This window comes from Quercus lobata, chromosome 7 (genome assembly GCF_001633185.2).
Source record: "Quercus lobata isolate SW786 chromosome 7, ValleyOak3.0 Primary Assembly, whole genome shotgun sequence".
NCBI lineage: Eukaryota > Viridiplantae > Streptophyta > Magnoliopsida > Fagales > Fagaceae > Quercus > Quercus lobata.
Genome location: NC_044910.1, coordinates 40,997,177 through 41,051,744, shown reverse-complemented (window position 1 = coordinate 41,051,744; position 54,568 = coordinate 40,997,177). Strand labels below are relative to the sequence as shown.

At 36.3% G+C, this 54,568-nt stretch overlaps 2 protein-coding genes, 1 long non-coding RNA gene and 1 pseudogene across 3 annotated transcripts; 1 reads left to right on the top strand and 3 right to left on the bottom strand.

The window, feature by feature from the left end:
* Positions 1-8,138: 8,138 nt before the first annotated feature.
* LOC115953585 (homeobox-leucine zipper protein ATHB-22-like) lies at positions 8,139-13,545 on the bottom strand. Its single transcript, XM_031071321.1, has 3 exons — positions 13,022-13,545; positions 11,681-12,015; positions 8,139-8,722 (listed from the first exon to the last, which is right to left on the bottom strand). The coding sequence occupies exons 1-3, from the start codon at positions 13,110-13,112 to the stop codon at positions 8,468-8,470; spliced, it is 681 nt and encodes a 226-aa protein (XP_030927181.1). The 5' UTR covers positions 13,113-13,545; the 3' UTR covers positions 8,139-8,467.
* A 13,283-nt stretch (positions 13,546-26,828) lies between these two features.
* Positions 26,829-27,316, bottom strand: LOC115952378. The gene is made up of 3 exons (XR_004083396.1): positions 27,154-27,316; positions 27,013-27,060; positions 26,829-26,924 (listed from the first exon to the last, which is right to left on the bottom strand). It is a non-coding gene; the product is annotated as an uncharacterized LOC115952378 (long non-coding RNA).
* Positions 27,317-37,466: 10,150 nt separating this feature from the next.
* LOC115952054 (MAP7 domain-containing protein 1-like) lies at positions 37,467-38,916 on the bottom strand. Its single transcript, XM_031069147.1, has 2 exons — positions 38,419-38,916; positions 37,467-38,207 (listed from the first exon to the last, which is right to left on the bottom strand). The coding sequence occupies exons 1-2, from the start codon at positions 38,914-38,916 to the stop codon at positions 37,467-37,469; spliced, it is 1,239 nt and encodes a 412-aa protein (XP_030925007.1).
* Positions 38,917-48,609: 9,693 nt separating this feature from the next.
* Positions 48,610-50,184, top strand: LOC115952390 (annotated as a pseudogene).
* The last annotated feature ends 4,384 nt before the right edge of the window (positions 50,185-54,568 follow it).

Here is a 54,568-nt window from a genome sequence, read left to right as displayed (position 1 = left end):
TTGGGCTCAGCCCCCTCTGTTCTTTCTGATGTAATTAGCTCTGATTAAGCCTTTGTCCTAGGCTCTTCTGTGTAGCACTCTCGGGTTGTTTTGGAATAAAATTGCAAATTATCAACAACAAAAAAGGCTCAATATTCTGTCTCTGTTTTATTTAAATACTATTTATTTATACTATTTTCATTTAAATATACATTCCCACTTTCAGCATTATACCAACTAGAACCACCATAACTAACACCTAAACTGTTATCTAAACCCACCTAAACAGTTATCTAAACCCAGTCACCTCACCCTCAAGAATAGATAGATGGAAACCACCCTCCATAACCAATTGATACCAGGCATCCCAATTCAAATCATACACAGATCAAAATCCAAACCAAATTTAAACCCAAAGATCAAAACCAAAACCAATTCAGAACAAAAGGCAATCAAAATTCCCCCCCTGTTCTATTTTTGGTTGAACCATTTGAGAGAGAGTGACTGAGTGAGAGAGTGGTAGGGAGAAAAAAAGCAAAAGAATGGAAAAAGGGGGCTGGAGAGCTTTGCGGCCATCTTTGCAGTGGCTGTGTTGGACGTCCATCTTGTTGATAACATCTTTGGAGGCAGTGATCATCTTGTCAATGCTACGAGGCCCCAGGCTGGTACGCACCCTATAAATAGTGAGCTATCAAGCGGATTAACTTGGGGTTTGTCTGAGGAAAAAAGTATCATGTATCAAGCATATGTAACCTATAAATAGTGTCTATCAAGCTGGTGAACTTGGGTTTGTCTTAGGAAAGAGTATCATGTATCAAGCATATGTAACGCATATCTCTCAAACCTTCCCGTGTGTGAGAGGGAGGGGGGTGGGTTAGAGAAATGATACCTCAGAGAGTGTATGTCAAGAGAGGAAAAATGATCTCAAATGTAATGGTCTCAAATGGGCTTTCACAGCATGTAAGTCGTATACATTGGTGGGGGCTCTCATGTTGTGAAAGGTTCACTATTATAGTATTATGCGACGGAAATAGGGGATACCACCTCATAAGAAAGATCTCGTTATTTATTCAAATTAATGGTTAGCTCCAACTTATAATATACAGGCAATGATTCTACAAACACCATAGAGAAAGCTAGAATTTTACATTTCAGGTCAAAGCATAAACCAATAAATGTTTTTATCATTCAAAAATTAAAAATATACTAAAATTCGAAACTAAATTACTATATAATAATAATAATAATAATAATAATAATAATAGGACTGAGATTGGTGCCTAGGCCCACGTAGAACAATGGAAGCTAGCCCAAAAAGTTTAAAGCAATGAATTTGTTAGAGAATGGGTCTAGTAAACAAGCCAACATGCTAATTAAGAGCAGACCTTCTATAGATTAGGTCCAAGATAACAAGATTTGATACACAAATTGATGAAAGTATTGCTTCTCGGTCAAGCTTGAGGATGGAATGTTCTTGTATTTAATCAAGTTTATCTATGTACAATGTGTTCTTCTTTTTTCTTCCTTCTTAGATTACATGCCCCATTTTGTGGTGGACATTCCCCTATATAGTCCATCACTTCTATATCTTAGCCCTCCACCTATTGGTTTTTTAGGAAATCCCTTAGATGCTTGTCCCATCAAGACCTCTTGGAAGCTATGTGAGGAACTGTGAGCTAGGATGACACCGTTCAGGTGTCATTTCTTCATAAATGCAGCCAGTTCATTTGGTGCAGTGTATTTAATGTAGTGGTGATAACCTCCTTCCTAGATATTTCTTCTTTCATTTTTAGTCCAGCTCTGTTGCTTCCCCTGAAACTTATCTTTCCAAAATGGTTGACTCCCTAAAACTCTCCCAAGGTGACTTAGCTCCTTGAGAACCTCAGTTGCTTCGCCACTCTCCTCCTTTCTCCTCGACCTATTGACTTAGGTTTATACAAACCCTTTAACCATCCTCGGGTGTCTGCTTGTCCTCGGGCATGGCCCATAACCAAATAAATGTGCTCGGTTTGTTTGTCTACACAATAATAATAATAATAATTTGCATTTAACCATATGTCAAATTATATTTAGATTTTTTTTTAATTCCTCTAAAACCATTATAATTGGTTTTACAAATTTTTATAATAATATCCGTTTAATGAAAGTTTCTGTTAGAAAATCATTCCAATTTGTTGTTAAATCTAGTTTTGACAATATTCATAATTCAAAAAGTCAAATATTATTGTCTAATTTCCTCTACTTAGCTTGTTTGGTGTGAATGTCTCTAGATTACTTGCCAACCGAATCTAATGGGTGAGGTTGGTTATTTCATTATTTGTAGGTTTTATTAGTTAAAAGCGAATTAGAAGGGCTTTTCTTTATAAAAATTCCATATGTTATCAATATATATATATTATATATATTATAGTTGAATCATAGTTTATAAATCAAAAAAATATAAAAAACTCAAACACAAACAAAAGTTCGAACCACATTAACTGATCAGTTGCTCAATATTATATTATACTCTAACATGTCTAATATTCTTCTAGCGTGTTGTTTATTAAGAAGAAAAATCCAAACGTTTAGGTAAAGGTAGAAAAATTCAAATCTTAAAATTTCAAACTTTTAACTTTAAGTCTCGAGTAGCAAACAGCATAGTGTCACACATAATCATTCGAATTTGAACCCAAAAAAAAAGTCACCACAATCATTTGATTTTTTTAAGCCAAACAAATTGATGCTAGTAGTATTTAGGGATTTCTTATTAAAAGTAGAATTTTGTTTTGGAGAGGCACCACTAGCCACAAGAAATTGGTAGGGTGACCAATTTATTTTTTGGGTTATGTAGATTAATTTTTAAAATTTGGGGTGCGAAGTATAACTTTTTGACCTAAATTTTAAAATATATGTCTCTAATATCTATTATAAGGACACAATTTGTAGCGACCCCAAAATGATATTGGGTTCGTACGTTTAAGGGCCCAAACAATATCATTTTGTAGAGCGTGGGCTTGAAAGGCCAGGCTCGAGTTACCGAACAGCGGTTAGCCATGGTTTCTATGGAAATTTACATGAAGGTGAACCTGACGTGTCTAACAAGACCTCCTTTTGATGGGGCATGAGTGGTTCCGGTCTTTAGACCTTGTCCGAGGAGCTCAATATTCTTCTTATTCTCCTTTTTTAGGACTTCATAGTCTGGGAGACCCCCCTTTCCATTGGTTCTTTTTCCCCTTTTATACTAATATTTACCCTCCTTCTAGTGTCCACGTGTAAGCTTCACTTTTTGGGGTTGAGACTTGTCCCATTAGCCCATACCTAGAGTGGTTGGGGGTGGTTGTAAAAGTTGAATAGCATGGTGAAGAGCATGGACTTGTCAGACGCAGAGTTCTTTATTGCAATATTGACAACTTTTTCACTTGGCCTGTTCCTGCACTGAGCTCGTCCTTTCTTTTAGGGGCTCTATTGGGTGCCGAGCATAAGATCATCCTCGGCCATATCCTTAGGCATTTTTTGGACTTTCATTATGCGTCCTCGGCAATAGTTCTCCTCGGCTTAGGCCTTGGGCCCTAATGTAAAGTGGGCCGGGGCCACAAATTCTCTGGCCCCACATCTATATATAATATTTTCTTAAAAGAAAAAATAAATAAAGACTTAGAGGGGCATGGTCCCCTTAAGACTATATTAGTAGTTCCCTCCCTGAGAACCACGTACTGCAGCTTGGGGGGAAAAAGAAAAGCCTCTTTAATGGCTAATCTGTTGGAAACACAATTGTAGGGGTTACTCTCCAAATTTTAGAGAGTAAATTGGAGGATGTTGGGAGATGATTTATCTTTGTTGGACAAGGCTTATAATATGAGAAAGTATGTCATGCATCAGATATATGTATCATTTCTCTTACAGTATATGGATCCCACACAACTATAAAATCTACGTATCGTAAGAGATGATATGTACATATTTGATGCAAAAGATAACCATTGATGAGAAAAGGGGTAACATGATGATAATCCTTTGCCCTTGCCGATGTATAGGGTTTCCTGTATGTGGATAAGTAGGCCAGATGATGGCAGACTAATGTACAACACTGGCGTTTTCAGAAGTGGTTTGTTGGTCCACGAGACAAAAGCCAGTTTGTAGAACTTGGACTGTAAATGGATCAGAAGTGGTTGATACATCTTGAAGGAAGCATTTATATCAATAAGAAGCACTAATTTTCAGTGAATTTTACCCAATATAAAGAGAAGACCATCCATATGTACATAGGAGATGTGTAATGAAATCCATCTGTGTTGCACTTATGCATGTCCAGTGTTAATTAATTTGTGTAAGCCAGACATTTACATTTACATGCAAATGCTACAAAGAGAAACTTTGGATGGCTTATTATCCCCCATCACATGGTTCCTTCACACTATCACATTCATCTTGCTTGGTTCTTTGACTGAACTTTTTTTTTACTCAAGGGTTTGCATTCAAGTTTAATAAAAAATAGTGGACCCCTTAAATAGTTTGTTTTAGAAACTTATAGAGCACCCATAGGGGATATGATGAACCCTTGTTTCACCATTTGAATTGAGGACAATGCTTTTATATATGTTTTGTACACTGCCATTACCACCAGCTCTGGAAAAACTTCACAAGTCAGAGGCCTAGTGAATGCTCTAGTCAGGTGATCAGGACAACGCTTTTATGTGAATCTGAAGAATTGAATTGGATTACAGTGTATTGCAAGTTGAAGCCTCAGTAAACATTGGTTTTTTTTTTTTTTTTAACTTCAAACCTCAGTTAGGTGGTAAATAATGGAGTTTGTAGCAGAAATATCGGAGATTGTAGGAGTTCAACGCTGGAAACTACTGCGAGGGGAGTCAGAGAGACATATAAGCCCGCTCTCTCAGAGTGGTCATAATTCATGAAGAGCTTGGGTAACTTTTCGAAGGGTTAGCTTTTTGAAGGATTTTTACACAATAACTTAATTTGGTTCTGCATGTCCACCATTCTGTTCCTAAATGCGGGTATACCCCACAACGTATGCTAATAAGTCATATCACTGCGAGTCTGGGACAACCTAAACAAGGCTTCAAAGCCGATGGGTTTCCTGTATGTGGACAAGCAGGCCATATGGTGGCAGACTAATGTACAACACTGGCGTTTTCAGAAGTGCTTTGGTGGTCCACGAGACAAAAGCCAGTTTGTAGAACTTGGGCTGTAAATGGATCAGAAGTGGTTGATACATCTTGAAGGAAGCATTTATTATCAATAAGAAGCACTAATTTTCAGTGAATTTTACCCAATATAAAGAGAAGACCATCCATACATACATAGGAGATGTGTCATGTCATCCATCTGTGTTACACTTAATTATGCATCTCAGGTGTTAATTAATTTGTGTAAGCCAGACATGTACATTTACATGTAAATGCTACAAAGAGAAACTTTGGATGGCTTATTATCCCTCATCACATAGTTCTTTCACATTATCACATTCATCTTGCTTGGTTCTTTAATTGACTGAACTTTTTTTTTACTCAAGGATGTGCATTCAAGTTTAATAAAAAATAGTGGACCCCTTAAATAGTTTGTTTTAGAAACTTACAGAGCACCCATCTTAATTTCACTGTGTTAAATCAGGTCCTCGTAGGGGATATGATGAACCCTTGTTTCATCAATTGAATCGAGGACAATGCTTTTATATATGTTTTGTACGCTGCCATTACCACCAGCTCTGGAAAAACTTCACAAAGTCAGAGGTCTAGTCAGGTGAGGACAATGCTTTTATGTGAATCTGAAGAATTGAATTGAACTACAGTGTATTGCAAGTTGCAGCCTCAGTAAACTTTGGTTTTTTTTTTTTTTGGAAACTTCAAACCTCAATTAATTAGGTGGTAAATAATGGAGTTTGTAGCAGAAATACCCGAGATTGTAGGAGTTCAACACTGGAAACTGCAGCGAGGGGAGTCAGACAGAGAGACATATGTCCGCTCTCTCAGAGTGGTTAAGATTCATGTAGAGCTAGGATAACTTTTCGAAGGTTTAGCTTTGTGAAGGATTTTTACACACTATCTTTGGTTCTGCCTGTCCACCATTCTGTTCCTAAATGCCGGTATACCGTACCTAAACAAGGAGTCAAAGCCCCTATTTGTCGTGTTTTGGGCTATTTGAATTAAAGGATTTTTTTTTTTTTTTTTTTTTTTTTTTTTACACTATAGTTTTTGGCATTTTTGTTCTCTCTCTCTCTCTCTCTCCGAAGAGATGTTTCAAAAAAATGGTGGTGGTTAATGACTTGATCTGTTTTTCATTCTTTGATCAATTGGAAATCATGTTGTTATATATGCATTTTTATTGTGTTATAGTTCCATCCAACTAATGAAGTGGTGCAGTTTTGGTTGACATAATAAAAAAAAGGGAAATTTCTATTATAAACACTCATTTATAATAAGGTTAAGATTTAGGTACAATACTTAAGTGCTGCTCTTTAGATTCTCTTTTTAAGATTTTGCCTTGTAGATTTTTTCTCATAGGATGGAAATGTATTTTTTAATTAAGTAATTACATCATCTAAGGTACTATACCGTAGTTTTGTTCTTATAGTAATGTACACACATACAAGTGTAGTTTTGGTTGATACAATAAGAAAAAAAGGGAAATTTATGTTGCACACACTCGCCCACTCAAACAGTACATACATTTAGTTTTTTGAACAAAAATCGTGATTTGAAGTCATGATTTCCAAGTTGAAAATCGTATCTAAAGCCATGATTTTTGTGCCAAAGTGGGTGGGTGAGTGTGTAAAATAGACATTGCTCTAAAAAAAAAAATATAAGGTTTAAACTGATACATTTAAAAGTACAAGGTTAGGGGTTTAAAAAAAAAAACTTTTTCCTTGAATTAATGAATTCCTAGTAGTTTGATAATAAAAAAATGTAGGAAATTCTTTGAGACATTACAGTTTGGATTGGCTAGATCTTTTTAGATTTAGAGACGACTTTGTTTACGAGGCAGTGTGATTAGAATTCCATCTTTTTCTCCTTTTGCATTTGCATGTGGTGTCATAGGATTTTCTTTGGTTTTGTTAGAATTATTGAATAATTCAATTGTACTCCATGCAAATAAATTGTATATGAGGTGTCTTTATTTAGGAGGCATATATGTACCTCAAAAAAAAAAAAAAAAAGGAGGCATAGTGTCTGCTGTACATATATGTGTACAATAGAAGAAATCAAAAGTGGGCTTAGAGCTCAATGGACTTAGTAACACTGGGCATATATATTAAGGGCTGATTGTGATAAACTTAGAATTAGTGGTCTCCTACTCTCCTTAGCTCAAAGTGGGTGGACTATGGTATTAAAACAAGTAGAATAATTTGTTAGTGATGGTCAAGCTATGCATCACAAATAGCAAGTTAGCATGGCTAATTAGAGAGTATTAAGCCTAGTAGGACATCTAACCTGATCATATGTAAGCTCGACTAACTGCACGAAATTTATATAGTTGAGTAAGGTAATCAATTAATTAAGAGTCCAGTCAACTAGCTCGGTTATATTCAAGTTACTCTAAAGAAGGAAACTATTTGGTTAGCAAACAATAAGAACCTTGATCTACAAGAATTCTTGATGTGTTCCGCAAGTAAATTAAAAGGAAGATTTCTAGTAGAAAATCTAACTCGAGGTCTCATTCAAGTTCAACCATATGTAAAGAGGGCTCTACATCAGGTAGTAGGTATATATGCTCATATTTTGCAAATATAATTCTCTAAAACTCGAGTTTAAAAAAAGATAGAGATAACCCTCTCTAACTTCAGCATTGGAGAGCCCAAAACTAACATCACACTGATGCTCTATGAACATCTCTACCTTATTTTATAGTTGTCTGTGATCCATATTAGTTTTGCAATAATTGTGTTACCTTATTTCACTAGAGGCTTCACTGAACCAATGAATAAGTTGGGCTAAATATGTTCCCAAAGGTGTTAGGATATTTATTTTATGGATCAGATTAAATATTAAAATGAGTTATAACTTATAACCCAAGTTATCTAATTTTAAACATGATTTAGCACTCGTAATTTAGGTACCTTTAAAGTATAACTAATTTGGTATTTTATAGCAATAAAAGCATGCCATATAATTAAAAAAATAAAACAAAAAAGAAACTGAAAACCATCATAAGAACAAGAGTAACCATAACAATTAGAGCATATCATAAAAGTAAATAAGTTCATGATTGTTCTGGAGACGACATAGTGTCTCTTTAGTTTCTTCAACTCTGCAGTGCTCTCAGTAGGGAAACTTAAGTACTCATCACTCTGATTCTCTACTAAGCTAAACTCACACTAACACAGACAATATGGACAACTAAGAAAAACCTGTTACACGTGTGTGTGGATGCACATACTGTTAAAATGAATTGAACTCATCATGACGATTGACGAGCTCAGTTCATTTTGGCCAATGTGTGGATCTACACACTATGCGTAATAAACACCGCCCCAAATAAGAGAGCCTCGTTACGAGGGATAAGAAGGCAGACCAGCCCAGTAAGCTGGTGATGATGCTACTGGGTTATACTCTTCGACACTGAAGAGAAAGTTGCAGTCTGCAATTTGATGATGGCCGGTTCCTCTTGGTCTGTTATTACAGCCATTAATGGCCACAGAGGTGCTCTCAACTGTGTCTTCCCCAGAGATTTCTGTGTAGCCTGTTGTCGACACTTGTTTCCTCGTAGCTTGCTCTCTCTGTAGCATTGCTTTCAATTTCATAACCTACACCACCAACCCAACTTTAAATGGTATAAATTGAAACAAACGAGTACATTAATTTATGTCCAAATCTGATCGATGTTTTTACTTTTACAATCCTTATTTAATATGTCTTGTAATGGACAAAAAATAGGCGGCTCGTACTAGCGCCATCAAGCACTGGAAGGAAACTGACAATTTTTTAAAACGTTGGACACCGACAAGAAGAAGGACACGGATACGTACGATATGTATTTCAAAACGTTGGACGTATCCCCGCGTCCTTCTTCTTGTCAGTGTCCATACACCCGCCTGACCCGACCCGAACAGAAGAGCTTTGGGCGGGTCAGTTGGAAATTCGGGTCGGGCTCGGGTCTTGCCTCTGGATTTTCAGGTTTGGATTGGTATGAGGTTTAACCCGACCCGCCCGATCTTTTATTTATTTTTTATTTAAAAAAAAAAAAAAAAATCCTCTCTTGAGTTTTTACACCTTTTGGTGAGCTTAATGATATATTCTCAAACGGACCAAAAAATAATTGTTTTTTGAAAATTTCTATTTCCGATTATAAATTAAAATGTTTCTCAAAAAAAAAAAAGATTATAAATTAAACAAAATTCCTATTATAGATTTCCCTCTTATTTCATTTTCCAGTTTAAAATTTATCTCCACATTTAAAACCCAAACATCTTTTTATACTTTCCATGTTTTATTTCCAATTCAAATTTGAATTAAACTTTAAAAAGAAATCTCATGGTATTAATGATCTAACTTATTTGAGAAAAGACTCAAGCACTTATTAAAAACTTTCTCAATAGAAATGTCAACTTAAATTTGAATTTAAGAGCTTAATTCCAAAATGGAAACAAACAAAATTTACACGCAGTATTTTTGTGCGTGCTTCTATATATAGACATATATTTACACACATATTTTGCTATAATATACAGTTGTTTCCAACTATGCATACATATATTGTCATATACACGTACAATTAAGATGCAAGGATAATGTATTCAATACCTAGTTGACTAGTTCATCAACATACTGAAGGATGTGATCAATCTCGAAGCTTTTATTACACTTTGATTTAATTTATTTTTTTTAAAATAATTTGATAGTTAGAACAATGCAAGATTTGAATCCTAATTATTCTCGTAAGAACAACAAAATTTTTAGCTAAAATGTTATTAGTTGAAAAATGTTGATTATTCAAATAACATTTCTACTAGTTTTTTTAAGGGGTAAAAAAACCCATCTTTGTATAATAACTTGAAAGCATTACCAACATGTATTTGACATAATAAGAACATTGTAAAATTTCTAAAATTAAAAAGTAAAAAATAAAAATAAATAAAAATTTGTAACCCCAACCTCCCTCCCTTTTTTTTTTTTTTTTTTTTTTTTTTTTTTCCATTCTAAAAGATTTGTAGAATTAAGATTTTTTTGTGGATATTGTGAAATTGTGAGAGAAGACAAGAACATATATGTAGGGTCTGTTCGGATATCGTTTATTGTTGAAAATTGAAAACATTAGAGTAAAATAATTTTTAAATGTGTAAATAGTATCGTGGAACCAAGTTTTAAAATTTTTTTTACTAAAAAAAGTACTTACGGGTCTTATGAACAGTGCATGAGACCCATTATTTTTCAACCAAACGCAGGAACGCACAAAAAATGTGCGTTCCAAACGCACACATACTCAACATTAGGGCATGTTTGGTGAGTTAGTTTGAGTTTTGTTGTTTGAGTGTTTTTGATATACGTGTAGATAAAAAAGTGTATAAAAATATATGTTATGTTGTTTAAAATGTATAGTTTTGTGTTTGAGTAGGGCTGCCAAACATGCCCTAAACTTTTAATTTTAATTCAAAGCAATACGAACGCGATATACGATAAACGTCCTAGATGTGTCCCACAGGTTTTATCTCACACGCGAGCGCGTTTAGGAGAAAGGTACCTCCAATCCAAATGAGTTTCCAAGCAAGCATTGTATGGTGTATACACCATGATGAAAAGGATGGCTCAAATTGTTTTATTTGAATTGAATAGGGGGACATGCAAACTACTGAAATCACTAAAATCTTCAGATCCTGTCTCCACAAGCAATAGCAAAAAACAAAAATGCAAGTTCCTCTCATAATCAGGCACTTGGTCACAATCGTTATACGTGGTTGATTGTGAATGATAAAGATGAGTGATAAAGAAAAAATGAATGATAAGTTTGTATGATAGTGAAAAACAATTAATTACAGTCTAACTATCGCGTAGAAAGTTGTGACAAATTATGTGTTTATGTTGGGTACTACTACTAGCATTATTGAACAAAAAAGGAACACTGGTTTTTATTTTCAATAATAATAATAAACTATGAGGATCACTGTTGTTGTCGATACTTTGTGCCAAAGTGATGTCTCAATAAACTTGAAAAAATTCAAAGGTGGAATAGTGAAAAAGGATTCACACAGTAGATGATTTTAACTATGTATGGTATAATACTTTTTCAAGATGAAAATCTCCAACTAAAAATGTATGATATAATACTTTTTGAAGCTGATAAAATCTCCAACTAAAAATAGATAACAAAAAATAAGGTAAAAATTTAAAATTTATGATTAAAAAGAAAAATAAAAAGTTTTCCTTCAAAACTCTAATCTATTATGTGTTGATTAATTTATAAAATTAACATCTATTAAATCATACAAATCGTTAAACCTTTTTAAATAAGTTACATGATTTATGTAATTAAAAGTACACGTAAATAATATTTTAAATTATCACAGAGCGAATGCATATAACTTGTTTGAAAGAAAATTTCTCCAAACCGATATCGAGAGTATACTCTTTCAAAGGGGGGGAAAATAATAAAAGAGATAGAATACTAATATACTATCTCTATAGATTCAAGATTGCATGGGTAATAGTAAAAGTGAGCTTTTTCACCAGTGCAAAACAACAAAATAATATTAGAGGATAAGGCTAACCTCTTCTTGAAGTTTCAGCTTCTCCCTAGAGATGGCATCATACTCTTGCTTAAGCGCATCATATAGGTGCTCGAGCTGCTTATTCTTCCACCTAGCCCGCCTGTTTTGGAACCAAACTGCAATTTGGCGAGGCTGCAGCCCGAGCTCCTTGGACAGCTTGATCTTTCTATCAGGGTCTAGCTTTATCTCCTCCTGGAAGCTTCTCTCAAGTGAATCTAGCTGATCACTCGTCAATCGCTTCTTCTTCTCCTGGCAACTGCCAAAGTTGTTCTTCTCCATTGCTGACAACATCCCGTGCCCCGAGTCCACCATTCCCGGATGCTTCACCTCCATTCCTGAACGTAAAGGAAGCATATTTAGGGTGTGTTTGGATATCGCTTATTGCTGAAAACTGAAAATTGAAAACTGAAAACACTGTAGCAAAATAATTTTTAAATGTGTGAATAATATCTAGGGACTCACTTTTAATAAAAGTTTTGCTGAAAAAAAAGGTTTGTGGGTCCTATAAACAGTGTATGGGACCCATTGAAAAAGTATGAAACGCTCTTCTCAAAAAAAAAAAAAAAAAAAAAAGTGAAACGCAGACGCTGGTTGTGGCCACTGTATCCAAATGGATACTTAGTGTAATATTATGCTAAGAAATTAAGTTTCTTTGATACTGAATACACCTTTAAATTTATAATATTTTAAAACTTGAAATAAATCTATCTTAATAGTTCAGATATTTTTCCTCTAGCTTGATTCCCATTTTTAGTTTTATATTGTATACTCCCAAACATGTTTTTTTATTTATTTATTTATTTAATTATTAGAACAAGTTTATTTAAATTATATAAAAAAAAAGTGAATGAATGAGTGAGGGAATTTGTATTATGATTTTTCTTATAGAGTAAACTAAGTAATGTTATTGACCTATAAGGCCCTTGTAAATCTGTCAATGCACTTCCAAGTGTAGTAGTGTTAAAGCATGTTTGTGAGCTCCAATCACTACCACCCTTGATTCCTTGAGTCCTTGACTTCTCCAAGAAAGCACAGTGAGTTGGTCAAACATAGGTTATTATTATTATTATTATCATAAATAAAAAAAAGACATAAAATTAAAAGGAGGAGAGGACTCGATCAGACTGATTAAGCAACTTATAATGTGAAGTTACTGAAGTAGAATATAAGGGAATTAGAATTTAGTCCATGGTGGAATTATAAATAAGACCTAGTGTGGTAATAAAAACGAAAGGCACCACCTGAAGTACTCTTTCAAGTTCCCAGCATAGAAAAATAAAAGAAATACAAAACGATATTTGAGAATAAACTCAATATACATAGTGAGAAGACTGGGTGTACCTTGATATGGGTCGTAGTTATAGTTGTAGAGGAAGTTTAAAGAAGGTTCTGGTCGAGGAACAAAGCGTCTTAAGCTCCCAGTCCAGTCCATATTGGCCTCCACTTTCTCTGTCTCTTCCTTCAAAAATCAAAATCAACAAGAACTTGATCCAATGTGATATGGAGATGGGGTTGAGTGTGTTGGAGTGTTGGACCACAAAGAGAAAGATAAGTCGAGGATGAAATTGAGTTCGAGAGGCGTGACACGAGTGTTGTAAGTTTCTATTCTTCCTCTTTTAGGGTGCCAAAAAGAGAGTGAGGACTGAGCTGAGTACGTAGTGAGAGAGAGAGAGAGAGAATTCTGTGACTCTCTGTGAGGTTCTTTTGCAGCCACACTTTTGGGGTGCAACAAAGTTATATGTTCAATTTTATAGAGAGAAAAAGAAGGAAACAAAGAAAGAGAGAGAGGTTTTGATACTAGAAAGAAGTCAGGAGGCGTGAGAAAGGAAGGCATATGTCAGTTCCATAGGAGCAGGAGTATTGGGACCAGATTGAGACCTTTGATCCCACCCTTACCTATTCTTCCATTTATATCAATATCCAACCGACTCTCTCTCTCTCTCTCTCTCTCTCTCTCTCTCTCTCTCTCTCTCTCTCTCTCTCTCTCTCTCAAGAGGAATGGGTTAAATTTGTTACGTACATCTATTTTACACACTCCAAAAAACAACTGAAATATTAAAGTAATCCCAATTTCATTTTTTTTTGGGTGTGTATGAAATAATTTGTTAACTGTGCTTGAGTTTATTAAACTCATTAAGAAGGAATCAAATCGACCCAATACATTAAGAGATAACAAAAGCTAATAAAAAAATACACCTTTAATGAAATGTTAGGTGACTTCCCAAAAAAAGCCAATTGATTGAATAAAAATTCAACCTTAACCAATGTATTTCAACACTCATTAAACAGGTTCTATAAAAAAGAGAGTGTTTATAGCAATACTACAAATTTTGCTAGATATCATTTATAAACTGATGTGTCACCCATTGCAAAACAGTAAGTTAACATTTTAGAATTATGTTTTTTTCAAATCTATCTATTACACTCGTTGTCATGAGAATTTTTTTTTTATGCATTTTTAATTTTAAAAAAGAGTTATTTTATAACCACAATTAATTTTACTTATATTCACAAAAATCGCAACTATCCTCGGTGACAGATCGTGACTAGTTATTTGTTATTTTCACATAGATTCTACTCAAACACATTGGATAATTATGAAAATAGACTCGTGATCCTAGAGTTTTCAAAAAAAAAAAAAAAAAAATTGTGGATAGATTGAGGGGACCAAGTCAAAATGCAGTGTAGGAATAGCCGAGGAGAGTGGGACGTCATAAGAGGGTGGCATTCAATCAGTAACAGTACTACTACGCACACCTGCCACACTTCTGTAGTACCAATAAAAAAAGAAAGAAAAAAAAGACAGATAAAGGGTGAGCTGTAGAATAGAGAAAAAGGAGACTTTGGGCTCATCCTAGTATCCTACTACTCTTTCACTAGTACCACACCACCTTATTAAAAGTTGGCAGGCTAGCACCGAAGAAAGCTGTACCCCCCTCCTCTATCTCTTTGGGCTGGGCTTGTTTCTTTAATTGCAATTGAATGAGACCACAGAGAGAAAGAGAGAGGAGCTAGTATATGGGGACCCGCCAGTGTGTGAGTGACCCGGCATATAGGCCGGGTACAAGAGATAATTTTCGAAGAGAGAGAGAGACATGGGTGTTCAGGTCTAGCTAAGTCTCTGTGTACTGTGTTCAAAACTTCAGGGTATCTTTCCAAAACAAAACAAAAAAAAAAAAAAAAAAAAAATCCTTGAATTGTTAATGGAATTATAGAAAGTATTGCGAACAAAATGGTGAAAGAGATGGATGAGGCTATGAATTGTTGTGTTCTTGTTTATTAATTAAAAAGTGTTTTCTGATTTCATGATAACTACTCCTCATAATTAATTATAATAGCGAGAGCACAATGAGCTTGATTTGAGACCAAGTGCTTTAAAAAATAAAAATAAAAAATACTCAGAAACCATAGTGTATAACTCAGGAATAGTGCAAAAAAACTTTGCTACCACTTTGTATGGGAACTCTTTTTTGGCTGGTTTCTTGTTTGCTGTTAATGCTGATGTTTTTGTCTTTTGGGTGGTTTTGTTTTTCCTTGTGATTTATCAAAGCGACAAATGGTCTTTAAGCAAAGTATTGTCTCGACACAGTGAAAAATGTGGATATGTCCACACTTTGTAAATGGTTGTTTCAGTTCAGTGTGCATGGAGTGTCTGCACCACTAAGTGAAGCTTTTACCTTCTTTATAAACATGAATGCTTAGCTTTCACTTATTTTTTTTTAAAAAGAAATTAACTTTCTTAAAAAAAATCCCTTAATTATAACTGTTCCAATCATAACTCAACCTTTTGCATGGAAAGTTCTTAATTTTCCGAATGATTTCAATTAACTTTTGCCTCATGAACAATAAAGAGGCTTTAATTGAAAGATTGACCAGAGGTAACATCTTAATTATGTGAGTGAAAATTTTTGGTCGCATATTGACGACAACTGCGTGTTGCCCTTCAATCAATGTTTTTTTATAATAAAAAAAATTAAAATAGAAATTTTACTTAACATAATTTAAATATGTGAATCTCCTTCTCTCTCTCTCTCTTGAGAGAGTTTTAACTTATGATGTCCGTTCCTGATAATAACTCTTTATCCAAGATACCAATCAGTTTTTAGTGTAAACGGAGATTGAACCTTAAATCTTTTATACAATCATAAGAGATTTTACCAATTGAGTTAATTGGAACTCACATGTAAATTTCTCTCCTAAAGATTTGAATTCCGACCCTTATCTTACAAGAACTTATATTTATAAAATAACCATTACATCAACGGGATAGCAGTAATAATTAATGGTTTTTTTAATAAGTAAATAGCCATCCAATTATTCAATTAGTTACCTATCATTTTTCTTTAAGGGGGTTAATTTAATTCATGAACTTAATTGACCTCCTGTACACGGGATTAAGGCTTAAGTTTGAGCTTATATTCTTTTAAAAATTTCTACATATATTCCTGCATCTGTTGAGTCCTAAAATTTATTAATTTAACTGTTTACCTCTGCTACTCTGGGAATATAATGAATGGTCCATGGCTGAAAATTCAGTATTAACATAACAGAGCAGTTGATTCTTTCTCAACACCCCCCCCCCCCCAAAAAAAAAAAAAAATCACAAAGTAGTGCATTAATTTTATTGTTTTTCTGAACCCTATTAAATCAGAATTGGAATTATTGAACAATCAAGTCAACAGTAAAAGTAAGAGGACTCTGAATTACAGGGAAAAAGCAAAAACCAAAACAGTAGAGGCAAAATGAAATTATAGTTCTCTAGCGAGTAGACTAAGGATTTGTTTGGATTGAACTTATTTTTGCTAAAACTGAAAATTGAAACTGAAAAAGTTGCTGAAAAGTAAAATTTGTAGGTCTGTGATCAGTGCATGAGTGCAATGTTCACCGTGGAAAAGTCAACATTTGCGGCTACTGTTCATAAACAGTGCATGAACAGTGGCTGCATTACTCCAAAAATGCGTGAAAAAAAAAAGAAGGAAAAGAAGAAGGACGCGTTTATTGCATGCAACTATAGCGTGGATCCCATACCCAAAACGCAGACGCTGAAACGCAGTAAAACGTCCAAACCAAATGGATACTAAACTTAATGAACCAAAATTAGTCGAAAACACATCGCAAACATCTCAAAAGAAGTTATCTAATATATTTTTCTTTTACTAGAAATGGAAATTGAATTTCATTGTTTTTAACTTGAACAATCATTTATGTATCCCTTTTGTGCTAAATTTCTTCTCGTTTGTTTCTGTATGAAATGATACTTGGCAAACTTCATTTTGTAACTAATAGTTTATCCATTGTGCTTTAGCCTTTTTTTTTTTTTTTTTTTTTTTTTTTTTTTTTTAACACAACAATGAATTAATTAAAAAAAATCACATGTGGCAGTTTAGGTGTTAAATGGCTGTGGTACCATACATGAAGATGCTACATTAGTAGTAGCTCTAAGTCTAGCATCTAGGATTTTCCTTCAAATTTTCACCTGTATTTTTTGGCATGATCCTTATATCTGCACTTTGAATTGAGTGAGCAATTTGTCTTATTTGGGTGCTAACTTGCCATCTTCACTGATATCAAGAATCACAGTGTTTGGTGGAAAGGAAAACTAGAGAGAAAGAAGAAATATAACTAACTGTGATTATTGATATGATATTAGAGCGTTTTTCACATTTCTATGACAGCAATTCTTTGTGATTTTTCTTTCTTTGCTTTGTTCGTAGTATTTCCTCTATTATCAAGCTTTAATTCTTGATTTTGAGAGATTTCCATGGCAACAAGTGAGAATTGTTAGCTTCGTAATCCATTTGGATTTTCTTCTTCATCAATTGCTGATCAGCCTTCTAGTCCCTATTTTTTTAACGGTAGAGAAAATCCTGGAACTATTTTGGTCTCGCAATTGCTTTCTACAAAGAATTATCCATCATGGAGTAGGTCAATGACCAAAGGCACATTAGGCTTTGTTGATAGATCCATTGCAGAACCATTAGATCTTGATTCTCCTTTGTTCCAAGCTTGGTGGAGACGTAATAACATAGTATCAAAGTAAAGGATCCTAAGTTCGATCATTGTTTCATCCACTTTATCTTACATTTAAAAATCTCATGTTTTGGGTCTCAACTATTAAAAGGTAATTTGAGTATATATGTGAGAGAGAGTGTTAGAAGTAAGGAAGTCAATACCGTACTGGAGACTATACGGTTTGGCCACCGATACAATATATTTCGGGTACTGGTCAATATCGATGTACCGTTTCGGGTTTATCACTATTTTATATATACTAGCCTCTGAGCACGTGCTCACGCGTGTGCTCAGAAGCTCTTCTATTTTTTTGGGTCAAAGTTAATAATATGCATAAATTATAATTTGAGATTAATATATTTTCCAATTCAAAAAAAAAAAAAAAAACAACCTAGGGGTGTGATGAAAAAATTATTTTACCACAAACCTAGGCTAGTTTCTTTATAAAAACAAAATAGAAAAGTGCTTGACATACCTATAGAATCGAAACAATTAGAATTGAACTTTTGTTTTTGTAAGTAAAGTTTTTATTTTTTATTTTTTGGATTCTGAATTTAGAAAAAATGATGATTAACAATACCACAATCAAACAAACCATCATAAGTAACCGTTTACAGTAATAATTTATTCAATATATATTGCCTGAGATAGCGAACATCGAGGTTGATGAATCCGTTTTTCTAATTCTCACTGCAAAACACAAATAGAATTATAATCAAGAAGGATCAAATAAGTTCATATCTAAGATCTAATGCTGAACACATATAGAAGATCCAAATAAGAATGAGAAATTACAAAATACAAATTAAATGAAGATAGCGAAATTGGAATCAAACAAATAGTTTGAATTTATGGTGAAAATAAAGAGGAAGTACCTGATTTGGTTTAGGCCAGGTACAATGAGATAAATGAGATTCACCTACACATGAAGGCACAAACACTGAATGAGAAAATGTTATTGTTAAAGTGCCATCCACTATATGTGGTTACTGGGTAGTCATCATATTTGATGTCAAACAGTGGCAAGACCTTCACCCCTTGGGTTAAAAATTAAAATGGCAACATGGATTTTTACAATTGCTTCAATTTTTTTAAAAGTTGTTATAAGAATGAACATGGTTTTTTTTTTTTTTTTTTCTTTTGCTTTTTTGATAGGATTTGAAAGTGGATTTGAGGCAAATGTTTTTTTTTTTTTTTCAATGGTGGGAATGTTACAATAAGTTATAATTTGAGATTAATATATTTTCCAATAAAAAAAAAAAAAAAACCTTGAGGTGTGATGAAAAAATTATTTTACCACAAACCTAGGCTAGTTTCTTTATAAAAACAAAATAGAAAAGTGCTTGACATACCTATAGAATCGAAACAATTAGAATTGAACTTTTGTTTTTGTAAGTAAAGTTTTTTTTTTTTTTTTGGATTCTGAATTTAGAAAAAATGATGATTAACAATACCACAATCAAACAAACCATCATAAGTAACCATTTACAGTAATAATTTATTCAATATATATTGCCTGAGATAGCGAACATCGAGGTTGATGAATCCATTTTTCTAATTCTCATTGCAAAACACAAATAGAAATATAATCAAGAAGGATCAAATAAGTTCAAATCTAAGATCTAATGCTGAACATATATAGAAGATCCGAATAAGAATGAGAAATTACAAAATACAAATTAAATGAAGATAGCGAAATCGGAATCAAACAGATAGTTTGAATTTATGGTGAAAATAAAGAGGAAGTACCTGATTTGGTTAAGGCCAAGTACAATGAGATAAATGAGATTCACCTACACATGAAGGCACAAACACTGAATGAGAAAATATTATTGTTAAAGTGCCATCCACTATATGTGGTTACTAGGTAGTCATCATATTTGATGTCAAACAGTGGCAAGACCTTCACCCCCTGGGTTAAAAATTAAAATGGCAACATGGATTCTTATAACTGCTTCAGTTTTTATAAAAGTTGTTATCCGAATGAACGTGGTCTTTTTTTTTTTTTTTTTCTTTTGCTTTTTTTGATAGGATTTGAAAGTGGATTTGAGGCAAATGTTTTTTTTTTTTTTTCAATGGTGGGAATGTTACAATAAGTGGAGAAGAGGGAGGAGATGGAAGAAACTGTTTGTTTGTTTATTTTATTTTATTTTATTTTGTTTTATTTTTTAAGTTATCTAAAATTTAGGATTTTTTTAAATGATTTATTTTACATTTCTAACCCTCTTATTTGAACCTTTTTTTTTTAAATAGTTGCTGTGAAGAAGTGGGTTAGTGGAAGAGTGTTCCTATTTTGTAGGCAATGCTTCAATGCAACTTAGATATGTAATTTAACAACTAATGAGAATCATAATTTAACAACTAATGAGAATCATAATTTTATTTTATTTTTTTTAATTTTATTTTACCACAAAAAAAAAAACACAGCATTTCATATTTCGGCCCGGTACCATTTACCGGCCAAAACAACCGGTATGGTTAGTATGCGACTAGTACGGCCGGTATTTTTTCTAGTATGAAATAGGGGGTGTATCTGTACCAGTGCAGTGGCCGGTACCGGCTGATACAGTACGGTATCGATAACACTGGTTAGAAGTATGTGATTAAATTTACTATATCCCAATAGGTTAAACTTTTTGAACAATCAGTAATTTAACAACTAATGAGAATCATAAATTTTAAATTCCTTGAATACATAATTTATATGGTAGACGGAAAAATTGCCTTAAAATATTGTGTATTACTCAACAACTATGTCATATTTTTCTAATTTTATTTTCCATTGATCCAAACAACCTTCTAGGACAAAATAGTTTTCATTTTTAATTTATTTTTTAGAAGAAAGACATCAATTTCATTAAAATCAACGAGGCCAAATTAGCCTGAACTACATGAGAAATATTTGGTGACACATCTTCCCCCGAGACAAATAAATTGGGCGATAAGATTCCCTTTCTAATTTTAGTTTCAAAGTCTTTTTGTCCTCGAAAAGTGAGAATGCCCTTCAAGTTCAAGAGATGACTACTGTAGGAGATGCTTGAATCCCAAACAGGGCAAGACAAGAGTATGAGTCCGCAGGAAAGCTCTAACTAAGCATTTTTGAATCAGGACAAAGGAGCCAAATAGGACCACCTATCGCTTAAACCATCAGAGACAAATTGGACCATCTAAAATAGAATAGTGCCATTCCAAACTGTCCCATTATATTTCTAGGTGTTTTTAACAGCTGATTGTACTGACTAGTGACTAGTGTTGAGGTGCATTTATCCCAACAACTCATTGAGTGTTTTCAAATTTATCCCAATAGAAAATATCACTCTACTGTTCAAATATTGCAATCCAAGCTTTGAACTCTGATGACTACTCGGCAGCTCCCTTTGGGCATATAATTTCTGATATTAAGTCCTTTTCTCCCAGCTTTAGGTCCCTAATCTTCTGTCATACTCGTAGATTGGGAAACAAAGTGGCTCATAGACTAGCTAAGGAAGCTTGTAATTTCTCTTTTCCTTTATGTACTTGGATAGAAGAAGTACCTGTAAGCTCCTATGCAGATTATTCTGCAGAAATTGTTAATGCATAGCCCTCCCCTGCTTTTGCTGGGAAGGTTTTTCTCAAAAAAAAAAAAAAAAAAAAATCTAAACTCATTCTAAAAATAAAAAATAAAAAGGTCTAAATCTAAACTAATTGAAGATGTTTCCTAAACTACCAATAATAAAAGTCTTTCTATGTTTAATTGTTGTTACTTAATTCTAATGCATGGAGGCTAGCTTGAAATTACTGCTTTTAATAAAAGCTCATTTATTGTTGAGGTGCATTTATCCCAAGTTCCCAACAACATAATTAACATTTTAATTAGTATATTGTACAAAAAAATAAATACAAGGTTGACTTGACATCATTTGAAGTCTAGGGCGTTAATTTTAACATGATTTTCTTCAATATTTAAAATCTATTATTCTTACTTTTAGATGCGCATAATTACTAATTAATTATTTTTATAAACCTCTACTTGTCAATTAATAATATGATTAATCAACTTTGTGACATAATTATTTTTAAGTAGGATTGCATAATTTTAATTTATGAAATTTTTTGGGCAGAAATAATTGTACTAAGTTTTTTCAGTAAATTTTCTAAGAGATGCATCTATTTGGAAAATAATTTAGTCTTTTTATACAATCAAGAAGCATTATGTTACACGTTTGAACATCATTATCATTATGTTCATTATTATCTTTCTATTATACTATTTTATTATATTCCAAATTATTTTAATGACTTTCTAGTTGATATGTGAGATTCATATAAATTTTCTATTATATTTTTGTTTTCCTTATAATTACTTTATCAATGGATCTCGTCAATTAATTTTTTCATATATAAATTGATTTTTTTTCAAGCATTTATAATTAAAATATATATACAAATTAATAAAGTAAATACTATTTACAATATAAAATTACAATATTGTAACAAGCATAACATATATTTGAAAGTGTAGTACAATAGAATCTAGTTTATCAAAGTCACTATTGTGACTCCAACTAATAATAAAATATCACTCGACATCATCTACCGGTCCAAACAAAGAAGGATTTAACACAACTTGATAAATTCATGCCAACCAAATTAAGCTTAACTTTAGGCAAAAAATTCAATATCATAGTTCAACCGTAACCCAAAAAATGAAAATCTATTTATATTTTTTTAACTTAAAGAAAAAATCCTTGGGAAATGCGTTGCATGGTAAGGAAAAGCTAAATTATGATTTTGATATGAGAGAGAGAGAGAGAGAGAGAGAGAGAGAGAGAGAGAGAGAGAGAGAGAGAGAGAGAGAGAGAGAGAGAGTATGGTCATAAATGAAATTGAAAAACTAAAGTTGACAATCTATCATGTGTGAGATTTGTTTACAAAAATCAAAACATTAAATTATTATGGAAAAATTGTCATTAATGGTTTTAGCACGCTAACAACAATTAAAAAAAAAAAAAAAGCAATTAAGATTTTCAATTAGGTTAGATTTTTATGGCCCACAATTTTTGGTCCTTATTTGCTGGAAAAAGAGAACAAACAATTTGTCTATAATATATATTTTTAAATTATTTTTTCTTTATAACTAATCATTAAATTAAAATTTCGGGGTCTTTCTCTAATAAATACCAATAGGCAATGATCTAAGTAGCCTATATAATATATAATGGGAAATGTTAACTAATACTTTAGGGGCATTGATTTAAATAGTATCTTTAATTAGATACTTTTTATAGAAAAAGAAAAAGAAAAAAGTAATTAATTTTTTTAATAATTTTTTTATATTTCCCATAAAAGTGATATTAAAACTTTCTTAAAAGTTTCTATTAACAAATTCCCTAAAAACATCCATTAACATGACTCATATATAATTAATTTACATTTTTTTATTAATATAAAATTTAAGTCTTTAAAATTATTAATATTGTATGACAATTTTTCATTGAATATTATATAATCTTATACAAAAAGATAATATCAATCCAATAGAGAATTTGATTCAAGAACTTTCTAGTTGTGTTACTTTACTCCTTTCTTATAAAGTATGAAATTTTTTTGTGACTTTTTTTTTTGGTATGTATGTATGTATATGTATAATGTGTGTGTTCTTTCAATTAAGGTTATAGTTTGGTTCTCCAAACAAAAATTTGTAACCACTCGCATTGTAATCATCAAATTATTAGGGGGAAAAAAAAACATTATTGTATTGCTGATAATCTCCACGTTTTGCTGCATAAGTGAAGAATCTAATTCCAGCCCTGAATGTGAAGACCAAGCTTCAAAATAACCTGAGCATTATACTAACATGGTCATTTCCATAACTACCTAGTTCACATGCCCCTGTTACACACGCCCCAACCTTGACTAGCCGATGACTATAATTTTTTCAGTGCCAAAGACCAACAGAGAAGGTGCTAGAGGTAGCTAGCTAGCAAAGCTCCACTACCCTAGCTATAACATAAGCTCTAGGGCGTTGAAAATTTTAAACTAGTACTAGTACTGGTCCTAACTTAATTTGGTTGCCAAAAATAACTCTCAACCACCTAATGATTAATGATACCAATTAAGCACATAAGGTTGCCACAGCTTAGCCTATAAAGAAAAAACCTATGTTATACAATGAGTTTTTGGAATTTTTAGCAGTTGTGGCAAAGGTTGGTAAACTCTTAAATTTGAACCACTGTGTATCTAAGACTAAGAGGAACATGGTTTCAGTAAGAGTAAATGACAATGGAATTTAAGAGTAAGGCACAACATGACTGATAGCATAGAATTGGTTCACGAAAGGTGGCTACAAAAGCAGGCCATGAATACAACCAAGCGGCGCCGAATCAGGACCAGTGTCTACGTAAAATATTCATGAAGCAGTAATTGATAGGAAGCAATGCAACACAATGTTCTGTTCTAACACTACCAGAGATCTGCAGTTTTTGATTTTCCTCCACCTTAACAGTATGATACATAAATTGATATATTAAATGGGAGATATAGAAGTACTTCCCTAATTGACGCGGGTCATTTTGATTTTTGACCATAAAAAATTACCCTAGAGTGAAACCTTGGAAAAGAAAGAGTACTAGAATAGTTAACTGCGCCTGGCACTTTTAAACTGTTTCTATTAGGTATGTAAGTCAACCTTAATCACTTTTGGGAAACTAAGACAGACAATAATTGAAAATTTGAAATAAAGCGGCTAACCTCGGCAAAGATAACAAATTTACTATACTTTTATATAATGGGAAATGTTAAAGACAAATAATTCGAAAATGCTCTCAAAACAAGGTAGTTTGTAGAAGGCTATAGGTGTTTATGGCAACTAGACATTGATGTTTAGAGTGATATTAGTCAAAATAAATACGTTAGATGGGAGTAAGGTTTAGCTCCAGTGCACTAGAACCGACAATATATAATTAAAATAAAGATGTTAAATGGACAGTAAACCTTAATTTTAGTGCACTGGAGTTGACTGATATGGACATGTGTCTATATTGTGTCGGCTCCATTACAATAGAGCAATGGCACTAAGCTGTGTTTGGTGTCCCTAAAGAAGAAATAGTTATAATGAAAACCTCTAATAGTAAAGGATTAGCCAAATTAGTAAATGAAAACCTCTTGCAAGAACTTAATGAATTAGAAGCAGTCATGGAGTTAGGAGTGCATGGGAAGAGAGAACAAAAGGTTCCACTTTTATTTAAATCCAATGATGATAGTTGCTTTATAAACCAAGTAGGAGTATTTCGTTAGCCAGCAAACACCTGGTTTTTGTTTTTCCCAACCACCAGAAATTAAGACACTAATCACACCATGAATTCAATGGAAATAACACACTCCAGTCATTTGAATTTTGACCAATGACCACAAAGCTGAGTTATTTAAGAGTTAATACTGATTCTTCGTGATCCATTAGATCCTAGAATTTGAACTTTCTAATCTCTAGCTACCACAGTACCACTGGTGTCAAAAAGGTGCAACTCAATTCAGTTCTGGTTGGTATTGAACTGGTACTAAATTACTTCATTAGTTCCCATTTTACTAGAGCATGAACCAGATCGACCTACCTAAAGCACCAAACACAAACAAAATTCTTAACGAGATTACTTCTCAGGTCTGCAGTAAATTAAATTATATATAAATTTAATGTAATTATTTTAATCCCATTCATCAGATCAAATAAATAAACTCCTGCACAGCACATTAACTTGACTTTAATAATAACTAATAGTAGAACCACACAATATATGAGAGTAGATAATTATTTTGTAAATGTAATACAATGTATAATTTATTCACTAAAAAAATTATTGAAGACAATTTATTCTCTATAAAAATTAAACAATTTCAAAAATTATTTTTCATCTTTCTATTATTTTGGGCGTGTTTTATTGCTATTGTTATTATTCCTTTATAAGGTAGTTAATATTCTTCAAAATTATATTATAATATGCTATATATAATTTATTCTCTAAATTTTATTGTAGACAATTTTTTTTCTCTAAAAATTAAACAATTTCAAAAAGTAATTTCCATCACCCTATTTTTACAAAAATAAAATTAACTTAGGTACAGTACTTTATGTGTTATTTCTTAGATTCCTCATTTAAGATTGAGTCATGTAACTACTTAACTAAAAAATACACTTCAATCCCATGAGGAGTGTGGGGGCTATGGCCCAAAGTAACGAGTTGGGCCTTAGGCCTGTCTGAGGACGCTAGCAAGTCTGAGGAGACAACGTGGCTTAGATGATCTACGTTATAAGCCTTATCACGAAAGACAAAGAAAGAAGGTCCAAGGAGGAATTCCTCCTTGAACACTGAAAATTTGGAGCAAATGTATGTTCAAACCGCTGAAGCACACCCTTTAAACACGTGACAAGGAAAAAAACTCAAAATATCTAAGCAAAAGCTGCCACCACCACATTAAATGCACTGCAGTTACTTTTCTAGTCACATTAATATGGAGAAGACCCGTGAACAGTGTAACCCTGGCTGTCGCAATTCACAAAGGACTGAAAGGGGTGTCTGATGGGATGGGTGCTCAAGTGAGGGTTTAGATGATCAACAAGTGTAAAGCCTAGATGATTAGGAATAGCCTATATAATATAGAGAAGCCCCCATGAGAAGGGGGTGAAGAAAAAGAAGGAGAGAGTACTGTAGCATGCAAAAGAATCCTAATATAGTGATCTGTATTCATAAACAAAATTCTGAGTCTCCTCGGACAAAAGGTCCTTTGATCATAATAATTCTAGTTCTTGTCCGTGTGTTACTTAATCCCATACAAGTCACTGCTCAACTCATCTAAACCTAATTCTTTGACCCATACTTTACAAAATTCATTGTATTGGGCTTTTAGGACCAAGACTCCATACGGTACAGGCTTGGGCTCTAAACTTTGTCCCTACAATTGACGCCGTCTATGGGAAAGAATTCGAGTGTTAGGGAGTACGAGTACAATGGTTAAACATGACAAGATCAGGTCCACACCAAGAAAACCTACGCCAAGCCAACCCTAAGCAAACACAACCCATTAGACCTCAGTGACAAAATAGTCCTCTTGACCCTGACCCTGATCCAAAATAGTCCTCACTGAAATCGTACTCCTCTACAAGCACCTTGTTCAACGGCCAAAAACGCAACCGACGAATATGCCTTAGATCGCCATATCTATTGACGAAATCCCGGGAATAGCGGCCACCTAAAGCAATCTGAGGACAATTGTTGGCATATTAGAAGTGAGGCACAAGTATCTCACAAACTGAACTTCTTAAATCATGGGAAAGATAATTTCCTCACCTTGCGCGGCATCATTCCAAGAAGCTCCATCATTAATGCTAAGTGGTCCTAAAACAATTAATGAAAAGTGTTAAAAAATCATTCATATTAGATATGACTTATGTGAATGCTTAACCCATTAAAGCATTGAAAAAAATTTACACTTGAATGCTTAAAAACTAAATACTTATCCACAGCACGAACTTAAGAAAGCCTAAATCTACAGTAGAAAGACATGTAAAAGTCATCCAGAAGTTTCTTGCTTTCCACTTTTATATACGGAAAGAACAGCCCAAAGAATTACAACAGTCAATTCTAAGGAAACTCAAACCTCATGTGTGTGTGCGCGCGCAAAGTAAACAGTAAAATAGGCAACCAAATGCCCAGATATGTTGACTCATTGCCTATCATGACCAAGTGTCTTCACTTGTTTGGATTAGCTTATATCAATTGGCTTATTTTGCTTAAAAAATAAGCGGACTACAAATAAGTTGTACCTAAAAAAGTGACACTTAAAAAAACATAAACCCTCCTAGAAAAATACAAACATAGATTGTTCATGTTCTCATTAGATATGCAGTATAGTGGATTGTAAAGATTCTGTGCTTGATAAAACGAGTTTTTGTTCCCTCCTAGAAATATTATCTCATTTAAGCTAAATACTTTGGCAACTTGGGTTTGCAGAAGTCTTAAAATAATACTTTCAGCTTAGGATTTCTAATTTATTAAGTGGTTGACAACTGTAGTTTCAGATATTTATATGATAATAATTACTAAAGAATACAGCAGCAGCATTATTTGTCAGCTCACATTTATGTTCATCAATTTGTACGTGAATTCCATAAATAGCTAAAAAGCCCATACTAGACTGAACCCAAGACATCACACTTCACACTTGTTCATCAGGCAATGCCATTTAGTCCAAAGACCTTTGGCAAATGTAATATGTATATTTATCTGTTAGTTCATTAACAACAGATAGCAGCATACAGAGCTAATCTATTTTAGAGTTTATACAATATTAGATAGCTTTTATCTTATATAAGCAGCATCTATAACAACTGGCACATCTGATTACATGACTGATAGAACAACAGTGACAGTAAAGGTAGGTTGAACTTTACTACTTTTTTTTTTTTTTTTTTTTTGATAGGTAAGAAAAATTTGTATTAAAAAGAAGCTACTCCATCAAAGAGATGAAGTAAATGAAGGAAATATGTATAAACAACAAAGGAAAACAAAAAATGTACAAGAAAAAAGTGAATCTAAAAACAGCAAAATGAATTTTGAAGAAGTAAAACCCCACATACGAGACTAATCAAACAAAGTGGTCGCAAAAAACTCTAAGAGTTTATCCCCAGAAAGCACCAAATCTTCAAATATGCAATTATTTCTCTCCCTCCAAATAATCAACATCACACAATGTGGTACCAAATTCCAAACATTTGAAGAAAACTTTACTACTTTTATAATTAGGTTCATAACACAGCTAAAATTTCCAAATCTAACATATGCTGAACTCGGTGGAATATATCTAAGTCATATACCGATCCCAAGCAACAATCAAACTAAGTTAAATACATCAGTCATACAAGCAACTGATTTTAAAATTGTGAGACTTTTTAAGGCTGTTAGACAGTAATGTTTGAAAATTTCATCAAGCATTGTTTGCTTCAAATCTCACATTGTATCAATTATCCTATTCAAGAGGATCAAAAGAATTATTCCATTGGGATTTACTAACTGCATTTCATTCACAAGAGTTAGTTTACTCCATATAAGTATATAACGCTTAATAGTACTTTTTTAAAAAAATAAAGGCAAAAAGCACATTTTAGTCCCTACATTTTCAGGCGATTCCTATTTTAATCCCGACATTTTATTTTTACCGCTTTTAGTCTCTATCCTTAAAAACGCTTCTTGTTTTGGTCCCTGCCATTACATCAGAGACGGAAAATACACACATGGCAAACGGCAGAATTAAAAAATATTAAAAATATTTTATTTTAAAATAAAATAAAATTTTAGTTATTAATAATTTTAAAATAAAAATATTAAAAATTTTAGTTAAAAATATTTGTTCTTCATGTTCTTCCCCCAAGAACATGATTGCCCAGAAATTCAAGATTTTTTTTCTCTTTTATTTCATTTTCTTAGCATCCAAATAAGCAAAAACATATACAAAACCATGATCAAACTCAGATACTTTGACACAATCAACTAAAAACTATCCAAAAAAAAATTTCAAACATTTGTCCTTAATTTATATTTTTGGAAAAATAAAATTTTAAACTAAATAACACTAACTTAATGAGAATATAAAAAGGGGTAGCTTTGTGAAAAACAAGGGGAGAAGTAGAAAATAAATGGAGGCAGCAGAGGCAGAGTACTTCTCCAAGGACTTCGAATGGGATGAACTCAGAGCAGAGGTCGAAAACGACCCATCGTTTCGCTACCACTTGCTCCCTTATGAATCTTCAACAATTCCCTCTTCACAAACAACAACAAGAGCAACAACGGCAAAAGAAGAAGATTCAATGGCATGGAAGAGATTTCATATCCATCACTGCTCCAGCAAATTCTTCAAGGTTCTCAAGCTTTCATCAAATTCCCCTTCGAATTTTCTTTTATGGGTCTTCTTTCATTTTTCTTTATGTTCATTATTGGGTGTTTGGTTGCCAAGAAAGCTCAGAAAAAGTCAGTAAACCAAAAGGAAATTAGGTTTTTGAGTTTGGTGGGTGGGTGATATAGAAGGAGGCTTGTGTCATTCAAATGAATTGGGTTTCTGGAATTTTTTGTGTTAATGGTTTAGTGTGAAGTGATTTGGGGGTTTATGGTGTGGATTTTGGAAGCTAAATTTTTTTTTTTTTCGTTGAGCAATATTGATATGCATTTGGCTGATGGCGTTGTCAGTTGTTCTTCCTTTTTTTCTTTTCTTTTTTTCAGATCGTTGTTAGTTGATTGTGTTAGAGTATCTGAGTTTGATCATGGTTTTGTATATGTTTTTGCTTGTTTGGATGCTAAGAAAATGAAATAAAAAGAGAAGAAAATCTTAAATTTCTGAGCAATCATGTTCTTGGGGAAGAACATGAAAAACAAATATTTTTAACTAAAATTTTTAATATTTTTATTTTAAAATTATTTGTGGGGGCTGTTTGACCAATAGGCCCATTAAGTTCAGGGTTGTTAGGCCTGTGGCCCATCTGAGAATGCATATCCGTCCGAGGAAGCCAAGTTAGGTCGTAAGGTAATTACTGAAGGGAGTGGTGGTCAGTATCACGAGGGTTAAGTTCTGCATCTGCCCGAGGACGCCATAATTCTCGGCAATATGTGTCCGAGGACGATTGGAATGTGGTCTTATTGCAACCAGACCTCAGAACTAAGTCACCACTAAAGATAGAATAACCGACCAGGAACGAAAGAGATAAGGCAAACAAATATCTATAACTACAGCTGCCTCCGCATTAATGACCTCTCAACCAACTCTCTGGCCGCATTAATGTGGAGGTGATACCTGAACAGTAAGGGAGCAGCCTTACAGCTGCCCATAGGAAGTTCCAGGAGGTGCTGGATGAGACAAAAAGAAATCCTCCGAACCCAACCTACGCGTGTGCGGTGAGGATGAAACACAGAGGGGGGTATATAAACTGAAAGAAGAACATGCAGAAAGGAGGATGTAGGAGAAGAAACAAAGAAAAAGAAGGGAAAACATAGAGAAAAGAAAGAGAACAAAAGGAAAGAAATAGGGCGGTATTGATTACCAGAGAGAAGGATCGTTGTGCCAGCTCTAAACTTTTAGTACATGTGAGTGTGAATCTTTTCGTGATATCAAAGCTAACCTAGTTCTTTATACCCACGCTCTACAAATTATATTGTTTGGGCCTTTTTACGTATGAGCCTAATACTATTGTGGGTCGTTACGAATCGCGTCCTTACAATTGGCGCCGTTTGTGGGAAGAGCTTGTGTTAGCTTGGAGGACTTCCGGTGCAACGTCTCTAATGGAGGAATTAGGCCCACATCATCCCGCGGCTGGACCGCAGCAGGAGAATGTCAACCTGCACCAGGCCGAGTCAAGAGGCTCTCAGCATGGTGGTCCTCGAAGGAGTCCCGAACGGGGAGAAGGCCATGAAGGGAGTGTACATACAACTCATACAACCAGGAACCACTTTCGGGGGAAGAGTCACGTCTCCCACGCGAAGTATGAGGGGAATCTGCAACGTGAGATTGCGGATTTGAAGAGGGAGTTGCGCCATGCACTGCGGGAGCGTTCCCCCCACCTTGCTCTGAGCCATCATCTGAGGAGTCGGATGGAACTAGTTATAGGCGGAGATCGAGAACTCCACCAAGTGAGACTTTCTCCTACGAAGAGAAGCACCGCCATCGACGTAAGCATAGAAGTCCAGTTAGCAGGGGCTTGGGAAACGATGCCATGAACAAAGCTTTGAGTCAAATTTCTAAGTCACCCTTTACGAGAAACATAGACGATGCTACCCATCCTCGGCGGTTCCATCAGCCTACGTTCTTTCTGTACGATGGTCATTCAGATCCGGTGGAACATGTAAGCTATTACAGCCAGAAGATGGCTATTTACTTCAGGGATGACGCTTTGATGTGCAAGATTTTTCCATCGAGTTTGGGTCCGATGGCGATGAGGTGGTTCAATGGCTTAAAGGCCAATTCTGTTGAATCTTTCAAAACACTGACTCGGGTTTTTGGTGCTCGCTTTATTACATGCAACAGGACTCCTCGACCTTTAGGATCCTTGTTGACTTTGTCTATGCGAGAAGGCGAGACTCTCAGGAGTTACTCGGATAGGTACTGGGAAATGTTTAACGAAATAGAGGGAAAGAATGATCCTGTGGCAATAACCACTTTCAAAGCTGGTCTCCCAGCTGATCACGATTTGAGGAAATCCTTGACAGGTAAACCTGTCACTAGTGTGCATCAGCTGATGAACAGAATAGATAAGTATAGAAGGGTAGAGGAAGATCAACTTCAAGGGAAAGGAAAGGCCAAGGTGATCCCTCAGGAGAGGAGGGATTTCAGGTCGAACCGTTATAATAACAGCCGACCAAGGAGGGACCAAGGAGGGACTTTGTTGGGCAGTCGGGCTCGGCGGACGTCCAGGTAGTTAATGCGGTATTTCGGGAGCCCGTTCAGCAGGTTTTGGAGAAGATAAAAAACGAGCCATTCTCCAAATGGCCGAACAAGATGGCGGGAGAGCCTAGAAAACGCGACCCGAGTTTGTATTGCCATTATCATCAGGATCATGGGCACACGACGGACAACTGCAGGAATTTATGGGATCACTTGGAACAGTTGGTCCGCGAGGGGAAATTAAAGTAACTCTTGCATCACTCTAGTGGAAGGGCGAGCCAAGCAGGTTCCGAGGTTCATGGGGATGCTTCATCAAGGCTCCCCCTAGGCACGATTAACGTTATCTTTGCGGCCTCGGGAAGGATTGGATCTTGCCCCTCCAGAGTGTTGTCGGTGTCCCGATCCCCAGCCGAGGATCACTCTCAAGCATTGAAGAGAGCCAAGAGGCGTGTCCCCCTGATTTTGGGCTTTTCAGATGAGGATATGGCCGGGACCATACAGCCCCATGAGGATGCCTTGGTGGTAACGTTGAGGATTAGCGGGTACGATGTCAGAAGAGTGATGGTTGATCAGGGAAGCGTCGTGGATGTGATGTATCCAGATTTGTACAAAGGGCTGGGTTTGAAACTAGAGGACTTAACAGCTTATAATTCCCCTCTAGTAAGTTTTGAGGGAAGGTTGGTCACTCCCATAGGGCTAATCAGGTTACCCGTGCAGTCAGGTACGGATGTGGTGGAGGTGGACTTTATTGTTGTAGATGTTTTTTCTCCGTACACAACTATAGTTGGCAGACCTTGGCTTCAAACCCTCAAAGCGGTTTCGTCCACTTTGCATCAGAAGGTGAAGTACCCATCCGAAGACCAAGTGCTGGAAATAGTAGGGAGCTAGGCGGCTGCTCGGCAGTGCCTAGTAGCGGCTATACAGCATCGGCCAGAAGCAGAAACCTCGGTTACGACCGACAATGAGTTATAGCAATTAAAGTCCCCAGTATCAGGCTTAGATGTGCCAGCCAATGGGGTAGAATGTGAAGATCTGGAGAAGGTAGTTGTTGCCGATGATCCAGAAAAATTCTTCTAGGTTGGGGCCAAATTGCCTTTGCAAGAGAAAGCGAGTTTGCTGAAATTCCTTAGAGCCAATGTGGACGTTTTTGCGTGGGACCCGTATGAAGCCCCCAGGGTGGATCCAAATTTCATTTGTCACCGACTCAACGTGAACCCTGCCGTTGTGCCCAGGAGACAACCTCCTCGGCGACCATCAAAGGAACATGCCGAGGCGGTTAGAAGCGAAGTTGCCAAGCTCAAACAGGCCGGGGCTATCAAGGAAGTTTTCTACCCTCAGTGATTGGCCAATACGGTGGTAGTAAAAAAGAAGACTGGAAAATGGCGGGTGTGTGTGGACTTCATGGATCTTAATAAGGCCTGCCCCAAGGATCCATTTCCTATGCCGAAGATCGACCAGTTGGTGGATGCGACCATTGGTCATCCCAGGATGAGTTTCCTGGATGCCTTCCAAGGGTATCACCAAATACCGCTGGCCGCCGACGATTAAGAAAAGACTACATTTGTGACCCCGATTGGGAATTACCATTACAAGGTGATGCCCTTCGGCTTGAAAAACGCCGGATCTACCTACCAGCGCATGATGACGAAAATGTTTGAACCGCAGCTAGGTAGGAGTATTGAAGTTTATATCGATGATATGGTTGTCAAAAGTAAAGTGGTGTCTGAGCACGTGGAAGACCTCGCGAGTATTTTCGAGATATTGAGGAAACACAAGTTGCGCTTGAATGCTTCGAAGTGCTCCTTTGGTGTAGGTTCCGAGAAATTCTTGGGGTACATGGTGACTCATAGAGGAATTGAGGTGAATCCAGACCAGATTAGGGCCATTAACGATTTGCAAGCACCTCGGAATCCAAAAGAAGTGCAGAAACTGACTGGGATGACTGTTGCGTTGAATCGGTTCATCTCCAGGTCAGCTGAGAGGTGTCGTCCTTTTTTTCGCCTATTACATAAGTGGCAAGGATTCGAATGGACCGCGGAGTGTGCTGAAGCGTTCCAGTAGTTGAAAGCTTACTTGTCCAGGCCGCCTATCATGTCTAGCCCTGAGGTGGATGAAGTGTTGTATGCCTATTTAGTGGTAGCCCCTCACACAGTGAGTTTCGTCTTGATACGAGAAGACAATGGCGTCCAAAGACCAATTTATTATGTAAGTAAATCCCTCCATGAAGCCGAGGTGAGATATCTGTCGTTAGAGAAGGCCATATTGGCGGTGGTCTATGCAACACGCAAACTTCCGCACTATTTTCAGGCTCACACTGTGGTTATTTTGACCCAACTGCCTCTTAAGTCCATACTCAGAAGTGCTAACTACACCGGAAGAATTGCCAAGTGGGGCACGATTCTGGGTGCTTTTGATATTAAATACATGCCTCGCATCTCGGGAAAAGGTCAAGTCCTTGCCGATCTGGTGGCAGAGTTCGCCGAGTGCCCAGAGGAAGTTAATATGAATCAAGATCACATGGATGAGAAATTGGTTGGCTTGATATCCACACAAGGAGAGTCTTTTTGGAAAGTGTACGTGGATGGGGCCGCAAACCAACGGAGAGCAGGATTGGGGTTGGTGTTGATATCCATCGAGGAGGTCATCATCGAGAAATCGTTAAGATTAGGATTCTCAACTACTAACAATGAATCAGAATATGAAGTTTTGATAATGGAAATGAGGATGGTCCATAAAATGGGTGGAAAGGCAGTGAAGTTATTTTCAAACTCGAGGTTGGTAGTCGGTCAGGTGGCAGGAGAGTTGGAGGCCCGAGATCCAAGGATGCAAGGGTATCTAGATCGGGTTAGGCGTATGTGTGCGAAGTTTGAGTCTTTCGACGTATTACATATTCCTCAAGATGAAAATACCCACGCTGATTCCTTAGCGACCCTTGCCACCACCTCCGTGCGAAGTTTTCCTTGGGTGATTATCGTTGAAGACCTAGGTACCCCTACCTCACCGAAGAAGGAGGTTTGCCAAGTCAATCAAACCAACCCGTCGGCAAGCTGGATGGATCCCATATTAAAATTCTTTGAAAGTGACGTGTTGCCCGACGATAAGATGGAAGTTGAAAAAATACGAAGGAAAGCTCCTCAGTACTGGTTATCTGAGGATAAAAAGTTATACAAACGGTCCTTTTCTAGGCCATACCTGCTCTGTGTGCCTCCTGAGATAGTAGAGTCGATATTGGAGGAATTGCATGAGGGCATCTGTGGGAGCCATACAGGAGGAAGATCTCTTGCCTGTCGAGCCCTCACACAAGGATATTGGTGCCTAAATATGCGAAATAAAGCGCAGGAGTACGTTAGGAAGTGCGATCAGTGTCAAAGATATGCTCCAAATATCCACCAACCAGGGGGGCTCTTAACCCACTCTCTAGCCCTTGGCCTTTTGCGCAGTGGGAGCTGGACATTGTCGGCCCTTTTTCTAAAGTCATAGGAAACAAGAAGTACCTGCTGGTTGGCACAGACTACTTCACTAAATGGGTTGAAGCAGAGCCCTTGGTGAACATTAGGGACGTAGATGTGAAGAAGTATGTTTGGAGGAACATTGTTACACGATTTGGAATTCCCCGAACTCTTGTCTCAGATAATGGACTCCAATTCGACAGTAATGCCTTTAGGGAATATTGTTCAGAATTGGGAATAAGAAATAGATATTCCACTCCGGCTTCTCCACAAGGCAATGGGCATGCTGAAGCTGTTAACAAAGTAATAGTTAATGGGCTTAAGAAGAGACTGGATGACGCGAAAGGAAAATAGGTGGAAGAATTGCCACATGTGCTTTGGACGTATCGGACAACACCCCGACGTTCGACGGGGGAAACTCCCTTTTCCATGACTTACGGGGCCGAGGCCGTCATTCCCTTGGAAACTGGATTCCTAACGTTAAGGACCAGTACATTCTCTTTGGGTAGCAATGATGCGATGTTGGAGAAAAGTTTGGACCTGATTAAAGAACGAAGGGAGAGCGCGATGGTTCGACTAGCTTACTACCAACATAAACTCAAGCAGGGCTATGATAGCAATGTGAGGATGAGGCCGTTAGCCATAGGAGATCTGGTGCTGAGGAAAGTCCCAGGGGCCACTAAGAATCCAAATTGGGGAAAACTGGGACCTAATTGGGAGGGGCCATATCGGATCACTTCTGTAGCAGGAATAGGAGCCTATTATCTAGAGGACCTAGATGATAAACATGTACTCCATCCTTGGAATGTAAATAATCTCAAGAGGTATTATTATTAATAAAAGTGTTTCAATTCAAATATTTTCTTTTAACTTACGTCAACCATAAATCTTGTACTCCTGCATCCTATGATTTATACTGAAATGTTAAACAGAAACTAAGTTATGCCAGGTCCTTGGATCACAAACTTAGTGGAAATTAACGTCCTATGATTTATATTGAATTGTTAAACAGAAACTAAGTTATGCCAGGTTATCGGATCGCAAACTTAGTGGAAATTAATATCCTATATTGTATACTGAAATGTTAAACAGAAACTAAGTTATGCCAGGTCCTCGGATCGCAAACTTAGTGGAAATTAACGTCCTATGATTTATATTGAATTGTTAAACAGAAACTAAGTTATGCCAGGTCCTCGGATCGCAAACTTAGTGGAAATTAACATCCTATATTGTATACTGAAATGTTAAACAGAAGCTAAGTTATGCCAGGTTCTCGGATCGCAAACTTAGTAGAAATTAACGTCCTATGATTTATATTGAATTGTTAAACAGAAACTAAGTTATGCCAGGTCCTCGGATCGTAAATTTAGTGGAAATTAACATCCTATATTGTATACTGAAATGTTAAACAGAAACTAAGTTATGCCAGGTCCTCGGATCGCAAACTTAGTGAAAATTAACATCCTATGATTTATACTGAAATGTTAAACAGAAACTAAGTTATGCCAGGTCTTCGGATCGCAAACTTAGTGGAAATTAACATCCCATATTGTATATTGAAATGTTAAACAGAAACTAAGTTACGCTAGGTCCTCGGACCGCAAAACTTGGTAGAGATTAACTTCCTATGTTGTGTATTGAATTATTGAACAGTAAAAGAGTTGTGATAGATCTTCTAATCATAAACTTGACGGGAAATAATGCCCTGTAACATTCATTGAGGAGTCAGAGGGAGGTCTTGGGACGCAAGTTGGCATACAATTAAGAAGGTGGTTGAAATGAACTCATCCAAAATTACAATGATAAAGTGTACGAGTGCAAAGAAAACATGGAGCCGCAAGAGCGATAAGAAAATAAGTAAGGAAGTCCTCTACTAAGTGTCTAATTAAGTTACAAAACAGGTTCTACTTTTTTAATTTCAACTAGATCTATGGGTTCTGGTTGGCGGGTAGGTTTGCCTCCGAAGTTGTGATTCCATCCTTGGCTTTGGTAACACCCCCAGTTGATAGAACTGTGGAGTCCAATTCCCGTTGAAAACCCTGGGAGGCCGTCCCTGCCTCCGAAGCGTTGGTGATCTTGTCTGCGGAAGCTCCTGGAGGGGTAAGTCCCTCTTTAGCTGGTTCCGGTTGGCCGCGAGGAGGAGAATCGCGAAGCAAAACCTCCTCGTTTAGGTTAATAACTGGAGAAGGAGTATCAGCTTGCTGGGATTGAAGAACTGAGAGGCGTATCGCCTCGGGATAGAATATGTTCTCTGGCCTACGTAACTCAGATGAGACTTCAACCCCAGCACGGTTAAGAGCCTCGCTCCAAGTTCTTGCGCAGTAGATACGGCATACCTCCGGAACCTCGGCCCTCAAAGCCTTCTCAGTTTCAGCTATACCAACTTCGTAGCCTCTCTGCTCAGCTTCATTCATTGCCTGTTCGGCGTTGATTTTCGCTTTCTCGGCTTGCTCTTTGAACTTTTCAACTCGCTCCCTTAGCTTCTGGGTTTCCTCCAGGTGCTTCTTAAGAGTAAGACCTTGCTCCTGAGTCTTCTTTAGCTCGGCATGCGCCTCGCGCAGAAGCCTTGCTTGATCCTCGGCCTGCTTCTGGTAGCCTTCTAATGCCGACTCGGTGCTCTTGCGAGCTTGCTCTTCGGCCTGTAGTTTCTTCCTTGCATCGGCTAAGTCCTATTCGGATTTGGTCAAGGTCTATACAGTCGTTGCCCGTCATTTCCTTTCGCCATCTAGCTGATCGGAATAGGCATTGAGCATCTCATCTAGCTTGAAAGTATTTTGGATGATCTGTAAAAAAAAAGGGGGTTAACACTATAGTCAATGGAAAGTGCATATTAGTGAGTAACAGTCATAGAATGAAAAGGGATAGAAGATAGCTTCTTACCATGCCTAAATATCGTTTGTTGTCAAGGACGAGTTCATTCTTCCTCTTATTCTTTATTTCGGCCATATCTTTCGGGAGCAATAAGGCTTCCTCTATGGCCGAGGCTACGTGACACCCTATGCCGCCGTTAAAATCCCTTATAGAGGCATCATCTCGTAGGGGCTCCCCACCGTGCATAGGTGCTGGCAACCACGCTTGTGGCCCAGGATGTGGGGAATCAGATTTCTCTTGGCCCCGCGTGGCTTGGTGCTTAGTTTTCTGCTGCTTGGCAGCTCGTTGGACATCCTCCTCTCGAATGGGACGAGACTTGCTCGTATCCACCACCTCCTTACCCTTCTGTTCTCTGCGCCTTTTCTGCTCAGCAGCATTGGGAAGCGCTGGTTGTGGAGATGACCGAGGAGGGTGGCGAGGAGTAGGAGGAGGAGACCTATCTGGAAGAGATGAAGCCTGGGATGGTATCGTTTTTGCAGGTACAGTCTTTCCCAGCTGACCTTCCATCAGCTCCAGCAGGCTTTTCTGGGGTTTTCTTTGTATCCCCATCTCGTCAGGGTCTTCCTCGGGGCTAGTGGGTTGATCAAAAATCCCGAAATCGTCCGAGGACTCAGATACTGTTACAACGGTTTCCTCGCCTCTTTCCTTTTTCCTTCCCCTTTTTATTTCCTTTTTCCTGAGGGAAGATGAGGGTGAAGAAGTTCCCGCCGAGGCACTGGCTACGAAAAGAGGCTCTGTGCGAGATGTATATTGGGGAAGCGGAATACCTTCTGGAACAATGAACCCTTCGTAGGCAACACTGATATGGTGAAGCCGAGGATCGCGTGCTCTAATCACACACTTCGGCACCTGAAAGTTAAAAGAAAGGGGGGTATAGCCAAGAATCAAATGTGCTGTATGGAGTTGACCGTTAGCCTCATTCACGTATATTTCGGCCTTCAATAACTTATCCAGGCTCGCTTTATTGACTAACCTGAGATTGGGCTTCGTGTAGCGTTTATATGCAAAGCCGTTAAGTCTAGATTTAAAATTGTAGGAGACAAAAAAAAAAAAAAAAAAAAAGAAGTAAAGTAAACGAAATGTGTTCACGAACTAAATAATATAGATCTAAAACTACTCGCCCACCTGGTGTTCCCTCTACTGTTGGACAAGGCAAACCATCGTGCCATTCCCTGGAGAGAATAAGGAAATCCTCCTTTAGGTTCTTATTTGAAGTGGGGAGGCACTGAATTAGCCTTACTTCAGGATATCTCGACTTGAGATAATATCCTTGGTCAGTTAAGCGATGAAGGTTGTACACCCAATTCACGTCATGATGGGTTAGCTTTAGGTCCATTCTCTTATTCAGAGCATCTATGCTTCCCAAAACCCTAAACATATTTGGAGCACACTGGGTGGGGGATAGCCTAAAGAAATTAAGGTAACTCCTAGTGATACTACCCATGGGGATAGTCATCCCGCCCTCTATAAAGGCGATCATGGGGATAACTACTTTCCCAGTTTGCCTGGCATCAACCCACTCCCCTTGGGCTGCATACCTCATCCCAACCGTTGGGGGGATTTTATACTTAGAGCGAAAGTTTCTAATACCTTCTTCGGACTCAACGAGACATCGAAATGGATTCTTTTGTTTCCCCATTTTTCTAAAAAGACTTAACAGAAAAAACTATTGGGTTTGAAATGAAAGTGGTAGAAACTACGAGAGGACTTACAGGTTCAAAGGAAGGACCTCGGACAAAGTACGATTATTTGTAGTCGCCAGGAGAGTAATGAAGGATGAAGAAAGGCAGATACAATGTATGAGCTCTGAAACCACGTAATCATCGAAGGTAAAGTACAGGGTCAATTAGAGAACGCCTTTATAGTCCTAAGAGGATTGTGAGCGGTGAAATTCCCGCTCACAAAACAATGGGGAGCCTTCTGCCGTTTGATTTAGATCTCACCATCGAACGTGGGAGACAGGGGCGTTGTCAAAATTTAATACTGGCAAAATCGGGATACTAAAGCGTCAGGGGCATGCCCCAAAACACGCATAAGTACGAGCTTATGACGTCAAAATCCACCTTCTCTCCCGAGGAGTCGAAAAGTAGGATTTTGAGGGGCTATTGTGGGGGCCGTTTGACCAATAGGCCCATTAAGTTCAGGGTTGTTGGGCCTGTGGCCCATCTGAGGATGCATATCCGTCCGAGGAAGCCAAGTTAGGTTGTAAGGTAATTACTGAAGGGAGTGGTGGTTAGTATCACGAAGGTTAAGTTCTGCATCCGTTCGAGGACGCCATAATTCTCGGCAATATGTGTCCGAGGACAATCGAAACGCGGTCTTGTTGCAACCAGACCTCAGAACTAAGTCACCACTAAAGATAGAATAACCGACCAGAAACGAAAGAGATAAGGCAAACAAATATCTATAACTACAGCTGCCTCCACATTAATGACCTCTCAACCAACTCTCTGGCCGCATTAATGTGGAGGTGATACCTGAACAGTAAGGGAGCAGCCTTACAGCTGCCCATAGGAAGTTCCAGGAGGTGCTAGATGGGACAGAAAGAAATCCTCCGAACCCAACCTACATGTGTGCGGTGAGGATGGAACACAGAGGGGGGTATATAAACTGAAAGAAGAACATGCAGAAAGGAGGATGTAGGAGAAGAAACAAAGGAAAAGAAGGGAAAACATAGAGAAAAGAAAGAGAACAAAAGGAAAGAAAAAGAGCGGTATTGATTACTAGAGAGAAGGATCGTTGTGCCAGCTCTAAACTTTTAGTACATGTGAGTGTGAATCTTTTCGTGATATCAAAGCTAACTTAGTTCTTTACACCCACGCTCTACAAATTATATTGTTTGGGCCTTTTTACGTGCGAGCCCAATACTATTGCGGGTCGTTACGAATCGCGTCCTTACATTATTAATAACTAAAATTTTATTTTATTTTAAAATAAAATAATTCTTTTTTAATATTTTTTAATTCTGCCGTTTGTTACGTGTGCATTTTCCGTCTCTGATGTAACGACTGGGACCAAAATGAGAAGTGTTTTTCAGGATAGGGTTTTTTAATTCAAATTTTCTTTTTTTTTAAAAGACAAAAGAGATTAAAATCTATGCCGCCGTAGAGAGATTTTTTCCTTTTCTTCGGAGAGAAGAGAAATTTTTTATCGAAGGAAAGAAACCTTCCATAGCAGCGAAAAACTCTTTTCCTTTTGGGAATTGGCTCTTTCAAACTTGGATGGAATTTAAAACACAAACAAGATTTTTAAGTCCATTGGATGGAATTTAAACACAAACAAAATTTGTAAGTTCATTAAGAAATGGGTTTTTGTTTTCAGCAATAGATTAATGTTTTACAAGGATGGGTTTTCATTTTCCGATTTGGGATGGTGTTTTCTGGCATGGGATTTCCGTTTACGAGCCACCGTGCCAGTACTCCAGCAACTGCAAATCTGAGATGAACGATGCTTTTCGCGGATTCAAGGGGCAGTGGATTTTTGTTTTTCAGTGGAGAGGTAAGTTTTCTCAAGGCTGGGTTTTTATTTTCTGGCATGGGATGGTGTTTTCCAGAGTGAGTTTTACATTTTCGCACCACCGTAGTTCCAGCCGCTGCAATTTATTTTGGGGGCTCAAGCTTTTTCACATATGGGTTTTGGGAGGAAGAAGAAGAAAAGGTGTAAAGTTGAGGTGGTAGTTATATTTGAAATAACTAAAGAAATGTTGTGGAATGTAGGTGGGCCCAAGGTGATGAGGTGGCTTGTCACATATGAAAGTTGCGCAAATAGTTGTGGGATGGGGTGTGGCATTAGAATTACCCTTGGTTTAAACACAGTTAAATCTTTTTGTCGAGTGAGCTGTCATCATCGTCATCGTCCTCCTCAGTGTTAATGAGCACAACTAACTAGTCTACTACTTACACATTGCCACAATCTTTTTAGTTTGCCGTTTATTTATTTATTTTTTTTAAATGCTGTGAATTATGAAATGTTTTTAGTAACTTTTTATGGAAAAATTAAAAAAAATAACTGATTTTTTTTACAATTTTTTTTTATATTTATGATGACATCAAAACTTTTTTAAATAATTTATTAATAAATGACCGAAAAAGTCTCTTAACATTATTATGTTTTTTTTAATAGTTATATTTTATTTTCTTTTATTGAAAAGTGAAGACTTTGTTCCACTTTCAACCCATTTTGTGGGGAAATAAGAGTTTCTAGTTTCCACTCAATTGACTGATTTGATAGACAGGTGTGGCTATGTGGTCATTTAATTGCCTGCTTAATAATATAATACACAAAAAGATTCATAATTTTTTTTTTTAATGAGATCTTGGTTTTTATTTGGCATACTACTAAGGTCATTTTTTTAACTATTATTAACAATTTGTCACATTAACAATGGTGAAATTTTTTATACCTATAAATTTTCTCTTTATTTGCATGATGTCATTTATTGTCTAGTCTTTTAAAAAATATATATATATTTGTATATAATAAAAAAGAATGTTAACCAAGTAAACTTAACCCAACCATTTACAATTCAATTTCATTACAAATGAGTTATAATATGCAATTTTTAAATTATCACTAGATTAGTCATATTATGAAATTGTCAAGAACATTTTTGTGATGAGGTTGAAATTATAGAACGTGCCTAAAACTCCCCTTAGGTTATTTTAAAGTGCGATTAATTTGAGACAGTCAAACTCAATATTTTCATATTTATTGAATAGAGGTTAATGGTGCATCACAAGAATAAAATCAAAGTGTTAAACAACAAAGGGTGGAAGAATATGCAAAATTCATTAATCTTTAACCGCCTCTCACATACAATTTGAAAGAGGTGATGGGGGAAAGAGAAAAGACTCCTTGCTATCACTATTTTCACCCCTTATGCCTCATAATCATGTCACTCCTTGATGGTTGAATGGGCTTTTGTTATGAAGTTAAGATTTTAAGGGTAAAACGTGATAGACCTTATTTGATATAAATGAGGAGCTTTTATATTGAGTTTTAAATGCTCTTACTAATTGATGTTGAACAATAAATGAGGCTTTGGACCCCAAACATGTTAGGTAAAGAGTAATTTTCAATTGGCTTTTTTTGGACAAAACAAAATGCCTTTTAGCATAATTTGGGAAAAATTTGACCTAGGGCCTTTGGTTTCTCTTTCATAGAGCATTGGGAAGCAGTTCTTAGTGATGTCTAGCATGCAAGGTCAGCTAAGCTCTAGGGGCTAAAATGGGTTGGTCATAATGTTAGCCACATACAATAGGAGCTAGAAGTATGCTATCACTATTTTCACCCCTTATGCCTCATAATCATGTCACTCCTTAATGGCTGAATGAGCTTTTGTTATGAAGTTAAGATTTTAAGGGTAAAACGTGATAGACCTTATTTGATATGAATGAGAAGCTTTTATATTGAGTTTTAAGTGCTCTTACTAATTGATGTTGAACAATAAATGAGGCTTTGGACCCCTAACATGTTAGGTAAAGAGTAATTTTCAATTGGCTTTTTTTGGACAAAACAAAATGCCTTTTAGCATAATTTGGGAAAAAATTGACCTAGGGTCTTTGGTTTCTCTTTCATAGAGCATTGGGAAGTTGTTCTTAGTGATGTCTAGCATGCAAGGTCAATAAACTCTAGGGTCTGAAATGGGTTGGTCATAATGTTTAGCCACATACAATAGGAGCTAGAAGTATCCAATTGGGTGAAAATGTCCCACTCTTTCTTTTTTTAATTAAAAAAAATACACACATACAGACAGAGAGAGAGAGAGAGAGAGAGGTACTAATTTTAGCATTTTTGTTATATAAAATTATACTTTGCCCCTCTTAACAAATATCATTGGTTATTTTAAGAATAATGTTATAGCCCTAAACTTTTCTACAGCATTTTTACAAACCATTGAAGTAAAAAAATTCTTACTAATTTGCATCTAGACCCACCAATTACATTATTTGTTTACTTACCAATAACCACTCACTATATTAGCAATTGTAAAAAAGTCTGTAGCTCAAGTATCTTCTTCCTTTTAAAGGTCATACAAAAATTTATAGATCTAAATTCTAAAACAAAATATACAAAGCCCACAAAAAATAACCCAACAACAAAAATTACTAATAGCAAAACTAAAAATAATTAAGCCTAATCAACTAATTTTACTCAAAACAAACAACCTGGATCTTTAAAAAATGTTAAACAAAATAATTTTACTCTCGCCCAGTAATAGACGCACTAAAAAAAAAAAAAAAAAATCTCAACTACTTAGCAGTAAAATAGTCGAAGGTTGGAGCCAATAGCATAACTGCTTTCCCTAACTCTAAGTCCCAGCTTCGTTCCTGACTCATACCTTCCAAAGCACACTTTCTCAAATTCTCCTTATGTCACATGAGCTTGGGTCAAGATTAAAATAATGAAATGACTTGGATCAAGATAAAAATAATGAAATAAATTATAATACATGAATTGGACCCACAAGAAAGTTGGGCTTAGTCAAATCAAGCTTGTAGAAAATTTGTTGCTAAAACTACCATCAACAAAAATCAATAACAATAAAATAAAAGTAATACCACCAATACAAGTCATGAGAAGAAAATGTTTGAATTAATGATCTTTGCTTTATAAAACATGGTCTTTGATTGAATTGGATACCTCTTGGAATTGGTTGTGGAGCATGATTAAATTACATTGAAAAAAAAAATCCAAATGCATGGACAAGCTTTATAAAAAATATATGAAGTACTAAAAATGTTGATCTAGTTAACATAAGTTTTGTCACCAAGTGAAACATTAAAACGATTGGATCTATGTGAGAATTGCAAAGGTGAGATTACACAAATGTGACTTGGCCTATGTTGGACTTTGTTCCCTCACCCATGGGTTAATGGGCGTGTGGGTCCTTTTTGAACAGTACACAAGCCTAAGTAGAAATAAAGATCCTGAACCATTTACTTGTTGTTTTAAGGGATTGGGTTTGGTTCATTGTAGCTAAATGGGCTGATTACGAACTAGATGGTGCACATAGAACGAATCCTACAACACATACATGCTAACAAACAAGAAATATATGCATTGAAACAGCAAAGAAACGAAGTGACAAGGAAAGACACAAAAATGAAGCATTAAGGATCCTTAAAACAATGCAAAATATTCCATTACTTTCTTAATTGCGCAATACACTATGCTCACTAGGATGTGTTACAAGGTCTAAATAGGTTTAAAAATCACAAACTTAGATGGCTCTTCAGACCTCTAACACTTACAAAGTTTGAATTCCTTTGAATCCAAATATGTTCTCTAGTGGTTGTTTAGGGATACCAGGCGGTATTTCCCCCTCTTTTCTCTCATTTTTTTTTTTTTTTTGAATTCTGACTGAGTTTTCTCAATGATTTTAGTCTAATTCACTGTTGCTGACTGTCTTTCACTATTGACTGCTTCCCCTCTTTATAGTGTCATCCTAGGATTTTCGGGATATCACTGATTCCCCCCATTTACTCCTTGGGTACCAGAACCAATGTTGTGCCAGTAACATTGGTGGCTAGTCCTTTCCTCATTCCTCTTAATTTTCTTCTTTTGGGGTTTCTTCCCCAAAAGTCTCTTGCTGACTTTCCATTCTTGGTGTCCTTAAAGAACTGACCTTTGGTCCTTCTTCCTTCAAGGCTTCTAAATCCCACCTTTTCAGACTCAGCTTTTGGCTACCTTTCCCTTTATCATTTTTCCCAGGTGAGCTGATTCCTTCCTGCTAGGTTGAAAGTTTCCCATCCACTTCCTTTCATGGTTCTTCTTTCTGGTTTCCCTGAGGTACTAGCCATTTGTTCATGAATTGTTGATTCCCAAGCCTTCTAATTCCGTTCTGCATCATTGCCTGGCTGATAGGGACATATCCGTTTCTCATTCCTTGTGTTTCTTAGCACCCCCCTTGAACTGTCTTAATCCAACCTTAGCTTTACTATACGTCCCGAGGATTCCAAGCTCCTAGTAATCCCTAGGTATCCCGGCCTAGTTCTTACCATTGGGCTTCCTAGCAATTTTCTGACCTTGGCGGGTTGGGCTTTTCTTATTCCCTTCGTTTCATGAGTTCTAAGGCTTAACCCTTTGTGGGTTTGGGTTCCTCCTTAAAACCCTTAATGGATTTGGACTTATCATCTTTTTATCTTTATTGCAGGCTCAAGTATTTATTTATTTATTTTATGAAATTCAATTCTTGGTGCCATTTTGGGCCTTGGTGCAACATTGTGACTTTTTAGACCTCAATAATGGGTAACCCCATCCATCATGGGTAAGTAGCCATCACAGACATTAAAAAAAAAAAGAAGAAAAATACTAAAAATATTTTAGGCGATGGTACTCTGTAGGGTTGTCCATCCTAACCCGCAACCTGACCCACTCGCCCAAATCGGCCAACTTGGATTGAAACTTAACCTACCAACGATTGACGGCGAATTTTCATTTTCGAAAACCGAATTCGGCAAGTCGGTTGACAAGTCTTTGCATGAAAAACTAAGTCCAACCGACCTGACTAGACTCCTCCTCTCTCCAGACTCAAATCTGGCCAGATTAGGCCAAATCTCGATTAGATCCGTCCAGATTTGACCAGATTTCGATGAGATCCATCGAAATCCAGGCCAGATTTCAACGAGATTTGTCAAGATCTTTACCACCACCAGCGTCAAGATCTCCACTGTTGAGATTAGTCAGTTTTGACTCGAAACATATCATCGCTGACTCAAATCAAAACCGACTTGACCTATGGTTTTCGGCGGTTGGCAGTGGGTTAGCTTCTCTGCCACCTGAATTTGGCGGGTTGGTTTTGGGTTGGGGCACAAACCCGACCCGTGGACAGTCCTAGTACTCTCCCCTATGCAACAAATTGGGTTGAGCAATAGGATCCATCTAAAACAAAGGACGAGCTGGTTGGCTAAGAACCTGAAACGGGCTTTAACCATTTTGATCTGAATTTTAGGTTAAAATAAGGCTAACTATTTGGCCTAGCAAAGTAACAATGGAGCCCCTCGGCCAAAATGGCCAAATGGCCATAAAATCCTAACTATGTAGTTAGTAGTTCTAGTTATCAAACTATATTATTTACTAGCATCTCGAGTCTATGAGATTCGATTTTGGCCTATAAATCGAGTCTCAAAGACTCAATTTTTTATGGTCTAATCACGTCCGATGTGGCATATTTTTCCACGTGGGGACCACATGAAAATCGAGTCTCCTAGACTCGATTTACAACCCTTATAAATAACAGATCAGAGAAGAACCCAGGAAAAAAAAAAAAAAAAAAAAAAAAAAAAAAAACCAGAAACAGAAAGAGAGAAGAACATAGGCAGCGCGACTTAGGCCAGGTGGCTACCCAGGCCAGGCAATGCGGTGCACTGCGATCGACCTAGGCAGCGTGCAATCTAGGCCGCACGAGACCCAGGCCGCGCGCGACCCAAGCAACGCACGACCCAGGCAGCGTGTTAGCTGATATTTGATCTGATCTAAGTCTCTCCCTCTAATTTGGATTTCTTAAATTTTTTTGGGTATTTTGGCTTCTCTGATCTGATCTGAGTCTCTCCCTCTGATCTGGATTTCTTAAATTTTGTTTTGGATATTTTGGTTTGTACGAGAGACTTAGAATTTTTTTAAATTTTTTTGGTTTATAAATCGAGCCTTAGAGACTCGATTTCCACGTAGGAAACAAATGCCACATCAGACCATAAAAATCGAGTCTCATAGACTCGAAATGCTAGTAAATGATAAAGTTTGAGAACCGTGTCTATTAACTATATAGTTAGGATTTTATGGCAATTTGGGCATTCAGGCGAGCCCCTCATCAAAGTGGCATTTTCGTAGTTATTTTCAAATAGAAGGGCTATTTATCATCCTTTCCTGATATACATATGCCGCGTTTTCACCGTTTCAGCTTTCTAGGGGTTTTCTTTCTCTGCAATCAAAGGAAAGGCGCGCAGCTAAGCAACCAAACCAGCAGCCATGGTTCTCAAGTATGTTCTCCTCTCTCTCTCTCTCTCTAGCTAAATCAAAACTAGAATCTCAAAATCGAAATGGCTTTTTTTTTTTAATTTGGTTCATGCTTAATAAATAATCTTAATCCAAAAATAGAATCAGCTCGTGTTTCTCTGAATCAAAGATAATAATATTTAAAGTTGTTGTTTGATATGCTGTTCAAATCTAACGATTAATATATACGATGATGTTGGAAAAATGAATATCAAGACGGAACTGTGTCGTTTCAGTGGATCCAAGATATACCCTGGGAGAGGCATTAGGTTTATTCGTTCTGATTCTCAGGTAGTTTAACGATTTAAGGTTCTGTCTCTAGTGTTGCCGCGTGTTTTTGAAGAGAGTTGATTTGGGTTTTGTTTTTTTTTTTTTTTCATTGATATGTTTGACAATGTGGTGGGTTTTTTTTGTTCTGTCTTTCAAATTTCATTAGGTGTTCCTGTTTCTCAATTCAAAATGCAAGAGGTACTTCCACAACAAATTGAAGCCATCAAAGCTTACCTGGACAGCCATGTACAGAAAGCAACATAAGAAGGTGTGAAACCTTTTGAATTTTGTATATGATTTGAAGATTATGTCTTGCACTTGGGTCGGAATTTACTTATGGACAAAACTTATGTACAGGGTGCTTTCGGTTAGGAGTTTTGGGAGATTAAAATAGCGTTTTTAAAACCCAAAAACTAATAGCTTTTTTTACAAACGCTCATTTTAAACTCAAAACATAGTTTTCCAACGGCTTATACAAACGCACCCATAATTACTTAGTTGCATTGGGCTAACACAACCATATAGTTGAATTTAGTTGTCCTTGAGAGATGATGATCCATTTTGTGCTGCATTGGTGAATGCAACCACAATGTTGAAATTAATTGGTTGAATTGGACAAGTTTTGCCCGTTTCCAATAACTTAGCTTTAATATGATGTGTTAGTATCTTAGCCTAGAAAAAAATTTGGATATTAAGTTGGTTTGAGAACTCTTGCACCGCTATTGCTTCTAGGCAAGATAATAGATAATGCTTCGTATTCCAAATTGTTGAAAACCTTACGATATATTTTCCCAAATTGATTGAATGTGCCTATGGTCTTGACACACTTAGGATATTGCTCAAGAGGCTGTGAAGTAAAGGCGACGTGCTGCCAAGAAGCCCTACTCTAGGTCCATTGTTGGTGCCACCTTAGAGATTATCCAGAAGAGGAGAGCTGAGAAGCCAGAAGTTCGTGATGCTGCTAGGGAAGCTGCTCTCCGGTGTGTTTTCTTGTATTTTCTACTTTAAGATTGACAGTTTTTTTTCATTTTATGATATATTTTCTATTGTTATGTGACTCATGTTAAATCTTGAGAACATCCTAATTGTTCTTTTAGTGTTTCCTTACCCATGGAAGTTTTGTATGTGTAGGATTTGTTTACTGACTATTATATATGGATTACAAGGAGATTTTGACATACTGATTGAATGTATTTTGCAGTGAAATTAAGTAAAGGATCAAGAAAACAAAGGATGAAAAGAAGGCAAAGAAGGCAGAAGTAGTTGCCAAACACAGAAGTCGCAGGGTAAGGGTAGCAATCCCAAGGGAGCTGCAACGAAGGGTCCTAAGCTTGGAGGTGGTGGTGGAAAGCGCTGAGCCACTGTTTTGTTCGTATTTTCTTTTCATGGAGTAACAGTTAGTACAATCTTTCATTTTTGAATGCTGTGTAAGAATTGATTGATCTTGTTGCAATCATTTTTCCCCGTCTTTTTATCGTATGCCTGGCACCTGGTTGTTGAAGATGTTTAGTTATTTAGTAGATTTTGCCGTTTAACTGTTTTTACACAAAATTGAAACCTGCTGATTGCTGTTTTGTTTTTCTTCGGGGGGAAGGGGTATTACTACCGTGTGAATTTGCAATTGTTGCTGTTATGAGTCTTATGACATCTGAGTACTTGCACATTATTCAAGGTGGGTGGGTTGAGGTGAATGTGTGAAACTTAGCATTAGCATTTGCCCAGAAGTTACTGCTAGTGTGCTTTTGCTAAACTTATATGAGCTTTTCGTAATCTAGTGTTATTCTGAATAAAACTGTAGCCCTTGCAAAGCAGTTTGGTACACAATGCATATTCAAGGAATTGTTGGCTGTTTTTGGTTAGCAGTTATAATAAACTTATAATGAAAGATTCCACACAGGTGTTTATTATTGCAAAGAATTGTGTGTTTTACTACTGTGCACCAAGTGCTAGGCTGCTACCCATATCTGGCTTTTTGAATGGTTGCTGGGAATTTTATGTAAAGACCATCTTCAGTATTTTGGCCAATTTCTTTTTTTCCTTTTAACTAAACACCCATCATCTCCAGTTGATCACTTTTTTTACTTCAAAAAATCTCTAGTTGAAGCCACATATTAGATTCAAGCTCTAGGCCTCTATGGAGAATTGAGTTATAGAGAATTGAGGTGATAACTGCTGATACTGTGTCTTTAGCTCACATGGTTCATTCTTTAGAATTCAAGTGGACCCTAAGAGAAGCTAACATGGCAACCCATGTACTAGCTTCCTGGTCTCTAAATAATAGATTAGCTAATTATTTTGTTTTGGGCTCATCCCCCGCTGTTCTTTCTGATGTAATTAGCTCTGAGCAAGCCTTTGTCCTAGGCTCTTCTGTGTAGCACTCTCGGGTTGTTTTGGAATAAAATTGCAAATTATCAACAGCAAAAAAGGCTCTATATTCTGTCTCAGTTTTATTTAAATACTATTTATTTATACTATTTTCATTTAAATATACATTCCCACTTTCAGCATTATACCAACTAGAACCACCATAACTAACACCTAAACTGTTATCTAAACCCAGTCACCGTCACCCTCAAGAATAGATAGATGGAAACCACCCTCCATAACCAATTGATACCAGGCATCTCAATTCAAATCATACACAGATCAAAATCCAAACCAAATTTAAACTCAAAGATCAAAACCAAAACCAATTCAGAACAAAAGGCAATCAAAATTTCCCACCTATTCTATTTTTGGTCGAACTATTTGAGAGAGAGTGGCAGGGAGAAAAAAAGCAAAAGAATGGAAAAAGGGGGCTGGGGAGCTTTGCGGCCATCTTTGCAGTGACTGTGTTGGACATCCATCTTGTTAACATCTTTGGAGGCAGTGATCATCTTGTCCATGCTACGAGGCCCCAGGCTGGTCCGCACCCTATAAATAGTGAGCTATCAAGCGGGTGAACTTGGGGTTTGTCTGAGGAAAACGGTATCATGTATCAAGCATATGTAACCTATAAATAGTGTCTATCAAGCTGGTGAACTTGGGTTTGTCTTAGGAAAGAGTATCATGTATCAAGCATATGTAACGCACATCTCTCAAACCTTCCCGTGTGTGAGAGGGAGGGGGGTGGGTTAGAGAAATGATATCTCAGAGAGTGTATGTCGAGAGAGGAAAAATGATCTCAAATGAAATGGTCTCAAATGGGCTTTCACAACATGTAAGTCGTATACATTGGTGGGGGCTCTCATGTTGTGAAAGGTTCACTATTATAGTATTATGTGACGGAAATAGGGGATACCACCTCATAAGGAAGATCTCGATATTTATTCAAATTAATGGTTAGCTACAACTTACAATATACAGACAATGATTCTACAAAGACCATAGAGAGCTAGGATTTTACATTTCAGGTCAAAGCATAAACCAATAAATGTTTTTATCATTCAAAAATTAAAAATATACTAAAATTCAAAACTAAATTACTATATAATAATAATAATAATAGGATTGAGATTGGTGCCTAAGCCCACGTAGAACAGTGGAAGCTAGCCCAAAAAACTCAAACTAATGAATTTGTTAGAAAGTGGGTCTAGTAAACAAGCTAACACACTAATTAAGAGCAGACCTTCTATAGATTACGTCCAAGATAACAAGTTTGATACACAAACTGATGAAACTATTGCTTCTCGGTCAAGCTTGAGGATGGAATGTTCTTGTATTTAATCAAGTTTATCTGAGTACAATATGTTCTTCTTTTTTCTTCCTTCTTAGATTACATGCCCCATTTTTGTGGTGGCCATTCGCTTATATAGTCCATCACTTCTATATCTCAGCCCTCCACGTGTTGATTTTCTAGGAAATCCCTTAGATGCTTGTCCCATCAAGACCTCTTGAAAGCTATGTGAAGAACTGTGAGCTAGGATGACACTGTTTAAGTGTTATTTCTTCATAAATGCGGCTAGTTCATTTGGTGCGGTGTATTTAATGTGGTGGTGACAAACTCCTTTCCAGATATTTCTTCTTTCATTTTTAGTCCAGCTCTACTGCTTCCCATGAAACTTATCTTTCCAAAATGGTTGACTCCCTAAAACTCTCTCGAGGTGACTTAGCTCCTTGAGAACCTCAGTTGCTTCGCCACTCTCCTCCTTTCTCCTCGACCTATTGACTTAGATTAATACAAAACCTTTAACCATCCTCGAATGTTTGCTCATCCTCGGGCATGGCCCATAACCAAATAAATATGCTCGGTTTGTCTGTCCACACAATAATAATAATAATTTGCATTTAACCATATGTCAAATTATATTTAGATTTTTTTTAAATTCCTCTAAACCATTATAATTGGTTTTACAAATTTTTATAATAATATCCGTTTAATGAAAGTTTCTGTTAGAAAATCATTCCAATTTGTTGTTAAATCTAGTTTTGACACTATTCATAATTCAAAAAGTCAATTATTATTGTCGAATTTCCTCTACTTAGCTTGTTTGGTGTGAATGTCTCTAGATTACTTGCCAACCGAATCTAATGGGTGAGGTTGGTTATTTGTAGGTTTTATTAGTTAAAAGCGAATTAGAAGGGCTTTTCTTTATAAAAATTCCATATGTTATCAATATATATATATATATATATATTAGTTGAATCATAGTTTATAAATCAAAAAAATATAAAAAACTCAAACACAAACAAAAGTTCGAACCACATTAACTCAGTTGCTCAATATTATATATTATACTCTAACATGTCTAATATTCTTCTAGCGTGTTGTTTATTAAGAAGAAAAATCCAAGCGTTTAGGTAAAGGTAGTAAAATTAAAATCTAAAAATTTCAAACTTTTAAGTCTCGAGTAGCAAACAGCATAGTGTCACACATAATCATTCGAATTTGAACCCAAAAAAAAGTCAACACAATCATTTGATTTTTTTAAGCCAAACAAATTGATGCTAGTAGTATTTAGGGATTTTTTATTAAAAGTAGAATTTTGTTTTGGAGAGGCACCACTAGCCACAGGAAATTGGTAGGGTGACCAATTTATTTTTTGGGTTATGTAGATTAATTTTTAAAATTTGGGGTGCGAAGTATAACTTTTTGACCTAAATTTTAAAATATATGTATCTAATATCTATATATAATATTTTCTTAAAAGAAAAAATAAATAAAGACTTAGAGGGGCATGGTCCCCTTAAGACTATATTAGTAGTTCCCTCCCTGAGAACCACTGCAGCTTGGGGGGAAAATGAAAAGCCTCTTTAATGGCTAATATGTTGGAAACACAATTGCAGGGGTTACTCTCCAAATTTTAGAGAGTAAATTGGAGGATGTTGGGAGATGATTTATCTTTGTCGGACAAGGCTTATAATATGAGAAAGTATGTCATGCATCAGATATATGTATCATTTCTCTTACAGTATATGGATTCCACACAACTATAAAATCTACGTACCGGAAGAGATGATATGTACATATTTGATGCAAAAGATAACCATCGATGAGAAAAAGGGTAACATGATGATAATCCTTTGCCCTTGCCGGTGTATATGTTTTCCTGTATGTGGATAAGTAGGCCAGATGATGGCAGACTAATGTACAACACTGGCGTTTTCAGAAGTGGTTTGTTGGTCCACGAGACAAAAGCCAGTTTGTAGAACTTGGACTGTAAATGGATCAGAAGTGGTTGATACATCTTGAAGGAAGCATTTATATCAATAAGAAGCACTAATTTTCAGTGAATTTTACCCAATATAAAGAGAAGACCATCCATATGTACATAGGAGATGTGTAACGAAATCCATCTGTGTTACACTTATGCATGTCCAGTGTTAATTAATTTGTGTAAGCCAGACATTTACATTTACATGCAAATGCTACAAAGAGAAACTTTGGATGGCTATTTATCCCCCATCACATAGT

Bases quoted from the DNA above. Each gene is read 5' to 3' on its own strand.
- LOC115952054 (XM_031069147.1), bottom strand. From the start codon at position 38,916: ATGGAAGGTCAGCTGGGAAAGACTGTACCTGCAAAAACGATACCATCC. The intron at 38,208-38,418 runs GTAAGAAGCTAT...AAATCCGAATAG, and splicing joins ACAAACGATATTTAGGCATG to GACTTAGCCGATGCAAGGAA.
- LOC115953585 (XM_031071321.1), bottom strand. From the start codon at position 13,112: ATGGACTGGACTGGGAGCTTAAGACGCTTTGTTCCTCGACCAGAACCT. The intron at 12,016-13,021 runs GTACACCCAGTC...CTTTACGTTCAG, and splicing joins TAACTACGACCCATATCAAG to GAATGGAGGTGAAGCATCCG. The intron at 8,723-11,680 runs GTTAGCCTTATC...TTGGTGGTGTAG, and splicing joins AGCTGAAACTTCAAGAAGAG to GTTATGAAATTGAAAGCAAT.